General features: G+C 38.6%; 1 protein-coding gene across 1 annotated transcript; it reads right to left on the bottom strand.

The window, feature by feature from the left end:
- Positions 1-24,383: 24,383 nt before the first annotated feature.
- LOC136224104 (uncharacterized) lies at positions 24,384-36,030 on the bottom strand. The gene is made up of 14 exons (XM_066012357.1): positions 35,397-36,030; positions 34,609-34,698; positions 34,414-34,476; positions 33,202-33,288; positions 32,962-33,114; positions 32,729-32,880; positions 32,139-32,373; positions 31,879-31,989; positions 30,538-31,596; positions 29,536-29,799; positions 29,215-29,400; positions 27,877-29,031; positions 27,327-27,677; positions 24,384-25,487 (listed from the first exon to the last, which is right to left on the bottom strand). Exons 1-14 carry the CDS (start codon positions 35,835-35,837, stop codon positions 24,825-24,827), a joined length of 5,010 nt encoding a protein of 1,669 aa, XP_065868429.1. The 5' UTR covers positions 35,838-36,030; the 3' UTR covers positions 24,384-24,824.
- Between the last annotated feature and the right edge of the window lie 33,255 nt (positions 36,031-69,285).

Genomic DNA, 69,285 nt, shown 5'->3' on the forward strand with positions numbered 1-69,285 from the left:
AACCCAAATCTGGCACAATAGTCCGAGACGACCCTTCTCCGGTCTCTTCAGCACTATCCTCATCATACGGTGCTCCACCATCTGACCCTTCCCCCATCGGTTCATCCTCTTGTTCTTCACCCAGGACGGACACATACAGCCCCTTTCCCACATTGCTCTTTTCATCGGAGTCCAACAACTCCTCTACATTCTCCTCGAAGGATTCTATCACTACAGTTTCTGTCAAACCAACTCCGATCGTACTCACTCTATGATTAGGCAATGGATTGCGCCTAACGGAAGGGTTCGCTGACGAAGGATCAGCTATCTTCTTCTCCTCAATTAAATCTTGGATTTCATGTTTCAGCCTCTCACAATTCTCAATTGTATGCCCATAACTGCTGTGGAACTCACAATACCCTCTAGCCTATATCTGCGGAGTAGGTGGAGCTTTGTTATAAGGGGTAAGGGCTTTCAATAGTCCTTTCTTCTGCAAACGCTCGAAAACTTTCGCGTAGGTCTGATCGAACTTGGCGAACCGCCTCTTTTCAATAGCATTAAGATCAACCACTTTCACTGCTGCGGATTCCGTACTCGCGCTAGGCCCTCCGGCACTATATCCAGACTTCGTCCACTTGGTATAAGCTTTCTTCGGCTCTCCATCCCCTCCAACAGTCAAGGCACAACTATACATCTGATTGAAATCCGTAAATGGCATATACCGCAACTCATTTTTTATATACGGCAACGTGTTGCCAACCACCATTCGGATCTGATCCTGCTCGAACGGCTTTTGTTTCATCACTGCGGCCTTAGCCCTCCATCTTTTCACAAAATCGGAAAAGGATTCCCCAGCCTGTTGCTTAGTGCTCTCTAACTCTTTCAAAGTGACCTCCAGCATGGTGTTAAAGCTATACTGAGCGATGAATGACTTCGCTAATTCCTTCCAATCCTTCTTTGTCACCATTGGTAACGCATGAAACCATGTGAGGGCAGCCCCCTCTAGGTAGGTGTTAAACAGCCCTAAGACCTGATCCTCCATCAGGATCGTGTGCTTCATCACCGCAACATACTGATTCATGTGAGCGGTGGGATCTCCCGTTCCATCGAACTTTTTCATGTCAGGGAGCTGAAATTTCAAAGGCAAAGCTGTTGCCGACAAACAATTCTTCAAGTTATAGAAATCCTGACTTCCGGAGCTTCCTCCGCGCAAGTCCTGCACTTCCTGTGTGATGTGTTGCTTCCACTCCTCTTCCTTAGCTTTCTCTTTCTCTAACTGTTTTCGGATATAATCCTGATAATCCTCCTCATTCCCAAAGCGAGGGCCATTGTTCACCTCATTCTCAGCACGCTTGCTACCACTCTTGTTGTCCTTCAGTGCTAACTCAGCTAGCTGGGCCAAGATTGCGGCCAGCTGATCATTGATATTGTTCACAGAATTTTCCAATTCAGCCACTTTCTCGTCGGTCGCAAACATATTGACGGAAGACTGAGTATACCCGAATGAAGATGATTCAGAAGCCACAACTACTGATTCGGAACTATCTACTCGTAGCTGATCAAACTGTCTGACAAGCCGATTACTCTCGTGAAACCACAACCGCTTAATGATGACGTCTGCGCGAACAGTATCCATTAGTATGTATGCATGATTTTATATGCATGATTCGTGGTGTGTGCGTTTATTTATTTACGATTATAAGATAAGAAGAACAAACGTTAGTTCTATTTACACGTATCACAACATCTCTCTTCCACCCTTATTCCTCTACACACTCGTCGGTCCAGGTCTCTTTTCTAGGATTTTGGTTTTTGGCTCACATTGCGGTCCAGGGGACGCGTGATGCCGTCGATTATTGTGGAAAAGTAAATCACCCATCAGACAATACAGTTCGTTTTTGACGTATCCATGTTCAGTGACTAAGAAATCGACCAAGTTGGATTGTCCTTTCAGAATAACTCGTCTTTTGTCCTTTCGCGAGACGCATTAATTCAGGTTTTGACTCCCTTTGAGCGCATCTCGGTTTTTAAACGTGGTACGAGTTATTCTTCTATTCCAATCGTTTGTTATTGCAAATGACTCGTTCCCTTTTTATTCACGTGGATTCGTGTCTCGATTTTTGGATTACAACGGGATCTTTTTGGATCTATCGAGAGACATAACCATGCGTTTATTTAGTGATGGAATCACTTTTGGATTTTATTTTAGGGAACGGACTCATCGTGCAACGTGTTTGTTCTTAGCGTCGAGGATTCGTTTGCTCATTTTGCTACACGAAAAGACGGCGAGTCTTATTTGAGCGCACGGTAATCTTTCGGCTAACAACAATCTCTTATTCTTTCCGATCTACGGGATATATCACCTTAGTGTGGTTATAGAAAATCAATGTTTCGTTGAATCGCATGTTTATTCGAGGTGAGGATATCACCGTTCTCTTTCCTTTAGGCGTGAATTAAGCAAACGCGTATATCGGGCCATATTTCTTGCAGTTTTGGTAACGGTCGAAATGATCGAGTCGTTAGTCAAAACCCGCAGTCTCGTCCATATGGCGCAATTATATGGTTTGGCTTAATTCGGCTTCGAGATTTTAAACGGGGTATACACTCGTTCGAGGCACGTATTCAACGGCATTGGTTTATTTTCTTTAACTACGCTCGGGATTGACATATATTGTAAATTCGGAATGATTTTGGTCGTTTAGTTCATTTTTCGCTTTTCTTTTCTTAGTCACTTCTGCGGATACGTCCATTTCTCTTAAGAACGACACGGGGCATAACGTAAAAGCTCGTCTTTTATTCGGAAGGGACGGGCTACTTGTGCGAAACTTTTCACGTTACGACAGGGTCGTTCAAAACAGAAATGTTCTTCGTTTTCGTTTCGTTATGATCTCGTTTTATCCCAATTTATTTAAAGAATGTGAATAACGGCTACTGTTAATATAGTCTTTTGTATCGAAATGTAACTATCCTTAACACCAAACCGACGCATACTAATACGTGCTTACGTCATAACGCATTTCCTGAACATGTGCCTTCGTCGGGACACAGAAAGGGACAAGACGGGCCGCACATGTTCATTCATACGAGATGGCTAAGTCGTCTTTAGTTCAAATCGTTTCGATGTTTTAGGGTAATTAGTATGTCGATTCAAGAGTATATATTAACGCATCGTTTCATTTTCTTTACATACTTTAGGATTTAGACACGTATCATGGCGATTTGAAAACACGAACTGATTCACTTATCACACCAAAAATAGTAACGGGTAATCCTATGGCAACTTCTAAGGCTACTATATGCTGACATGGCTGATCGCGGGACCTCACAGGACCGCACAAATTCGCCCCTCTGGCGCTTTACTGTAAGGGGGAACTTACACTAGCCTCTTTCGAGCGACGAATGGACTCTCGCTAGAGGTTTCGCGGAAATTACCCAAAAGGTTTGCAATAATGCACATGAATGCATACGAAAAGAAATAATACGATCTGTCCCCGTTAAGGGCTTAATACACGCCTTCCGGAATCAAATTTCTCGCTTCCCTATCAGAGTCTCCACTTGTTAGACGAGGTGCCACGGCCTAATCTCCCGGGCGGACCGGGGGGTGGACACCTCATGGCGACGTAAGCGGTGATTGGCGCCGAAAGCAACCAATCGTGGAATCAAGCTGCTCGGTAGGACCGGAGCTCGGAGATATGGAAGAGTCGCCACCCACGAATGGGAAAATGAACACCGATCCCTTGCGGGAGACCGGTGTGGGTTCGGGAAACTTAGGTACGAGCCGAGAAGGCTAGCTCCTTTCCGGAGAAAGGCTACTAGGCACCCCGACATCGCCCGATTATGAACCACCGGCCTCCTACTCAGCGTGTCAGGCGATAACGGACTAATCGTATACTTCTTTAAGTTTAAAATTCATTTGAAACCTTTTCTTTCTCGTTTTAGAAACCGTTTTGAGCATATATTATTGAAAAGCCACTTTAGTAAAGAATCACCCATTTACATCAGTTCAATATACATAGGAAAGAGAGAGGGAGAAGGAAGAATTGATTTATTTGTAACGTGATTTATACTTCGTGTCACATACTAATTCTATACTAATTCACTTCCCCAAAACGAGTTTATTTACATGGTTCGCACCTTAATCGTCGTTGGAACGATTTAGGTACGTTTCAAAACCCCGTTTAATGATGTTCACTCGAATTGCCGTTGGAACGACTCGGGCGTTGAAAATGTTGGGATAAAAGCCTTTGATAAGAAAACGTGGTTAAACATACAAGTCAATTTTATTTTGTACAAATCATTTAAGAAAACGATTCAAAACTTCATTATTTACAATGAAAGCGATTTTAATTACAAGGTTCGCTTAATCCGTCGTTGGAACGGACTAAGGTTTTAAAGCGTGATGTTTTGGGAAACGATTTTGAAATGTCAAGAAAACACTATTTATTTACATTAGGAACTTCTAAAAACTCATTAGTTTAAATGATTAAATTGAAAACTCTTTTTGTGATTTATTTTCCCCTTTTTCCTTAGTGGATTCTCTACTTGTTATAATTACAATGATAAACATATTTAAACCAAAATTCACCCCCAAATAAAGCCCATTTGAAATATGGACCCCTAAATGGTCCAAAAGAATAAAGAAAATAATATAAGCATATATATATATACATTTTAGCTAAAAAAACCATGAAATATTTATAGATAAAATAAGAATAAGTGAAAAGATACTATGTAATAAATATATAAGAAATAATAACGAAAATACTAAATATAATACATTTTTACTCTAAATATGTAAAAATAATGGGTAAAGCTCTTAGATAAGAAAATAACATTTATCCCCAAAATAGTTTTATTTAATAATAACTAATATAGCCCAAATATCCCAAAACTATATATATACATAACTAATGTAATTTAAATGTCAAAATAATATCTATTTATCCACTAATTAATCACTCCCAAAACCCCAAGCAAATATTCTTTAAAAATGAAATTCATTACCATTTAAGTAAAGGAAAAAGAAAAGAAAAGATATATATACATATACTTATATTTAAAATAAAATAAAAAATGATATATAAACATCCTAAATAATTATATATACCAAATGTCTAAAAATAGTTTGAAGATATATATTACATAAATATACATATATATACAAAGGACCAAAAGCCTAAAAGTTAAGAAACAGGGACCAAAACAGCATTTTTTACATTCCAAGATTTACCGACGGAAAATCCGTCGGTAAACAGCAATTAGTGACAGAAACGGAAAATTACAGCAGCACTCCAATTGTTTCCAGATTTATTCAAAAGCTTTAAATTAAGTCTAATTCAATCGTTTTGGATTTTCGAACTACCAAAAATGGGTCATAGTTAATAACGGAAGTTCCTAAAACGACGTTTTTATTTTAAAACATTATTCGGAAATTCTTTTAAATTAAAACTTATAATTACAACGTTTTTTTTAACACCCGAACTACCTTTTTATCGGATCACGGTTCGTATTGGGATATCAAAACGAGGTTTTTTACTTCAAAACAAAACCGAACGTTTATCTAACAAGAGACGGGAATTGAATAAATACGAAAAATTAAATAAAACGTAATAAATAAATAAATGACAAAATAAATAAAATTATAACATAAAAATAAATAAAGGAAAAGAAATAAATAAAATAAAATAAAACGAGTCTAGTCCTCGGATAATACCTCGAGTTCGGTATCTGACAGTCGAAGCCGATTGATTCCACGAGTCGTGATTTTCCGATTTTTGTGTTTTTTAGTAAAAATTTAACTTTGGAAAAATTTGGATTTTTTTGGGAAAAAAAATATTTTCTCCAAAAAATTGACTTTCTCTCTCTAAAAATGTTTAGAGTGAGAAAGCTCCAAAAATTCTCCCCCCTTTGCATTGGGATCCGTGCCCCTTATATAGGGAAACGGGTCCTGGAAACTTTGGGCGACGCCCGAGCAAAATTGGGCACTCGCTCAACGGCCGCCGGGGCGCGCCTCGCGCCGTCGGGCGTGCACGTCCCGCGGCCGTCAAACTCGCGTTCCGCGTCGTCGGGCGTTCACGCGTCGTGACCGCCGAACGCGTGTTCCGTGCTGCCGGTTGCACACGTCACGTGGCCGACGAGCGCGCGTCCCGTGCCGCCAAACTCGTGCCCTGCTCGGACACCGAGCGCGTACTATTCATGGTTGGGTGCGTGCGTCCGACAGACGTCGAGCGCGTGCTTCACGTCGTCGAGCGTGCATCCGACTGTCGTCGAATGCGCGCCGGTCGCCGCTAAGCACTCGCACCGTGCCGTTAAGCATTCGCGAGCTATCCGATCGACAACAGCGACCGACTGTAACTTATTTATTTTATTATTTTTGAAACTTTCGGAATCAATCGCTTCAACCGTCTTGTTTTCAGGTTTTCGTCACAGGTCCTCCGACTCGGTGTCTACACCCACGTATACCGAGAGAAGTCATCTACAATGACCAAGGAAAATCTTCTTCCACCCAGACTCAGCGGCTGGACTGGACCAAAGAGATCCAAGTGTAGCAACTCTAACGGACGTTTAGTTGAGACAATGTTTTTACTGTGAAAAGATTGTTTGGTTTGTTTTCCAGCTTGGAAAGCGTGGCATAATTGATCTTTTTGAAATTTAAGTTCGGGCAGTCCCTCAACCAATTGCTTTCTTGCTAGTTTGGCCAGGAGGTCCATGCTTACATGACCAAGTCTCCTGTGCCACAGCCAGGAATTTTCTTCCTTTGTTACTAAGCACACAGTTTTTGAAAACTTTTTCTCTAAGTCTAGCATAAAGACATTATCTATCCGAGGGGCAGTTAAAATTAACTCATTTGTTTTACCCTCGTATATTTTACATCAAGTAGCATCAAATATAACTTTTCTCCCATTGTCACATAGCTGAGCTACGCTGAGTAAGTTATATTTGAGTCCGCTGACTAGGGAGACAGATTCAATAGTAGGATTACCTCCGATGGTTCCTGAGCCTACTATCTTACCCTTCTTGTTGTCTCCAAAACTTACGCTCCCTCCTCGTTTACGTTCAAACGTGATGAACTGAGTTTCATCACCCGTCATATGCCTTGAGCATGCGCTGTCAATATACCACATCTTTGACTTCTCGGCACATCTCAGGCTTACCTGCATTGTAACTAGTTACTTTTAGGTACCCAATTCTTTTTGGGTCCTGACTTGTTAGGTGCAACAGGTATAGCATCATACTTTATTTTATGGCGGCATACATGGACAGTATGGCCATTCTTTCCACAGAAGTCACAACTGACCTTCTGTTTAGGATTTTTTACTGACTTGTCAGCACCCCAGTGCTGAGCGTGCCAGCACACCTTAGTGGTGTGTCCTAACTTCCCACAAAAGTCACACTGGACTTTTCGCTGGGGATTCCATCTCTGCCGAGTACCTTGGTACTGAGTTCTCAGAGGAATGTTATTTTTCTTAGGAACCTTTAGTTGGTTCTGGATGGTTGTGACATCCTTCCTCAGTTTCTTTGAAACTGACTGGACTTCAGAGACATACTCATGCATGATCTTCATGTTATCATGCAGAGTCGAATTGTCCTGAAGAAGGTATCTCAGGTCACTCAGTTTGACCTCTTCCACTTCGTCACAGCGCCTGCTGAGTGCTCTAACCTTTTTATTACACTTCTTAACAAGTGTATAGAGGTCACTCAGGGCATTAACCATATCGATTCTGAGCTAGGGAAGAGAAATTACCTCATTTGATTGCTCTTCATCATCTGATGCGATGGATGGGTCAGCATGCTCAGAGACGCATGGCTCAGCAAGTTTGTCAGCCATAAAGCATATCTTCGCTGACTCGGTGGCCTCAGTTTCTGTTGATGAAGATTCATCACTGTCACTCCAAGTAGCCACTATTGCCTTCTTCCCACTCTTCTTGTCTTTCCTCAGCGTGGGGCAGTTTGACTTAATATGGCCAGTTTGATGGCACTCAAAGCATGTAATGGTCTTTGAGATGTCCTTTCTATATTTGCTGTCGCTTGAGTCAGCCTTATACTTATCAAACTTTTTGTAAGGCTTTTTAGAATATTTGTCATTCTTCCTGAACAGCCTTTTCATCTTCCTTGTGAACATAGCCATCTCCTCATCATCAGTTGAACTCCCGTCAGTGGAGTCAGCTTTCATGACAAGTGACTTCTGCTTCTTGTCATCAGATTTTTCCTTCACCTCAAAGTTTTTCATGGATATCTCATGGGTCAGCAATGAACCGATGAGTTCGTCATATTTGTAGGTGGTTAAATCCTGAGCTTCCTCAACTGCTGTCTTCTTTGCTTGCCAGTCCTTCGGAAGACTCCTGGGTATCTTTTTGACTTGTTCTTCCTCAGTGAAGATTTTCCCAAGTCTCTTGAGCTCATTTATGATGTTGGTGAACCTTGCGTTCATGTCTGAAATTCCCTCATCATTGTTCATCTCTAACAGCTCGTACAGTCTCATCTGCTGATTCACCTTGGATTCTTTTACTTTATTTGTTCCCTCGTAGGTGACTTCCAGCTTTTTCTAGATCTCTTGTGCCGACTCGCAACCTGAGATTTTGTTATATTCTGCAGCATCGAGCACACAGTGAAGCATATTGATAGCCGAAGCATGGTTTTGAAGCTTCTTAAGATCATCCTCTGTCCATTTGGCCTCCGCTTTTATAACTGTTTGGCCAGCAACAACCTCGACAGGTACAAACGGGCCTTGGACTATAGATAGCCAGGCACTCATGTTTGTAGCCTAAATGAAGTTCTTCGTCCTATTCTTCCAGAAGGTATAGTTTGACCCGAAGAATAGGGGAGGCCTAGTAATGGACAGCCCCTCAGGCAGTATTTGAGTTGTTTGGTTTCCAGGGAGAAACCGAGTGCTGTTTTCGCCCATGGTAGGGATCAGCTCAAGGTTGTTAGACCTTTTAAAGTGAGCTTTTAAGCTCTGATACCACTTGTTGGTCCCTTGTTTAGTTGCAAGTATAGTTCCAAGGGGGGTTAGGAACTATTTAAACTTTTTTTCTGCAATTTAGGCAGACTTCTTTTTCTAAAGAAAGTTTGAACAACGGCGCTGAGTAAACAGTAAGGTACTGGCTTAGTCAACAGGTGACTAGGTCAGTTTCTTAGCTTGAGTCAGGAGATAGCACTTAGAGTCTATTCCTGAGCTCAGACGTTCAACGCGCACAAATCAACTTGACCTCTTTACTTGGTCAGTTTTGATTATTTAAAGCAAGCAATATAAGTAAGGAGTTAAGGTAAGAAATACTTCACTCAGCAGATTTATCCAGGTTCGGCTTCTTCTAAGCCTACGTCCTGTCCCCGGAACACGTTCCGAGATTTCAAATACTCTACTGAGCTCTTTAAAGGTAGAGCCTCAAACCTTTTACAATATCAGCAATTGAGTATGACAAGAGTACCTTCCTCTATACTTCTACTCAATCCTAATCTCTCCGCTGAGTACTTAAAACCGAGTACTCAGCCTCTCCTTTCTATCTCTAGAAATGATAAGTGTTTTGTCCTAATACAAAGATGTGCTAAGACACTTTAGACGATTTACAATCACTCTAGACTTTTACACAGATATGAGAAATGTAGTGTAAGAATTTTGCTTTGCTTCTTGCTTGCAAAACTTGTAGAGATTTGGTCAGCGTAATGGCTTGATCAAGTTCTATATCTTGTGAAGCTTGTGATGGCACTATTTATAGAGACGTATGGGTCATCGGTCATTTTAAAATTCGAAATAACCGTTGGAGGGAAACGGCTATGTGTCGTTGTCATCCTGACTTGTACAGAGCTCTCGGCCAATCACAATCGTGTATCTTCTGTCCTCGGTCAGCTCAGCAGATGGTCTCTCCTTTTATGGTAAAGTCAACTGGACAGCATACTGTGTCGTCTGAACTTTGCCAAAAGAGGAAACACTTTGTCTGGAAGTTTTCCTTTGCCAGCTGCTGTCTTGTACGCTCTGTCGAGACTACTCAGCAGCTTCATTGTGAAGTTGTTCCTGAAGGTCTTCTAGATCCTTCCGTTTGCTGAGTTGCGTTTGTTCAAAACGGCAACGTCTTGACATACGCGGGCCGAGTGTACTGAGTTGTTTGACTTGGGCCTTGGCTTCCGTATTGGGCTTGGGCCTTCCAATCCTTATGACTTATAACATTTATACTCAACATTGAACAAACACATTAGTAGAATAAATCAAAGCATTTAAACTTAGTGTGTTTAGAATATGTATTTTAATTTATACTTAAACAATTTTGTCAAATCAAAATTATGTGGAAAGGTGTTTCAACAAGAGTAATGGGAGAGAGGGGGTTGAAAGAAGAAGATGAGGGTATTTTAGTAATTTTATAAGGAATAAGGCTATATTAGTCATTCCATAAAGAGTGAGTCCCACTTTTTTAATTCTATAATGAAAAATACTGATGTTGCATAGTTGATCAGCGTTGACCGGTCACAAAAACCGGTTGTACATTTTAGTGGGAGGTCACCTGAAGCTTGTACAATTTAGTGTGACAAATTTTTGGTTGTACACCAAAGTGTGAAAATGGGTAAATGTTGTACACCACGTATGTAATTTACCCAATTTTAAACCAACCTATAGTTAGAGCTCTTACTTAATCTATCTTAATTTATTTTTAGAATATATCCCGCTTTATACCAACCATGTGGGGATCCCTATTGGGGACATTCGGGGACAGGGGTGGGACACTTATAACCATACACGTTGTTGAAACACCTTTCCACAAGATTTTGATTTGACAAAATCATCCATGATTAAGAGGCAATTAAATTTAGATGCTTTGATTTAATTGTACTAATATGTTTGTTAAATCTTGAGTGCAAAAATATATAAGTAAAAGACAGGACAAAAGTCAGCACAAACGAAGCTGAGTAGAAAAGAACTCAGCATGACAGAAGAGAAGCTGAGTGGAGTTATAGTTCGGAAACAAAACGAAACTGACTAGAGCTGAAGACCTATTCAAAAGCGGATTAACAAAATGGAGCTGACCTTGAAGGAGCTCAGCATGAACCATGAACATTCAAAAAGAACAAACGAAGCTGAGTATTTGTCAGGACAGCATGAAGGTTCCATTTTACAAAACGACAAGTCTGCAAATCTTCTGCACCAATAATTGGAACCTCGAAGACACCTAGAAGACTGATTCCGAGAGTCATGGGACGTTGGATTATTGGAAACAGACAACTGGCACAAACAAACAAAACAGATGCTAGAAGACAACCTGACGCCTGAAGAAATACAGAAGCAGGGAATGGCGTACAGTCTGAATATTTCCAGAAAATGTTTCCCAAAAGAGTCGTTTTGGTGGCAACGGTCAAGACATTTTAAACGATCAAATCCACAGGATTTATCCTATATAAGGACAATCGAAGAAACAAAACATTTACGGTGAACTGATTCATCAAAAGAAAAATACAAGTGAGAAAGTCTCACAAGCACTCAAATACAAAAAGAATCTTACACCCATGTTTTTATTCTTGTGTAAATGCTAGATTGAGTTGTAATCATCTAAAGTGTTCTTTAGTTCAAAAAGGAACAAGTCTGTGATCAATAGTGATATTGAGAGAGTAAAGCTGAGTGCTAGGTTGTTAGCATTTCAGTAGTAGAGAAATCTAGGTGCTGGGTTGTAGCATTTAGTAGGAGTTGAGTAGACGAATAGAGGAAGGTACTCTTGCATATTCAACTGCCTTGTAATTGGTTTGTGCTCTACCTTTAAAGAGCTCAGTATTGGATTCAAAAAGCCCGGAGGACTCTGGGGACTGGACGTAGGCAAAGAGGCCGAACCAGGATAAGTGATACTGAGTAATCTCTAAACTCTCTCTTTATATTGCATATGTTGTTTGCTAGATTTACTCAACATATAAATTGTCTAAGCTGACCTTGAGTAAATAAGTGGTGCTGAGTTAGAAGCTGACCTCTAAGAGTATCAATTCTCAACTCACGTGAAAACAACTTTAGTCAACTCCTGACTAAAGCTGTCTTCAAATATATCTCACTAAGCTGATCAAAATCAGAGTTAATAAACTCCCAATATAACCTCTGGTCAGCTCAGTTAAAACGCGAAAAAGTATATTAGTTCCTAACCCCCCCTTGGAACTAATTATCAGGGACCAACAAGTGGTATCAGAGCCAAAAAGCTCACTACTCAGAGATTTAACAATCTTGAGCCGATCCCTAAAATGGGTGAGAATAGCACTCGTTTCCTTCCTGGAAACCAAACCACACAGATACTCCCTGAGGGATTATCAATCACCAGACCACCCCTATTCTTTGGATCAAACTACACATTCTGGAAGAATAGGATGAAGAACTTTATTCAAGCTACAAACATGAGTGCATGGCTTGCAATTGTTCAAGGTCCACATGTGCCATACAAAACTATTAACAATGAGAAAATTGTTAAGAGTGAGGCTGAGTGGACAGAGAATGACCTCAGAAAACTACAAAATAATGCTTCGGCTATAAATATGCTTCACTGTGCGTTAGATGCTGCAGAATACAATAAGATTTCAGGTTGTGAGTCAGCACAGGAGATTTGGAAGAAGCTTGAAGTAACCTATGAAGGCACAAGCAAAGTTAAGGAGTCTAAGGTTAATCAACACATGAGACTCTACGAGTTGTTTGAGATGAAGGAAAATGAAGACATCTCAGAAATGAACGCAAGGTTCACAAACATTATAAATGAGCTAAAAAGGCTTGGAAAGAACTTCACTGAAGAAGAACAAGTAAAGAAGATTCTGAGAAGTCTGCCCAAAAGTTGGCAAGCAAAGAAGACAGCCGTAGAGGAAGCTCAAGACTTGACTACCTACAAATATGATGAGCTAATAGGATCCTTGCTGACCCATGAAATCTCTATAAAAAACTTTGAAGCCAAAGAGAAGGAAAAATCAGAGGATAAAAAACAAAAATCTCTTGTCATGAAAGCAGACTCAACTGAAGCAGAGTCAACCGATGATGAGGAATTGGCCATGTTCACCAGAAAGATGAAAAAGCTGTTCAGAAGGAATGATAGAAATGGCAAAAGATCATTTAGAAGAAATGATAAGTACAAAGTTGAGTCAAGCGACAAGTACAAAAAGGACAGCTCGAAATCTGTCACATGTTTTGAGTGTCATCAAACCGGGCACATCAAGTCAAGCTGTCCCAATCTCAAGAAAGAGAAGAAGGGAAGCAAAAAGGCTGTTGTAGCTATATGGAGTGACAGTGATGAGTCAACATCATCTGAAGCTGAGCAGAATGAAACAGCCAACATATGTTTTATGGCAGATGATGGAGCTGATCAACCTCAGTCTGAGCATGCTGACCTTTCTGATGAAACTGACCAAGAAATCACAACAATGAGGTAACATCCTTACTTTTGCTTAGAAATGAAATGGTGAATGCCCTGAGTGACTTATATACACTAACTAAGAAGTGTAACAAAAAGATTAAGGCACTCAGCAGGCGCTGTGATGAGATTGAAGAGGTCAAGCTGAGTGATCTCCGATATCTTCTCCAGGACAACTCTGACTTGCATACCAATATGCAAATCTTACATAAGTTTGTCACAGAGGTCCAGTCTGAGTCAAAGAAACTTAGAAAGGATATCACACAATTACAAAGTCAAGGGAAAGGTTTAAATAGAAATAGAACTCATATTAGTCAGCATAAGCAAGTCACTCAATGTGAATGTTGTGGGTTGGCATAACAAGCGGACTGTCCAATGTGACTTCTGCGGAAGAAAAGGGCATACCACAAAAATATGTTGGCATGCCCAACACAACAATGTTGACTATACTCAGTTCAACCCACAAAGGGTACCTTTTTGTGACTTCTGTGGTAAACCAGGCCACACCATAAAAGTATGTCGTCATAAATTGAAACATGAATTTGCACCTGTCTACACTAACAAGAAAGGACCCAAAAGAAATTGGGTACCTAAAAATGAATAGTTTGAACTGCAGGTCAGCTTGACATGCGTGGAGAAGTCAAAACTATGGTATATAGACAGCGCATGCTCAAGGCATATGACAGGTGATGAAACCCAGTTCATCACACTAGAGCTTAAACGAGGTGGAAGCGTAAGCTTTGGAGACAACAAGAAGGGTAAGATAGTCGGTTCATGTACTATTGGAGGTAACCCAACCATTGAGTACGTCTCCTTAGTTAAAGGTCTAAAATACAACCTGTTGAGTGTAGCTCAGCTTTGCAAAAGCGGCAGAAGGGTTGTATTTGATGATACTAAGTGTCAAATACTCGAGGGAAATACAAATGAATTGATTTTAACTGCCCCTCGTGTAGAAAATGTATATATGCTAAACTTGGAAAAACAGTTTTCTAAAAATATATGCTTAGTGTCTAAAGAGGACAACTCCTGGCTATGGCATAGAAGACTTGGGCATGTCAGCATGGACCTTCTTGCCAAATTAGCTAGAAAGCAATTAGTTGAGGGATTACCCAAACTAAGGTTTGAAAAAGATCAACTATGTAAAGCCTGTCAGCAAGGCAAACAAACTAAAAAGTCATTTCATAGTAAAAATATCGTCTCAACCAAAAGGCCATTGGAATTACTACATTTGGATCTTTTCGGACCTATCCAGCGACTCAGTATGGGAGGTAAGAAATTTTCCTTGGTTATTGTAGATGATTTCTCTCGGTACACTTGGATCATCTTGCTGAGTAGCAAGGATGAAACCTTTGAGATGTTCACCACATTGATCAAAAAGCTTGAAAATGACAAAGACCTAAAAGTAGCTCACATTAGAAGTGACAATGGTGGAGAATTCAAAAACCAACTGTTTGATGAATTATGTGAAACCTGTGGTATTGACCACAACTTCTCTGCTCCTAGAACACCTCAACAAAATGGGGTCGTTGAAAGGAAAAATAGAACCATTGTCGAAATAGCCAGGTCAATGCTGAGTGAAAATAGGCTTCCAAAGTACTTCTAGGGTGAAGCTGTTCACACGGCATGTTATATACTGAATAGGGCTCTAGTCAGACCTGACCTATACTCAAGAAAACCCCATATGAACTTTGGAAAGGCTGAAAGCCCAACATTGGATATTTTCGTGCCTTTGGGTGTAAATGTTTTATACTTAATACAAAAGACAATCTTACTAAATTTGATGCTAAAGCTGATGAGGCGATCTTTTTAGGGTACTCAACAAACAGTAAAGCATATAGAGTATTTAATAAAAGAACCCAGATTGTAGAAGAGTCTGTACATGTTGAGTTCGATGAAACTAACCCTACAGGTAAGTCAGCTCAGCCTGAAGAAGATGAACCAGGCTCAGCTTCCGCTGATCAACCAGAAGCCACAGTGTCAGACATACAGGAGCTGACCCAAGGTAAGCAAGAAATTGAAATATCATTTGCTGGCCAATCTATTCCTGTAGAGATTGTAGAAACACCTCTTCCAAACAACTCAACATTGCCAAAGGAAATAAAGATCCCAAGAGGTCATACAGAACAAGCCATTCTTGATGCTGCCAACAATAAACTAATGACCAGAGATCAACTCAGAAAATACCTCAGCAATGTTGCATTCGTATCAATACATGAGCCAAAGAATTTTGCTGATGCTGAGTAAGATGAGTATTGGATCAATGCTATGCAAGAAGAGCTTGATCAATTCACTAGAAATGAGGTATGGGATCTAGTACCTAAACCTAGGAATCAAAAGCCCATAGGAACTAAGTGGGTCTTTAGAAACAAGCTAGATGAACATGGAAATGTGATCAAAAACAAAGCTCGACTTGTAGCTCAAGGCTATAGTCAGCAAGAGGGTGTAGACTATGGAGAAACATTTGCTCCTGTTGCTAGATTAGAGGCTATACGTATATTGTGTGCATATGCCAGTTACATGAATTTTAAATTATACCAAATGGATGTAAAAAGTGCATTTCTTAATGGCTTTATAAATGAAGAGGTATATGTTAATCAACCTCCTGGATTTGAAGACTCAAAATTTCCAAATCACGTTTATAAACTCAAAAAGGCTCTGTACGGGCTGAAGCAAGCTCCAAGAGCTTGGTATGAGAGGTTGACCAACTTCCTGCTAACTAGGAACTATGTCAGGGGAAAAGCTGACACAACATTGTTCATTAAGAAAAAGGGTAAACATACCCTACTTGCACAAATATATGTTGATGATATAATCTTTGGTGCTACTGACGAATCTTTGTGCAAGGAATTTAGCCAACAGATGCAAACTGAGTTCGAAATGTCCATGATGGGAGAACTCAACTTCTTCCTTGGACTCCAAATCAAGCAAGGTAAAAATGGAATATTTATAAGTCAATCTAAGTACACCAAGGAAATGTTAAAGAAGTTCAGCATGGAAGAATGCAAGCCAATATCAACCCCCATGGGTACTGATACTGTCCTATGCAAGGATGAAAAGAGTAAGTCAGTTGATAGTAAACTCTATCGAGGTATGATAGGTTCATTACTCTATCTCACTGCTAGTAGACCAGATATTCAATACTCGGTATGCTATTGTGCTAGATATCAAGCTGACCCCAGGGAATCTTATCTAACTGCTGTAAAAAGAATCTTTAGATACTTGCAAAGCTCAGTTGATGCAGGTCTATGGCATCCAACCTCAAATGACTTTACACTCATTGGATATACTGATGCTGACTACGGACGAGATAAGCTAGAACGAAAAAGTACTTCAGGAGGATGTCATTTCCTCGAAAGCTGTCTAGTATCTTGGTTTAGCAAGAAGCAATCATCCGTTGCTCTGTCTACAACTGAAGCTGAGTACGTGGCTGCTGGAAGCTGTGTTGCACAAGTCCTATGGATAAAGCAACAGCTTGATGATTATGGTGTCAAAACAAAGACAATAGAGATCAAATGCGACAACAAAAGTGCCATTGATCTATCAAAAAACCCAGTCCAACACAGCAGGATGAAGCATGTTAGCATAAGACATCACTTCATCAGAGATCATGTACTAAAGGATGAGATCAAGCTGACCTATGTACCAACAAATGATCAGCTTGCGGATATCTTCACAAAGCCCTTGGCACGAGAACAATTTCATACACTAAGGGAAGCCATTGGTATGTCAAATCCACTCTAACTAAATTTACATGAATTGAATGTTTTGCCTTGTTGAGTAAAAATTGATTGAATGTACAAATAAATGTTCTGTGCTGAGTAAATAAACATAACAGATAATCATGCTATGCTGAGTAAAAAATACATGCTGAGTAATTAGCTTATGATAAGTCACTAAGAGAGAAAATTTTGTCTGAACAAAACTAAATGCTCACGATTCATCTTCTAGGAAAACTGAACTAAAAGCCCACTTGCAACCATAAATGCCAACACGTGTAATAAAATGAACCTAGGAAAGGCAAATAATTATGGAATTACCCATGCGCCGAAAAGTGTCATAAATGGCAGAATCTGTGTCCATTGACTTCCCCAAGATAAACTCGGGTAGTCCAAACGACGATTTAGGTCTAAATAAGTAAAGGAAGAAAACCCTCTTCACCTTCACTACACACAAAAATCCTTGGCATTCAAAATCTTTTCCGAGTCCAAAATTTCCAAAGTCACCTAAAAACTCTGAGAATGTCTAAATCTCAGACATCTCCGGTGGAAATCTCGACGAACATGAAAACCCTAAATCTCTCAGCCCAACTACTAAAAAACGCTCTCAGGATACGCCAGCTAGCTCCTCCAAACCAAAAAAGGCTAAGGTTAGATCCATGGTGAAGGTCTACTCCAAAGTAGATAAACTTGAAGTTCTCAAGTGCCGGTGGTTCTCATCCACTTTTGTCACTACCGAGAAGCCATTTTGCGAGTGGTTTGAGCAAAACGAATGGACAGGTCTCTTCTCTCTACCTGGAACTTCCTATCCACAACTTGTTAAGGAATTCTACTCTGGTCTCAAGGTTGATAAAGATGATGTCGACTATTTGGAAACACACGTTAAAGGCCGTAAGATCATAATCACTCCGTCGTATCTAGCTACATTACTGAATTTGCCCAACAAAGGAACAGAGTTCAGGACAACGAAAGAAAAGCTCGACCACGTTAAGGAGTTTTGCAAACCTGCAAACTACAAAGGATAAGTTCCCAGTACTTGCTTAGGACAGCATCAGAAAATGGCACATTTTATCCTCACTAACTTCATTTTTCCTAAACTCAATGCAGCCTCATCCGCATCTAATTTTGAGCAGTGCTTTATTTGGCACATGCTAACCTATAATCCACTCAACTTGCCTGTATTTTTGGTCAGTGCCCTTCAACGGGGAGGGAAGAAACTCAGGTTAGGCTCTCTAATCACGAAAATTCTTGTAGACCACAATATAGAAACGATCAGTGAGGTTAAGAGCTTAGGATCTGAAATTACTGCTGCACTATTGTTTGGGCTAGTCCATAGCCAACCATTAAAAGGCCTTGAAGAAGTTGAGGATGATGAGGAAGGAATGAATGATGTGCAAGAAGAAATTGAGGAGGATGAGCCAGCAGATGTTCATGTTGTACCAGAGGCTGAATCAGAAGATATCACTCCCACTCCCTCAAAAGAGAAAAGGAAAAGGAAGACACTTGCCACCTGTGCCAAGGACATTGATACTGTGCCAAGAAAAAGGAGGGCTATGACCAGAGGAAAGCATGATGATGCCGACCTGCCTCAGAATACACCTGAATTAGCAGAATCAAGGAAAGGGCAGACCATACCCGAGGAAGAAAGTAAAGAATCTCCAGAACAGCCTCTAATAAGGAAAAAGAAGAGCTCTGTCTTAACAACTGTTGAAACTGATCAGGTCATGACACCTGAATCTCACTGTGCTCAGGATATTGGGGTCGATCTTGAGAAAACTTCAGCTATGCAACCGATGAAGAAAAGAAAGCAAGTCAGGATGATATTCAGCTCAATACTAATGAACCTGATCATGTTGAGCTGAACATTATTGAGGAAGAACATGATGCTGAACCTGAGAATGTGGATATTGATATTCCAATTGATACGTCACCACACACAACCAAGTCTCACAGAAGAGTTAAGAAGAAGGCCAACAAACCTCTCCTTATCGATCTCTTGGCCGATTCTCCCTCTGAGCCAACTGCGGATCCCTCCTCTATCCAATTTGAGTATTTTTCCCATCACACTGAGTCTCCTTCCACTCACATGAATGAAAATCAAGCCACTGTTACTCAGATTGAGGAACATGCCAAGACTCCATCCAATCCAAACTCTGCAGAGCAAAATTTCGAAGCCCCAGTGACTCAACAAGAGAAAGAACCACCTGTTAACACTCCACATCAAGACCAAACTCTACCACCTTCCAGCTCCATCCCCATTCCTATGTCTGAACCAGTTTCAGATAAGCACCAAGCTCATTTCACAGCAACTCAGGCTGGAAGTCGCCTCATGGAAACGGCTCAATCTCTTCTGCAGGAGTTCACCACTTCTGCTACTGCTAAGATAGCCAATGCTGAGTCCACTACTACCACCTCCATTGCTCAGCTTATCACGGAACTTAAGGGACTCAAAGATCTTGTCAGCATTATGGCGACTGTCCAATGCCAGCAACCTACTCAAGAGCACATCACCAAGCTGACTGAGCTTTTCTTACTCATGATCAATCATATCAACTCCATCGAAGACAAGATCAACAATATCTCTGTCCCTACCTCTGGCTATGCCACTTCGGCAGAATTGAATCAACAATTTGCAAATCTCCAAGCCAATCTGCCCAACTTTGGAGCCTCGGCCAATCCTGCATATGCCACATCAACTGAATTGAAGGAATACTTTGACAAGCTGACTGCTGATCTCCTCTGTACTCGAGAGCTTATCTCCTCCACCTCTCAATGCCAAATTGACCAACTCAGTGAAGCTGTGAGTCTTCTGAGCGTTCATAAAGACTAGATGGAGATTGACCAAACCAGTGACCACTCTTCACCAAGCACTCGCAAGGCTATTAGTTATGACCTTGGGCAACGCATCTTCTATGATTCTGCTCTCTTGAAGATGTTTCATCAATCCTTTGCCCAAATAACCAGCTCTCTCACATGGCTCAGCAAGTCTCATGAATGTATAATCAACCTGATTACTGGCTCTATCCCTGTGCCTCGAACTGTTCGTGATGATTGCACACCTGTCATAGATGGCTTGAGTGAGAGCACGAAGCGCCTACAGCGTTATTCCAGTGTTCTATCCTCAGCTGCCCGCAATAACACATTCGTCTATAAGGGTGATGCCGGCAAAACGGGGGAGAGACCTCAGGATGGAACTCCAAGAGAATCTGCATCTGGAAGCAAGGAAAAAGGTAAAGGTAAAGCCACACAGTGAAGATAAGAAGAAGAAGTTAAAGCTAGGGAACTAGCACAAGTGAAATTTAAGTTGTTTTTGGAAGGCACTAATATGAAATTTAAGTTGTTGTCTCTTTGGTAGGCATTTTTTATGTTCTTTTTGGTAGGCACTGCTATGTCATACTGTACTTTGTATGCCTCAATGAATCTTTCTCTTTCGAATGCCTCGCCTATCCAAAATTGAGCAAACTGATACTTAGCAGTTGATGAATGAACCAAACTAAGTATTCAAACATTCATAACTAAAACTCAAGACACACTAAGGCTAAATCCAGTTAGCCACACATCCTGAGTTTATTTCAAAACGAAAACATGGAAAATTCAGAAATAGATGCAACCCTTACGGGGGAGTAGTTTCCATATGAAAAATAAATCAATCATGGGGCAACTTATAACTGAGTTCCATAATTATGTATTTTGCCAACATCAAAATGGGGGAGTTTGTTGAAACACATTTCCACAAGATTTTGATTTGACAAAATCATCCATGATTAAGAGGCAATTAAATTTAGATGCTTTGATTTAATTGTACTAATATGTTTGTTAAATCTTGAGTGCAAAAATATATAAGTAAAAGACAGGACAAAAGTCAGCACAAACGAAGCTGAGTAGAAAAGAACTCAGCATGACAGAAGAGAAGCTGAGTGGAGTTATAGTTCGAAAACAAAACGAAGCTGACTAGAGCTGAAGACCTATTCAAAAGCGGATTAACAAAACGGAGCTGACCTTGAAGGAGCTCAGCATGAACCATGAACATTCGAAAAGAACAAACGAAGTTGAGTATTTGTCAGGACAGCATGAAGGTTCCGTTTTACTAAACGACAAGTCTGCAAATCTTCTGCACCAATAATTGGAACCTCAAAGACACCTAGAAGACTGATTCCGAGAGTCATGGGACGTTGGATTATTGGAAACAGACAACTGGCACAAACAAACAAAACAGATGCTAGAAGACAACCTGACGCCTGAAGAAATACAGAAGTAGGGAATGGCGTACAGTCTGAATATTTCCAGAAAATGTTTTCTAAAAGAGCCGTTTTGGTGGCAACGGTCAAGACATTTTAAACGATCAAATCCACAGGATTTAGCCTATATAAGGACAATCGAAGAAACAAAGCATTTACGGTGAACTCATTCATCAAAAGAAAAATACAAGAGAGAAAGTCTCACAAGCACTCAAATACAAAAAGAATCTTACACTCACGTTTTTATTCTTGTGTAAATGCTAGATTGAGTTGTAATCATCTAAAGTGTTCTTTAGTTCAAAAAGGAACAAGTCTGTGATCAATAGTGATATTGAGAGAGTAAAGCTGAGTGCTAGGTTGTTAGCATTTCAGTAGTAGAGAAATCTAGGTGCTGGGTTGTAGCATTTAGTAGGAGTTGAGTAGACGAATAGAGGAAGGTACTCTTGCATATTCAACTGCCTTGTAATTGGTTTGTGCTCTACCTTTAAAGAGCTCAGTATTGGATTCAAAAAGCCCGGAGGACTCTGGGGCTGGACGTAGGCAAAGAGGCCGAACCAGGATAAGTGATACTGAGTAATCTCTAAACTCTCTCTTTATATTGCATATGTTGTTTGCTAGATTTACTCAACATATAAATTGTCTAAACTGACCTTGAGTAAATAAGTGGTGCTGAGTTAGAAGCTGACCTCTAAGAGTATCAATTCCCAACTCACGTGAAAACAACTTTAGTCAACTCCTGACTAAAGCTGTCTTCAAATATATCTCACCAAGCTGATCAAAATCAGAGTTAATAAACTCCCAATATAACCTCTGGTCAGCTCAGTTAAAACGCGAAAAAGTTATATTAGTTCCTAACCCCCCCCCCCCTTAGAACTAATTATCAGGGACCAACACACGTCTCATCCCCGACTGTCGGAAATAAAATAAAAACCATCTCCGCCCCATGGGGATCCCAAATGGAGATTCTTCGTCCCCAATGGGCCGAGTCTCCAACGGGGATGGGAATCCCCAACTAATCGACCGCCCTAATAGAAATGAGGAATACTTAGACACAATACATGGAAAAACAAAACCAAAGTAGATGACTAAAGTATACATACAAAAACAAATTAAAAAAAAACACAAATCCAAGTAGAAAACATATAAGAGAATGAAGATAAAATTGCAGAGATATAAGGGTTAAGGTGCAAAAATATCCCCAACGTTTTGGATGAGGAGCAATTTTATCACTGACGTCTAAAATGGTGCAATTTTACCCCTAACGTTGGAAGCCAATAGCAATTTTACCCTGACGCTGATAAATTGGGTCAATTTGATAAATAATTCATCAAACTGTCTTCTCGATCATGAATCTTGTCATTTACACTTCACACGTGCGTCATTTTATCAGTAACAAATCACAAACATATGTTGGGATGTGAAAGTAAATAAATAAATAAAAGGCTTAATACATACCCAGCCCCCTAAAGTTGTCCATTTTATTCATTTAACCCCCTCAACTTAAGGGACATCCTTTTAACCCCCTAAACTTCAAAAAAACGCTACTTTTAACCCCATATCGTCCGACGTGGCATTGACCTAGTCAACGTTTGTGTCTCAAACACAGGAGGCGCGTGGGAGGATTTTGATCTTGCCTCCAACGGTAAAAAAAATGCATACAACCCCCTAAAGTTGTCCATTTTGTTCATTTAACCCCCTCACCTCACGGGACAACCCTTTAACCCCCTAAACTCCAAAAAAATCCTAGTTCCAACTCAAGTACGGGCATTGGAGATAAAGAAGATTTAATTGGTGTCTTTCTAATTTTTAATTGGTGCTTTTTTTGGTCTCAATCCACGTTGAAATTGTAAAAAAATGCTTTAACTTTGTATGAATTATGACCACATTGTATATAAATACAGTGGAAGGCAATACAAAGGAAGAGTTCAAATCTGATTTGACATGAAGTATAGAATACAGTGGAAGAGAAGTGATGACTAAATGATATTTATAGCAATTTTTCAATATCAAGGACTTTCAAAAGAAGAAAGTAGGAAAGAAAAGAGCAAATCAAGTTTATTTCATCATATTAAAAAAAAAAGGCAGTCATTACACAATATAATGCATACAAGAAAGGTAGCTATTACACAAGATAATGCATACACAAGATAAGAACAACAGCAAACAAGAAAGGTAGCCATTACACAATATAATGCATACAAGAAAGGTAGCTCTTGCTCGCCGAGCACATATGCTCTTGCTCGCCGAGCAGAAGTCCTAATTCGCTTGGTCGATGCCCTGAGTGCCTGATGAAGTTATACACACAGACAACATTATATCTCGACAGTCTAAAATATGGGGTTAAAAGTAGCGTTTTTTTAGAGTTTAGGGGGTTAAAGGGTTGTCCCGTGAGGTGAGGGGGTTAAATGAACAAAATGGACAACTTTAGGGGGCTGGGTAATTCGGGATACACACGTGTCACGCGAGTGATACACACGGACAACATTATATCTCGGCAGTCTAAAATATGGGGTTAAAAGTAGCGTTTTTTTGGAGTTTAGGGGGTTAAAAGGATGTCCCTTAAATTGAGGGGGTTAAATGAATAAAATGGACAACTTTAAGGGGCTGGGTATGTATTAAGCCTAAATAAAAATATATAGTCTTTTGTACAAATTGGACAAAAAAATTCAAAAACATTAAGGGTAAATTGCACCATTTTAGCCATTTTAGACGTTGGGGTAAAATTACTCCTGACCCAAAACGTTAAGAATATTTTTACACCTTAACCCGAGATATAATGTAGTAAATACTGCTTTAGGAAAAAAATTTCACCACAGATTCCTAGACAGATTAAATACCAATACCATCAAGTCTTCGACAAGCCAAAAAGAGGGGTAAATTTGCAGCCCTTAATTTTTGGTTTCCATCCCCGCCCCGTCCCCGACTATCGGGAACATTTACAAACCATCCCCACCCCATGGGAATTCCCCGTCCCTAACAAGGCGGGTCTCCAACGGGGATGGAAAATCCCCAACTAATTGATAACCGTAACTGTCAACAACAGATAAACAACCATCTCTGATAACAAAAAGAGAAAAATATAATTATAAAATCACAAGCTAAATTAGCAATTTTTTCCCATATCCATAAATTGTTTCAATCCTTGTTTCAACATATTAGCAGCAACTCATATTTCATAGATGAACAATATAGTGAAAAAATTTACAACAAGATTAGTAAGAATTGGTAATTTCAACAACAGAATTTCCTCTTTTGCATAATCTAATGTTGCTTCTTCTAGCAAAATACATTTCAGAAATATGCACATGAAACTTAAGATGCAATGCAACTTTCCCTACAATTAGTAATTTCTATTGCGTGTCGCCCCGTTTTCCCATCAGCCACTCATCTCGCCAACCAAACAGAGTTAACGATCATCGTACTATAAGGCTGGCAGCAGCATCTGTGAAGGAAAGCAATTCGCCTAGTAGGTACTCATTAATCAGACTATTTATTCCTCCATCTTTGCTTCATCATTGGTAGACACAATGTTTTCATCATTTGGTAAGGCTTCTACTGCCTCTTTTTCCTCGTCTCGGTTGCTTCTGAAGAGGCAAATCTCCATCTTGAGCATGTTCAACGCCATCCATCTCTTTAGCATTTTCTGATTTGCTTTCATTTGGAGTACTATCCATCTTGGCTTCGTCATTGGCACTGGCAGACACACCTTCAGCCTCTTTTTCCCCCTCCGGTTGGTTCTGAAGAGGCAAATCTCCATCTTGAGCATGTTCAATACCCTCCATCTCTTTAGCAACTTCTGATTCGATTTCACGTGGAGTACTATCCATCTTCGCTTCGTCATTGGCACTGGCAGACACAACTTCAGCCTCTTTATCCCCCTCCGGTTGGTTCTGAAGAGGCAAATCCCCATCTTGAACATGTTCGATACCATCCATCTCTTTAGCAACTTCCGATTCGCTTTCATTTGGAGTACTATCCATCTTGGCTTCGTCATTGGCAGACACACCTTCGGCCTCTTTTTCCTTGTCAGGTTGGTTCTGAAGAGGCAAATCTCCATCTTGAGCATGTTCAATACCATCCATCTCTTTAGCATCTTCCGATTCGCTTTCATGTGGAGTATTATCCACAGTACCATTCTCAGGTGCAGTCGTATTAGATGAATACGTCGTGTACTGATCATACTGATAGTTTGACCTCGCCTGGTATCAAAAATATATTTGCAGATTGAGAAGTCAGCAAAATATTACATGAAAGGATATTTAATGGTTATTTCAGCTTTACACAACACTTGCCTATGTTAGGTGGAAACGCAAACTGAAACAAAAACGGACACCAAAAAACGCTATTTGTAGAAAATAAAAGAAACGGAAACGTGTAAATAATAAAAATACAACGGTATACCTACAAATTTTTAAAATTATAAGGATGTGTGTCTATTTATATATAATATATATATATATATACACATTAAAAAAATCACATACAAAGTCGCATGACAGAAAAAATATATATATTTATTTTGAAAGCTTGTAAACGATGATCTATCAAGTAATAGAGATTACTAAACATAGCATTAGCATTGATCTACTTTTGAAAGCACATTACATCCAAAGAAACAAGTTTTCAAATTTCTTAAATTACAGAAACGTGACCCAAAACGTTTCCTAAAAGCTCCTGAGAGTTACAGTTTCCGAAACATGAAACGCTTTAAAATCAAAATGTCTGAGCAACATAGTATAGTAGAACCATTTAAACATACACAATTAATAGGGAAACCTAAATAAACGATAAACTATTAAACAGATCAAGAAGTTGAAATTTTGAAAGCAATCAGAGTTCCAAGAAGTCTTAAGATATAGTTAAAATAGTACTCCTAAGCACTGTTATTAGAACATTATGATTGGGATCGTAAGATTCAATTGGATTCAGCTCTATTTCGTGATGGGTCTATAGAGCGAATCTAAATTATAACAGAATCTTACTATTCGCGATTTGAATCATACGATTCGATTCGATCCAGCTCTATTTCGAGCCGGATCTTCAACATAGTTCATCAAAAACTTCAACAACACTAACTACTAAACTCACTCTCCTCTAATCCAATTGTTATTTATCAAATTATCAACTCAAACAAGTTCCATTCCATCGTTATCGAGTCGACAACAAGGCAAAAAAATAGAGTAAGAAGCTCAAACTCTCCATCTCCACTAAGTTATTAGATTTGTGAATTAGTTTTATAAGGAATACTGCATTTGCATCAGATTGAATTTTAAGTATTTGGTTGATATGATTTCTTATTTGACATTAAATTTGCATTTCTAGACTAATATTTGATAATATTTTGAGTTCAAAGTGGTAAATAATTTATTACTTATAATATTATGAATTTGAACCGAATCTACTATTCGATTCACTAGTCGCGATTCATGAACTGTGGATTTTGATTCATGAGTCAAATCTCGGATTGACAACTATGACAAAGACCCTTTGCATAATAAATCAGCAGATTAATTCCATAATTTCATCGTACTTTCTTCTTTTCTTTCCAAACTGCTCTTCTTTCTTTTCCATGGTGGAGCACTTACATTTTTATCCAAGTTCTAACCTCATCAACAGATTAATTCCATAATTTCATTGATGAAGATGAATGATTTGTGAATTAGTTTTATTTAGGATTGCATTATATTTGAATTTGAAATTTAAGTACTTAGTTTATGACTTTTCTCTTGCAAATTAAACTTGAATTTCTAGACTAGTATTTTAAGTTCAACATGGTAAATATTTTATTTTTTTATAATATTAAGATTTGAACCGAATCTTATGATTCCATTCGATTCGTCACAAAATGAGGATTTCGATTTATGAGTTGAATCTGGATTTGACAACTATGCTCCTAAGAAGATATGAATCATATTAATATCCTAAACCAACTAAGGATGTAATTGTCTAGATTGTTTCTCATAATTGCAAAATTTGAAGAGTCGAACATTAAAAACCATGATAAAAAAAAAAAGATATAAGAATGAAAGGAACATTACCTGGTAAAAATGATTTATTTTATCAATTACAATCTGGGCCATCTCCTCAGTACTACTAACAAGATAAGGCTGCCCAATATCTTCAACAGAACGTTCCGTGTAGCGTGAAACCTCATTCAAGTTAAGAGCAAGGCGGTCCGGTCTCTGGAGCAAAATTCGAAATGTCGGTTGCAGTTCATAGCATTGTTCAAAGAGAGAACGACGGCAGAACACAAAGAGTCCGAGTCGTGCACGAGACATGGCAACAATCAATCTTCTGACATCACGTAGGTGACCCACGAAGCGAGTACGTACAAGAGAGAGCAAAATAAAATCATTCTGCTGCCCTTGAAACTTATCAACTGTTGCCACCTGCAGGAACATGATCATAAATGATGGATTAGAAAGACATGAATGTCAAGACCATAAATTGGATTGAAAAGAACTAAAATACGGGACAAGAGAACCTCGTAGAAGTTTCCAAGAGAACAAATGCCAATAGAATATTGATCAAATTTCTTAAATTAGCCTATGAATATGAATTGTAAAAATGCTCAACCAACGACTTTACCTTACTAGGTGCACCAATAAAATCATACGGGACACATCGTCTATTAATAACATCACGAATAAGAAGTTTCTGGCCATTGTAAGTTGTCAAGATGGATATCTTGTTTGCAGGGTATCCCAATAAACGCATGTAGATGTAGACACTAACAATGTACTCAGCCTCCCCCTCGTTCTGGTAAAACCATGGAGAAGGGGCACTCTCGCCTCTACCATGGTAATCAGGCACATCCACTAACTGATAATCAAAGGAGAATCCAGCATTAGCTTTATGGAAGACAGCCTCCTCCTTCACATTCGGAAGATCACCCAAATCTCGATACCTCCAATTATAAAGTTCGGCTATGCTTGGCCTGGCTCTACCCTGAGCATTGAGCTCGATATAAGGTATACCCAAGCGAACAAACCTAGTAAATAAACTCTGATCCATGTGGCTATATTTCTGAAATGCCATATTCTTTACAACAGGGGGTAACTGATGATGATCACCAATTAGTATGCAGCGTTTTAACCGCGCATAGCCATCCTCCTGCCTCTGAAGCAACATCGGGATAAAAGTTTCAATCTCCAAGATTTGGGCACTTTCTTCCATCAACAAATTATCATATTTGAAGCCTAACTGTAGGAAGTCCTTCCTTTTCAGCGCTGCATGAGTGCAAGTCATTGCCACTATTTTTGCTTGCTTGGTCATAAGATAATTTGCTCGATCAGCTGTTGATTTGAGCAATTCAAATGCCCTACACTCTTCTAGTTCTTGGAACACAGTCTTAAGATGACGAAAGCACCCTTTAGCTGCTCGCATGTCTTTCTCAAATGACTCGCCTGTGAAGACTGGTTTAGATGTGTCAGAAAAGAACTCCTTGAAGGGGAAACGGTCCTGGACAAATGTTGGTTTATCCTCATTATCCGCACAAGCAGCAAGAAATTGTTCCCAGCGCGAGTATACATGAAGCAACCAAAAGTATCCAGCAGTTTCACAGGTGTAACCTACATCCTCAGGAAGCTGGAGAGATCTTGCAAGCTTCTCCACTTCACTGAGCAATTCTAACCGCCTAACAAGCATTGCATTGACACGACCTTGCCTGCTGAAGTCGAGATCAGTTGCTAGTTCTTGTTCTCCTTGGCCAAGTCGAAGAAGATAGCGAGCAGGCACATCTCTCTGAAACATAGTGAGATGCATAAGAGAAATCAATAGGCAGGTTCATAAATAAACTTCCGAAGATAATTTAAATATCATATCACTAGATGAGCACAAAGATTAGAATCATACTTGTCAAAAATTTGATTTAATAAGAATCATATTTGACTTTATATCTAAACAAACACCTGCCAGACACCTTACCTGCATTATCTTCTCAAAAAGGTCATTCAAAGCCTGATTAGAATGGGTGATTATTAATGTCCTTTGTGAAGGACAGTTGTGATAGAGAACATTCAAGATTTGCACAGCTGTATCCGTCTTTCCGGTACCGGGTGGTCCAACAACCATAGTCAGTCCAGGTTGAATACCGGATATGATGGCTCCAACCTGACCCAGATAAAAAGGAAAAGATTAAGTTGTAGCAACATTACATCTGACAGTTCTTACAGATTTTGGATTTATTTATAGAGAGCCACTAAATCAAGCAAAGATTATAGTTATACAAAAGGAGTTGCTAGGCACCTGTGTGGGTGTAAATCTGACAGAATTCTGTTTTGGCTGATCTTGGGGATAAGGCCCTGGGTCAGGAGGAATGTATGCCTCAACAACAAGTTTTTCTTTCTCGCTACCTGAATCTTCCATATTGACATCATTCAGTGAATCAGTAATCGATTTCCTGTTCCCTGGAAGAGCATGAGTTTTTCCTTTTAAAGTCCTAGGCAGCTTAATCCGAAAGGGAGGTCCTGGATGCAGGCTCTCTGTACCATCTGGATTTACAAAACAAACCTGACAAAAAGGAGAAAAAAGATGCCAAGTCTTATTCATACTATTGTTGAGAATTTACTAGCTTTGAAGAAAATGAGCATACCGGCAGTCCCGCTGTAGCATCGGTACAACCTCAGAAAGTTTTTTTAAAATTAACATTCGTTTTGAGGTATTGGCACATCTTTCAAAATTTTCCACAGAAAAATTCCAAACATGACTCACAACCAAGCACAAAAACATCAAATTAGAGTTAGCATATTATCCACTCTATCAGACCCCTCCAAACATCAAAAGCCCTCAACCGAAGCACATTTCAATTTAACAAAATCAATTGACCTAGCATCACTATTTTGAGCTTCCACTCAAAGTAGAGAAAACAATCATACGAACTTCATGAACGGCTCATAAAGACCTCGTTACTGATGCACAGAAATAAATTACAAAAGTACAACTAGAGGCGATAATGTTGCAAGTGTAGAGTAGATCAAAGAGAGAGAGAAGTAAAAGTTGATGCCACTAAAGTGCTATGCCAAATACACAGTAATCGAGAACATAATTTAGTTTCTCCCCTGACGACCCCCCCCCCCCCCCCCCACACACACACACACATGTGGGAGCCTTGTGAACTGGTGCCCTTTTATTCAAAAAGATGGTCATTTTTTTTAGTAGTAATGAAATTTGCTTATTTTTAAGTATATTAAGAGAAAACTATATTAACAACTGAAAACACTGGTAGAAATATGGAAAAACACGACCAACCTGGTATTCTGGAAAGCACTCCTTTAAATGGTCTGCTTCAAGGAAAGTATCCTTAAAATCTACTGTTTCTAGAAGATCAGGCATGTTGATCCATTGTGCAGCAGAAGGATTCCCGTATCCCAAAAACACGTTATGCAACCAATCAGGAACAATACAGTATTCATTCATGAGGTCTCTTATGGATTCTAAAATTGCTTTGAAATTATTTTCCTTAGGTTTCCTCCTCATCAAAATATTAAATGAGCCATAAACATCTTCTGCACCTTTCTCTGCTATATCAGTTACATCCATGTGGTACTGTGCCGTATCTAAAGCAACAGTCACAGTTCTAAGTTCACCTTTTGGTGGTTTCCATTCCTCCCGCTTAATTCTTCCTGTGAAATCATTCATAAGTGATCCTTCCTCATCTCGAATCTCAATAATCTCACATCCTCTTACATACTGGAGACCCAACCTCTGAGGCACAGTAGCCTTCCCTGCTTCCTCAGCACTAAGAGGCTCAAATGAAGGGCGTATTGAGAGTAAAAACAAAACATCATGCTCCTTAAGGGAGTTCCATTCTGATCTTATCTGGGCTTTATAACTAGAAATGCTAAAGGTAACTTCTGCTGTAACAGAAGCTGGTTTGACTTCACCAATATTTGGCTGTTTGACCTCACTGATCTTAAATTCTTTTATTGGCACAGCCATCCTTGACCAACCACGAAATGCAGTTTCTCCTTCACTATTAATGTAGCCAAGGAGGTGAGGAACAGCTTCCTGAATATCTTCACGGATCTCATACGTTGATTCGAGCCGGAAGAGATTGAAGTTTCTTAGAAGATAATCATGCAGTGTTAAAAATTGCAGATTAAGTTTCGGAAGAGCCAGACAACCTTCTCCTGAATAGTTTATGCTTGGTACAAGGCTTTCGTCCCACATGATCTGCTCATTTGGATAAAGTGGAAGAGCATTTATAGCTTCCTTTTGAGATTGCTGCTTCTCAAAGAATGAAACCATCACTTCAATAAGAAAATCAACTCTTTCAGACCAGGGATCTTGATCGGACACCAGTTTAAGCTGAGGGGAAAAAACAGAACTTCAATGATATAGTAAATAGAAGTGCTAGGCGAAATTTTTATGAGCACCATGTCTTTATAATTGGACATGCACAAGCACAAACTAAATAATTGTTATAATGACGGAAAAGAAAGTCAAAATTGATAAGGCCAAACAAAAGTGTACAACTGTATAAACAAAATGACAATGCTACTGCTGTAGAGCAAGATTTAGCACAACTGAAAATACGTTCATTCAAAATACTAAAAAATAAAAACAGAAGGCCTTTTAAGCTTAATATACCTTGCAACAAACCAAGTCGTTTAGCTCTATTGGAGAGAGCACAGACAATTTCTTGGAGAGATCAGCTCGTTTGTTAATTGCACCAATATTAGACAATGCAAGTTCTCGCAACTACAAGCAATAAGAGAAGAGAAAGAGAATGAGTATGATAGGGGAAGGAATGTAATTGAGGATTCAAAATAAGATGATCAATGCTTAAAAATTTTGCCAATTCCAGAGTTAAAAGCTGTATTTTTTTCCAGAAAGACTATTCATGCAACCTTGGGGATCTTCTTAAATGCAAGGAGCTGGAAAGCTTGGAAACGATCATAATGAGACTGAAGCACCTCATCATCTGTCAATTGTGTCCCAACATGATCATTAATTTCAAATCTCTCATAGAACTGCAGTAAGTCAACCAGCTGGGCAAACAGCCTGCCTTTCACATGTCTGTAAAGAGCACTTAAATGACATTTTGCAACAACAGCCACATCAGCAACAAGAGGCCTTAGGTACCTGCACCACATGGAGAAAGGATAATGGACGGAAATGGGTCAATAACAGAGATGTACCAAAGAGATCAGACTATCTTCTACCTTTAGCATGACATGCATATAAATTCCAGCAAGCAACATTTGCAGAAGATCTCATCTTTCTAAATAACACTTAATCAGATTCATGAAGACTACAAGCCACTACCCCAATGAGACTAGTAAAAGCAAAAACAAGGGAAAGTGAGTGGAATAGAGGAAAGAGATCCATTTGGCCAATCCCATCTAGCTTTAGATAGGCTTAGTAGGGTGAAGGTAAAAGCAATACAGGGTAGAATAAATTAATTCAGAAGGAAATGAAGGGATCTGAGATGGACTACCTCCTTGTTGGCAGTTGACTCAATAGATCAATCAAAAATTCCATGAACCTCTCACAGTACAAGACAGCAGCATCATCAACTTCCCCATAAGTAAGATCGATGCAATCATCTTTATTAACATCTTTTTGTGGAAAAACATGGAAGTCAAGAACCTGGAGAAAACTATAATACATAAGAAGAGGCACAAAGAAAGCAGATTGCAATTGTTGCATAGTTTTGAGATAAAATTTTACATCAAGAAACTCTTCAATAAGATTTCTCAAAAACTTCACTTCAATCAAATTTGATGGGTCAAAAGACTGTCCTTGTTTCATTGCTTCCTTGGCCTCCCTCTTGATCATCCTTTTCCACTTCTTTATTAAATCCGGAGTAAGACAAAGTTCCATCTGCAAATTAAAAAAGCAAACAATTAAAATAAGGGTTAGTAAGAATACTAAGATGGCATAAACAACATAACAGCCTACGAATTTTACCTGAAGTCGACCATATGACAAACTGTGCCATGACTGCAGACCTCCTAATTTCAGAACCGTCTCACTCACAATTTCATCCTCCAGACTCTGAGAGATTAAGTTTTGACTTAGATAAGAACATATAAAGCATGAGATAAGGAGTCAAAAGCTACAGCAGATATACTAAATCAGAACAAAAAAAAATGAATATGCAACATTTATACAGCATGGTTGAAGACTACAAACGCGTTCGAAAGCAATTTTCACATGAATGTTTACCATCCTCATGCATGATCCAATAAGTGATGCTGCTTAACAATAAACAAAAACTCATCCACAAATTTCCAATTATAAGTGCACACCAACATCCAAAAGCAATATGTCTGTTAGACAACTGATTATAACTAGTAAAAGGAGAAGATAAACCTTCCTCAACTAAAACAAGCCTCAATTTCAATATGAATTTTGGAGCCAATAAGAAAAGAACAAAAGATAAGAGAGCTCCATCTCCACCTCTGTTATACACCAACTACCTGTGAAAGCGTATCAACGCTTTACACATGGCCGCCACAAGACGAAAATGGACTGAATCTGTCATTACTCATTAGTTGGTTTTTTATGTGTTTGCTATGTGTTTAGATCCAGTGTATGTTATGTAGTTATTTTACATTGTGTTTGTAACTGCCTGTTTCTCTAGCAACTGAATTACACAGCAGTTACCAGGTTTATGTGCAGTATTTATGGCATAAACAAAAAGGAGAAAAAAGTATTTTTCCACCAAATAATTCTCAGAGATCAAAGGGCTTTCTCTTAATGAGCCCTTGCACTTAGCAATTACAGGTTCAAAAGGTAGAAAACAAGAAGTTACTCACAGACCCATAACTAGATCCTTGAATTCTATCAACCTCAAACTCACACTTAAGTAGAGGAACATTGTAGTTCAAAGACAATAAGGCAAAACATGACTTAAATGCAAACATATTTGACTTGAGCTCTCCTGCTTACACCCTTACTCTTCTAAAAATACACAGAGAGATGTTTTAAGACAAATGTTCTACAACATGCTCATCTAGATGAAAGGCACTTGACCTGCTAATTATATTGCAATTTGCATATTTCACATTACCTAAAAAATATCTCAAAAAGCATTAACAATTGCAGAAATACAAAAATCTTGTCCAAAAGCATATAATATTTAGTAAAAGCATAGTATGAATCATGAAAACAGCATACCTGAAATGCATTAATCATAAAAACAAGGTAATTAGTCTTTTCTGCTATAGTCAATTCTCTCCCCTGCAGTTGAAGTAAGAATAGAATCAGTAAACTGTAATGCAGGTGCAGCTGCAACCCGTTTGGAATATGCTAGTTATAAAAAATGTATTACACAAATAGAAGGACAGGGCGAGGCATGGAAGGGAAACAAACCTCCTTCAGCAGAAGAACCCTCTCAAGAAATCTTTTGAAGAGATCTTTCCGATCATAAAAGCATAGCCAAGCTGCCACATTCTCTCGAAACTGCAAATTAGAAGTATAATTCTTCAATCTCAAGTTGGAATACAACTATATTAGACACTATAACTTTTTCTGTTAATAAAAAAATTAAACAGATAAAAGTCTAAGGGCCAAAAGAACTTAACCAAGTTAGTTGAAAAATAATCAGTTAAAGATAATCTATGAAGATACATAGTTTATGTTACTATATTTTCTGATTCATTTCTTCCTCAATACTACAGAGAAAAATGATAGTTGCAGTCCACAAAGAACAGTTCAGCATTTGGCTAAAGATAACAACAGCTTCAATCAACAATTCATAACACCTATTCACTTAATTGAAGAAGTTTTGAGCACATGAAAGCAACTCAAGCAGCAAAGAGACCAACAAAAACCACAAATGGGGGCTCTGTTCTACTTGGTACACTTCGCAGCAAACAAGGAGCACTGGAGACAAACCCACCCACTTGTAGAAAGTGTAATCAGGACAAAAAAAAAAGGCCTACTGCCTACAGCACAGGAAAACCCTCGAACATGAAAGGGGTGAAATTGCATACTGAAATCCTAAATTTTCTGCAAAAAAAAATATGCCTAAGACAACCCTATGTAAGCTCAATCCCACAATAGCATATGAAGCAAATCATCTAGGGAGCGTGAACTTAATTCTAACATAATGAGTGAATCTATATCATAAGAAGACCAAGCAGGAAACCAAAAATTACCTTCTCGTTGATCATGAGAATCATGGACATAACATGCTCGAAAGTCGCAGTTTCTGGGTCAAAATTCGGCCATAGGTAGTTCTCCAAATACTGACTAACTTCTAGAATCATCACTCTCTGCAGTGGCACAGGTTTCCTTCCTTCCTTAACCTTCAACTCTGTCTCGTATATCTTCTTCACAAGCTCAGGATCGAAACTTTTCTTCTCCTCCTCTTTAGACTCCACGCCGCCTAAGCTCCCGCCAGTTTTCATCCAATTCGCTGCAGCAATCTTCGTCAACCGGTCCCGTTGGATCTCTGAAAGAGTTATCGAGTTAGGAAGGTTCGAACCAGGTTTGGACTCAACGGGTTTGTCGCTGAGATTTGCCTGTAACTCAACAGGATACTCAGCTACCCGGTGGCGCTTGAAATCATACGCGCCGGTACCGTACACTTTCGTCATTGCGGGTGCTCTGAGTGAAAACTATGGAGTATTTTCTGAAGTGCGATGCATAATACACGGATTGAAAGGCTTGTGTTTTGGGGAAGATTACGAATTAGCTATGGGTTATTGAGATTTGGGATGAAAACTGGAAATTAGGGTTTTGGATAAGTGGGTGTTATGGGACAGGAGGGAAACGCTAAACCCAGGTAGAAAAGTTCGGTTTTTTCTTTTTTTAAATTTTTATAAGAAATGAGGTAAGAGCAATTTTACTCTTTTTTTTTTTTTTTAGAATGAATGAATTAATATAAATCAGAAATGATAACATCGGTAATCATTGGCGGTGGACATTCCCACTCGGCAAAATCAGAACTAGAACTAAGGGCCTTCGCTAAGGAGTGGGCTGCTAGGTTCGCTGATCTTCTAACAAAGGAGATCGAAACTAAGTTTAAATCTCGTAATAGTAAACAACAATCTTTTACAACATCAGAGAGATATGAGAGATTATAATTTTGATGTTGAATGGCCTTCACAATTTCGTAACAGTCTGACTGAACTTCGACATTAGACAAATTCTTAGACTTAATCCAGCTCAATGCCTCTTTCACGGCTACGGCTTCGGCAATCGTCGGGTTGATGAAATCCACAAAGCCCATCTTTCTTGCAAATAGACAATTGCCAGTGTAGTCCCGAATTAGCATTCCAGCGGAGCTGAACTTCCCTTCTTTACTCATGCATGCGTCTACGTTGCAGATAAGACTGCCTTGCTGCGGTTTCTCCCATTTTTCTTTCGCTGCAGTCAGCTGTGGACGTTGTTGTACTTCATTTCTGATCATCGCCTTCCAGCTTTGCACTTCGATTAACGTTGTTGCTAAAACTGATTCCGCAATGCTAAACTTCTTCTCCCAAACCGTACGATTGCGGTTCTTCCACAGATTCCAAAGGATAACAGATATGGCTTCTAATGTAGTGGAATTAACCTCCAGCTGTATTGAAAACCAGTTGAAGAAATCATTTTCTCTTTCCATTCTGTTGTCTGAGAAATATTTCTCCCACACCTGCTTAGCGAACAAACAAGACAGAAAAACATGGCTCTCATCTTCTCCCATCTCCCCATAGGTCGGGCATCTATTAACCAACGAGTTGTGTCTTCGACTGAGATTGGAAAGCGTCGGTAAGCAATGAGTTCTAACCCGCCAAAGGAAATTCTTCACTTTAGGGGCTATATTCAATTTCCACATTCTTTTCCAATTAACCTCATCCGTTATCACAGTCTCTTCTCCTGAAGCACTTACAGCCATTAAATACCCACTTTTCACTGAGTATCATCCATTTAGATTGTAATGCCATAACCACGAGTCTTATATACCAGGTCTGCCTCGTGGAATCGACAGAATTAATCTGTTGTCCCTAGTGTTGAACGCTTCTTGAACCTGCTATCGGATCCATCCACTTGTATCGTCTAACAAATCCCCCACGAGTTCAGTTGTTGTTCCACTAGGTCGATCGCTACTGACATATGGATTTTTCGCATCCGGCAGCCAAGGTTCGCTCCAAATACTTGTTGACAGCCCATCTCTAATTTTTCTTCTAAGTCCCAATTGCAGAACTTCTCGTCCTGCAATTATACTTCTCCAAGTGTAAGACGGATTGTGACCCAACGTGGCGTGGAGAAAGTCAGAGTTAGGGTAGTAGCGAGCCTTCATGATTCTTCCCACTAGCGAATCCGGGTTCTGCATTATTCTCCAGGCTTGTTTTGCTAAGAGTGCTGTATTAAATTGATGTATATCCCGGAATCCCATTTCACCTTTGGCCTTTGGAATGCTCATCCTCTCCCATTTTTTCCAATGAATCCCTATCCCATTTGGTCTTGCCGATCTCCACCAAAACTGATTGAGCATTTTATTGATTTCCTCATAGAACTCCTTAGGTAACAAGAATATGCTCATCATATAAGTTGGTATGGCTTGCAAAACTGATTTTATCAGCACCTCTTTCCCGACTCTCGATAAGAACTTCTCTTTCCAGTTGTTGATTTTGTTCCAAATTCTGTCTTTTAGGGGTCTGAAAACGATCATCTTACTTCTGCCAATATCAATCGGCGCTCCCAGATACGTATCGAGTGTCTCGACCTCCACCACATGGAGAATATCGATTACTTCTGCTCTTGATACCGCGGTGGCATTAGCGCTGAAGAACAGAGAGGATTTTTCGAAATTGATACATTGTCCTGAGGCTTTTGCATAGTCTGTGAGGCATTGTTGAATACATTGAGCTTCCTCTTTGTTTGCTCTAAAAAATAATAGGCTGTCATCGGCAAAGAATAAATGTGATATTCGTGGAGCCTGTCTGACTACTTGAATCCCGTGAATTTTGCCTTCCCTTTCTCTTACTGTTAGACTTGCTGTTAACCCTTCTGCACATACAAGAAAGAGAAACGGTGATAGGGGGTCCCCCTGCCGAAGTCCCCTTTGCGGAGTTATGGGGCCCATCTCTCTGCCATCCTGATAAATTTTGTAGGAGACTGTCGTTACACACATCATAATCCATCTTACCCAGTTGGTTGGAAATTCTAATTTTTGTAGCATGTGTTCTATAAAGCCCCATTCAACCCGATCGTATGCTTTACTCATGTCGAGTTTAAGCGCCGCCGATCCTTTCTGCACATGCCTTGATCCCTTTAACTTGTGAATGATTTCATAAGCCACAAGGATGTTATCCGTTATGAGTCTGTCTGACAGAAATGCACTCTAATTGACTGAAATTACCTCTTTGAGCACCTGTTTAATCCGGTTGGCTAACATTTTTGTTAGGATTTTCATAAGTACATTGTAGAGCGCTATCGGCCTTAGGTCTGACACCAGCTTTACATTCTGCTTCTTCGGGATGAGAATAATTAGAGTATCATTCAAGTGTTGAGGAAGTCTGCATTGGCTGAGATAATTTAAACATGATGCGCTAATTTCGGGCCCCACTGTCCCCCAGAACTTTTGATAAAATGCAGGATTGAACCCGTCAGGACCCAGGCTCTTGTCCGGATGCATTTCAAAACAAGCTCTCTTCACATCACTTGCTGTAAAAGGTTCTGCCAGAACTGCTTTTGTGTTGGTCTGATAACCTGGCCCGAACACAGTCAAGAATCGGTGTATCCTCAACTCCCGAGCTAGAAAAAATATTGCTAAAATAGCCTGTCAGGAGCTCCTCCAACCCTGAGCCCCAAGTACACCTATCCCCTACCTCATTCTGTAACTCACTGAATCTGTTATGGCGTTTCCTCTCTGACGCATACGCATGAAAGTACTTTGTGTTGGAATCGCCATCCTGGATCCAAAACAGCTTCGCTCTCTGTTTCCAAAAATCCTTCTGCTGTCTCAGAACTTTAGAGTAGGCCTGAGAAGCTGAGGTATATTGTTCAGCCCCGAACTTGTCCCTTCTACCCTTGTACCGCTGCAACATTACCCGAAGTTTATTTAACGATTTCTTGAAATTGTTATCCAAGTTCGAACTCCAACTTTGTAAAGCCGTCCTGCAGCTTGTTAACTTAGCGCTAATTGTGCTATCAGCTTCCGCGTTCCATGCCGTAGCTACCACCGATTCGCACTGCTCCTCCTGGAACCACACATTTTCAAAGCGGAAGCGCTTTCTCGAAGACCTGCGGGCCCAGACCTGCATTTCTAGCAGCAGTGCAGTGTGATCAGAAGCAATTGTAATCAGATTTTTAAGCCTTGTTCCCGCAAACAACTCGCTTAATTTTTGATTTACAAAGGCTCTATCCAGCTTCTCCTCAACCCAACTATCTGTCCCGCCCCTCGCCTCCCATGTGAACTGATATCCCTCCATATTCACCTCATATAACTCGCTATCTTCAATTGCTCTCTTAAATCCTTCCATTAGACCATTTGGATGCGGTCTTCCCCCTCTCTTTTCACTAGCTCTCATCAAATCATTGAAATCACCTACACAACACCAGGCTAAACCATCCTGCTCTTTGAAGGATCGCAGCAAGTCCCAGGATGCTCGCCTTCTATTTCTCTCCGGAAAGCCATAAAAACCAGTAACTCGGAACGGTAAAATATTTGGAATGGTGACAATTGCATTAATGAAGTTTAGAGATGAAGAGATAACCTCCACATCAATGTGATCCTTCCAGAGAAGGGCCAGTCCTCCTCTATGGCCACTGTTGTCTACTATAAACATCTTCCCAAATCCCAACTTCTTACTGACAGTCCGGACTTTTTCCTCGTTAATCATCGTCTCCATTAAAAACATTATCATGGGCTTATGGACCTGGATTTGATCCAGTAGAACCTGAATCGTTCGTGAGTTGCCCAACCCATGACAGTTCCAGCTGAATAGGCTCATTGGAATTGGTGGGCCTGTCCTCCAGGTCCCACTGCTTTTTCATTTTTTGAGTTTTCTGAGCCATCCACCTCCATCTCTCCTTCCTCTCTTCTCGGTCGTTTGGGATCATGCGTAATACCCTGGATGATTGTACTGATATTTGGTTGAATAGCAAGCCCTGGAATATGTAATCTAAAGGATTTTACAATTGAGCCAACTTTCCCATTCGTTGAACTTGTCTCCCCACTGTGTTGCTGACCTCTCGGGGTTTGGGTGGATTTGCCCTTACTGTTACCGCTGCCCTCTTCCTCTACTGACTCACGAAGCCACTCCCTCCCTGCCAAGCTACCATTTTTATGAATATCGGCTCTAAGAAAGCTTCCATATTGCCTTTCTACTGGGGCTGTCGGGTTATCAAAGAAAGTTGCACAAAATTTATTCGAGTGGCCTATCACTCCACAGTAGAAGCAAAAGCTGGGCAATCTCTCGTATCGAAAGCTAACCCAAAACCATTCTCCCCCACTCCTCTTCATCTTCTGTCCCATCTTTAAGGGTATTCGGATGTCTATCTCAACCTTGATGCGCAAGTAACTGCGTCTGAGTCCGCTAAAGTTCCTTTCGTTTGCTTCTAAAAAGGTTCCTAGGTATTCTCCTAAGATTCTGCAAATCTTCTCTGTTTGGAAGCCCACAGGCAGGTCTGAAATCTGTACCCACATAATTAATCTGTCTAACTCCACCTGCATTGCCTGTTCCATTACATCCAATCTTTTGATAATAAGAACATTCTGGTTGAATGTCCAAGGTCTGTCGTTCAGCACTCGACACACATCCAGTTCATGATAGAACTGAAATAGGTATCGACCTTCTCTGTCCGTTTCCGTGACCGTGACTCCCTTCACCGGTTTCCAGATTGACGCTAGCATGCACTTCATACTGTCGAGATGGATTGACTTAGCTATCAGGAATTGTCCGACAATGAACAACGATGGCTGTGAATTTGCGATTTGGACATCATCTGTCGCGATAACAATCCCGTCCTCCCCCTCTTCCTCCAGTCGCAATTTTGCATAAGCATCGAGAAGGCTTTTGTTTCTGTCCATTCTTACTGATCGTTACTGTTTTTATAGAATTAGGTTAAAGGAGATCGTAGTGTTGCACCGGTAAGTCAGCGATGTTGAATGATCGGGATAAACCCTAAGGAGACTCCTTCTCACCCGAGAAGACTGCCCACACTCCAACTGGAGAGACTCAGTGTTCTTCTTACTTAATTACTCCAGGTAAGAGCAATTTTACTTAAGATAATACTTCCCGTTCATTTGGGGGAAAATATTGTGTTTTAGAAAATTTTATGCTGGAAAAATATTGTGCAGGAAAATAAAGTATTTTTCTGTGTTTGGTAACAACACTGGAAAATATTTTACGGTGTTGGGCTACAACACTGGAAAATATTTTCCAACCACTAAAAACGTGAAAAAACACGCAAAAAAATGTGAAATTTTGTTAAAAACACAAAAAGTGAAAAAATGGAAAAATCATGAAAAGTAAAAAAAATATTAAAAACATGGAAAAAAAAAGTGGAAAACCACGAAAATGTGAAAAAAAAGTTTAATGTTAAAAATACGAAAAACGTTTTTTCTCATTTTTTGCATTTTTTGTATGTTTGCTCGTGTTATTAACGTTATTGTGTTTTTTTTTTTGCATTTTTTCTTCATTTTTTCGTGTTTTCACGTTTAGTTTTTCGGTTTTTTCTTTTTTCACGTTTTCTTTTTTTCACATTTTTTATTTTTCGCATTTTGTTACTTTTTTGTGTTATTCACATTTTCATGTTTTTCGTACTTTTCACGTTTTTGTGTTTATTACGTTTTCGTGTTTTGTTTGTATTTTTCTTCTTTTCCTGTTTATCGCGTTTTTCACTTATTGTCACGTTTTTGTATTTTAGCATTTTTCGCGTTTTCGTGTTTTTCGTATTTTTTCATATTTTCGTGTTTTTTTATTATTTTTTCACGTTTTTGTATAATTCGTGTTTTCTCATTTTTTCGCGTTGTTCATGTTTTGTGTCTTTTCAAGTGTTTGTTTTTTTTTGCGTTTTTGTGTTTTTCACGTTTGTTCACCTTTTCATGTTTTTTGTGGGTTTTTTTCCATATTCTCGTGTTTTGTAACGTTTTCACGTTATTCATGTTTTTTCGTGTTTCATATTTTTGTATTTTTACATTTTTTAATATTTTCCCTTTTTTTCTCTAGACGCGTATGTTTTGGGGGAAATGTTTTACGCTTTTGAAAAGGGTAAAACATTTTCCCTTATTTCTTCCTTCCTTTTCCATTGACTTGGCACTTATTTTCCTTTGACTTATTTTCCTGCCCAAACAAACAGTGGAAAATTGGGAAAATATTTTCCCGCAGAATATTTTCCCCCAAACAAAACGGGCCTAAAACTGAGGTTACAAATGAGTCAAGCTCTTCCCAAGCCGTTCGATTCAGTTCGATTTATAAATGAACTAAATTTGAGATCAAGTTTGAGATTCAATTGGTAAACAAACTAAGTTTGAGTACGGTAAAACTCGATTTAAAAACTCACTAGCAGAATCCGTTATAAGTTCGTAGAACAAACTCAATTATAATGTCATGTTATGGTAGTAGGAAGATGTTTACCAATCACAATGTTTGTAGAATATATTAAAGCTATTCTCCAATTATGGTTTTACGATAGACAATAATTGGTTGGTATACATTTTAGATATGGTATTTTTTGAAGCTTGGATGCTATATAACTTTGACTTTCAGGATCACGACAAACACATTTGTCGCAGTGGGTAGAAAAGAAGATGAGTCATATTGAAAAAACGGTCACTTGTATGGTTTCTGGAATAAACGTGCACACATTTCAGATAAAAGATCGAAAAGAAGGGGGAGTTGTTGACTTAAATACAAGAACTTGCACGTGTAGGAAATGACAACTTTCTCAGTTTCCTTGTAAACATGTATGCAAAGTTGCGTGTGAGCATATTTTAAGTAATACATATCGATGTGTGGATAGTTACTACACTAACAACGTGGTTAAATTATCCTACGTTGAGTCTATATACCCAGTCGGACTCTAGTCGGAATAGACAAATTGTGATCCTCCAATGAAAGTTCTCCCCCTGTAAAAGGCTCTGTCAGTCGATTAATAGATCAGAACAGAAGACCATCACAAGGTGAAGATCCAGTTCCAATAATATGTAGCTGATTAGGGAATACTGGCCACATTAGGTTGAATTGCCATCAACCGCTACCAAATACAAGTCATTCTCTAAGTACAGTTGTAAGTTCTCTAAGTTCTTGGACATAATTTGAGCTTATTGTAATAATCTTGAACTTATTGTAATAATTTTGTAAGAATATTGAACTTATTGTAATAATTGTGAGTATATTATAATAATTTTATAGGATTATTGTAATAATTTTGAACTTTTTAAATGATGTTTCACATATGGAAAAACTACTTCGCGGTTTCATGAAATGCAAATTCCCATTATATGAAAACTGCAAAACAGAGATTGAACTGCAAAGGGGAATGCTTCGCGGTTCAATATTTCCCTTCGTATATACAAGAACCGTGAAGTGGAATAGCCTTCGCGGTTATATGAACTGCAAAGTAGTATATCCATTTGTAAGATGTCATGTTTGAACTTAATGAGTTTCTAAAACCTGTATACATACAAAAAAAAATCCAATACAAAACAATCCAATACTAAAAAATATATGTACGATCCAATACCAAAAAAAATATATTTACAATCCAAAAACCAATACATACAATTTACAATGGATATAGTTTTTGATGAAAAATTTCAACAACAACATGATATCTTAAAAACTCTCCATCCTTTGGACGTAATGCTGCCAATGGCCTTCTAGTAGATAAAAGTTGAGTAAAAAGGCAAAAGAATAACCCACAGTCGTTCGAGCCTGAGTATCCAAGTGATGGATTTCTTTCCGTGGTGTGTTGCCCAAGAAAAGGCTTTAGCAATGGCCTTAGAAAGGATGTAGAGGAGCTTGACTAAGACTTTGTTAAGTTTCTCATCATTGTTGTTAGGACTATGCATATTCGTCGTATAAAGTACTCCTAATATCCAGTGATTTCCTTATGACCATTGATCATCATTGAAAAGTAATTGATATTGGGGTCCGGACACTGCAGCCATCCGGTGAATTGACTATCACACGTAGTCCAATCCAACGCTAATCCGAATTCCATCGACTGATGCCTCAATATCCAACGGAATGTATTGATATTCTAATTCAAGAAAAAAACCATAAAATATACATACTCTTCATAAAAAATTAGACATCTTATTTGAAATCAATCTTACCTTTCCGTCCCAAAAGGCACTAGGCGTCTCAAGTTGTACAAACCATGGCATGTTTGATTGTAGAAAGTTTGTCCCTCCCAACAATTTGGTTGATTATGGATCGACTACACTTTTCCAAGTCTCATATAGCACCACATCATCATAAACAAGTTGATCCATCTATGCTTTGGGTTTCATTTTTAGAACGTTAACCGCACCTTGAGGACCTTCTTCACACCCTTCGAACTTTTCTTACCATGAGCCGTGAAAGGTGCTTTTACGAACTATGAAGGTCTTTTTGCTCGCACCTCTTTAAGTGGCTTTCCACCTCATCCTAAATGCCAATAGACAATACAAAACCCCCGTTTTAAGCAATGAAAAAAACACAAAATACATAAGATCACAACTATGGCTTGCTACCTTCTCAATTACGGGTTTGCTACCAGTCGCAACACCAGAAAGCACAACTATGACGGTTTATATATCATCACTCAAATTCATAACTTCATCATCCTATTAAAACATAATAAACGAAAACAACTTAAGTCATATATTTTTCAAGTAAATATTAGTAAACATTTTAAGTCATATACCATCACGGGAGTCATTTGTTGTGTTTCGGTATCACCACCGAGTTGAAACACCTCGTGTTGAGGGTTTTCTTCAATCTGCTCTCCCCCGATCTTCTTCAATCTTCTCTTCTACATTTTCTTCAATCTTCTCTTCCCTCTAGTCCTATCGTACATTCTCTTCCTTCCGCTCTCATATACTTTTTTCCATCTTCTCCGCCATATCTCTCCTCTACTCCTCCCTCCTATGATCCTCCCTCAACTCTGTAATTTGTCTCATATGCGCTTCATTCATCTTCATCATTTTTCCCATCAACTATGCAATCACTTCTGCCTTCAACTTCACAAAATGACTCTGCATCTTTGCCCTTTTCTCTTCTTTAATATTTGCTTGTTCATCTGCCCTAACATGTTCATTCTTCTTAAACCTCTTCTCGCTTCTACTCTTCTCCCCCTCATCCTCTACCTCCACATCATGTCCTTCGACTTCTGGTACCTCATCTCCCCATCCATCTCCTACTCCTCATACTCCTTATACGTCTCGAATAGTACCTCATGTCCATTTGTATAATCCTTGAGTGACTTATACCATCTGCATGCTTCTTGTATATACCCATTTTTGTCCGGGCCAATTTTTAAGTTTATAATAAATTTCACTCAAAATTTGAACAATTCATGAATTATCCATAATATATGGTATTATCTCGAAAATAATTTATTGGGGAAAATTATGCTATTAAGGCTAATTTACCATATTTCGGTATAAATCGGTAAAAATTCTGAATTATATTCAAAATATGACCTAATAGAATTAAAGTACAATTTTAACCTATTATAAATTTTATTCGAGATATATTCCTCGTATTTTGAATAAAATTGAATTTGCTTGAATTCGAGTTATAATTTATTGATTAAGGTTCAGATGTCAATCAATCGAATTAACATTTCAATGCTTATTTATTTATCGTAAAATATATTTAGAAATGACTATAGTCTGAATTGCGAATTATGACGTAACATCGTATATTAAAGTTAAAGTTAATATTGACTTTGGTTACGATTTATATTATAATTAAACGTTTAGAATATAGTTGATTTTTATATAATGAATTATGACAAAGGGATTCAAACATTGAAAAGTCAATAAATTAATGACAAATAAACGCTTAAAAGTTAATTTTTGTTAATAAATAAATATTATAATATTATTATAAATATCTTTTAATTATGTCTATTGTTCAGTAATTTTGGTGGATCTGAAGGCCAACTCATCAATGCCAAAGTACAAGTCCAACAAATCTCAAAGCTCGGGGTATTGTCCGTTCAAGTCAATGAATTATCTGTTCAAGTCCGAGAATTCCAAAGCTTGGGGTTTTGTCCGTATAAGTCCAACGAAATCTGTTCGTATAAGAAATAATTCAAGAGTCAATCCGGATCCACATCAAGTTCGGGTCGAAACCATTTTAGTCCGGGCAAAAGATCCACACCGAACACCAAAGCTCAAGTCAAGTCCAATTCAATATTCAAGATAAACCCATCACAAAAGCCCATTCACATCAGCAAACCCACATGTCGTGCAATCAAAATCAAAATTGAAATTCAATTCTAGAATTTCCAAATGGAGGTCTTTTTCCTGCAAAGGTATCAAGGGCAACAAAGTCATTACAAAGAGTCTGCAAATATCTAAGGATAGAGAAGTCATTTTGGACAAAACTTAACTACTAAGTTTTTGTTTCATTTTAGTATAAATAGAGGGTCCATCCTCATTGTAAAGGGCCCCATTTTTAGATAGAGTTAAGCTTTAGAGGGGGCCAATCTCTTTGAAAGAGAAAGTTTGTATGTAACATCCCTAAAACTCTAACATATGAGTCTTCCCACATTCATATATATTTTCATGATTGAATACATACATTTGAGATTCATCGCATTGTCATTAGAAGTTTCATATGCATAATACGATTACCGTGTGATTAGTAGATGATTAGTGTGTTGTTAAGATGTAACGATTGGTTAATTGAGTTAGGACTTAAATGAATGAATGAATGAATTCATATGTCCTAAATTGATTAACTTACATTTTTAGAGGGCTGGATTGGAGGTTTGTGAGCAAGCACGAGGTGTCACTCAAGTAAGACAAAGTATGCCTCTTTATTTTAAAATGGATTTATACAACTCATTCCTCCTCAATCCTAGCCACAATTTCGACCATTATCTTCAGCAAACCTTCCTTTGACATACCCTAAACCTCTCCAAACAAAACTCTTCCAATTTCTTCCATTTTCAAGCCAAACAAGTCAAGTTAGGAAGCATACTAGGTGATAGACACAAGTTGAAGGTTAGTATATTGTTTTAGCTTGTTTTCTATGAGTTGGAGATTCTGAAATACCTAGGTATGATCATAGGATTTTTTGTGGATGAGTTGTGATTGCTTTTGTTGAGTTTTGGTGTTGTTTAAAATGGTTATAGGCTGTCCAAATGAAAGATATGTATCAAGTGCCCTAAACAGAAATATAGGATACTGCTTTCAATCATCTTGGAGCATGTTTTTCATATTGATATTGTTCGAATTTGAAGATACATAAATAATAAACTATATTCCTATATATCTTATGAAACCCTCTATAAAATATGGGACTTTAATTCCATATATAGAGGAAGAAAACCTAGATGGATCATGACTGCCTCGAAATTAAATGTCATGTGAGGTAGCTATGTTGATGTAGCGTTTTGAGGACCTTAGATTCCAAATTTGAGAACGTTTATTTATACAAAAGTTTCCTAACTACTTGAAGTATATGTCTGTAAAAGGATTTGGTAATCCATTGTGTTTAGTATGAGCTAGGTTGAGTGAATTATGGTAGATGCAAATCTGGGTAGTCTGTTTCTTGGCTGGAAACAGGACAGAATCATTTTGCATGCCATATATTGTGTAGATGTGATATTAATGTGAATTTTGGATATGTTATACCCATATATGTCTAGTTTGAGTAGGTTCAAGAAACAGGGCATTTGGATTCATATAGAGAAAGTTATAGCAGAATGTGTGCAAGTAGGTCATGTGATGATCTAAGACAAAAGGATTAGATTGCATGAACTTTGTGGAGTTAGTGTCTTGTAAATCATATAGCATGCATTAGTTTACATTTTCATTAAGTTTATGTTAAGACTAATTGTATAAATGTTATGTGACATTAGGAGGATAAGGTGCAATTGAATGCACACCCGATCGTGTAGATTAGATTGAACTGAGTGCGACGGTAAGCATATTGCTTATATATGTGTATGAATGTATTGTGGCTTGTGCCTTGTTGAGTGTGAGATGTGGTTGAATCTGATGTGAATGATGTGAATAATGTTTGAGTGTTTGTGATATACTATGATTGATAAGAAAGTGATATGATTGAGTATGTTGCAGTGTTATGAGTAAATACAGCATGTTGAGCCTTGTGCACATACTGGAACTAAATAATGGTTGGATTATAAATCAATATGAGCTTGCTTAGATGGATATGTGAAATGGTCCAAGTAGAGATTGCTATCCGAATATTGTGAGCTAGAAGCACATGTGTTGAGATATATGAGTACGTGAGTTGAGTTTAACTCCTCCGTAGCTGATAGGGGTCAAAAACCCCTATCTTTGGGTACGGTTTTAGGACGGGTTTAGCGTTATTTAGTCAATAAGCGAGCAATTCTCGCATTTAAATGCTTTTGTGTGAGTTAGTTAGAAATTGGAAACGTTTTATTTACTTTTCGTCGTTTAGGCTCGTTTTATGATCAATTTAGGCAAATACGGCCGAAATAGCATGCATAGTATAATTCCGTTATCTTTTGAAGCTAATTGGTCCGTCAAAAGTCGCACCAAACGAAGCGTTTGCTCAAAATAAGCAATTGACGGATCAATTTGGCTTTTGGACTAATGATATCTGGTGTTTCTGTACGTGCGCAGGTGTAAGTTCGGGCGAAAAAGGACATCAAGGACATTCGGCAAGCATCGAAGGCATGCCGAGCGAAAAAGCTCGACGAGCAGGCCCCCGTGGGCCATTTCTGCTCGCCGAGCAGGCCGCCAGAGGCCTGCTCGCCGAGCAGGCCGCCAGTCGCCTGCTCGGCGAGCAAGGGGCTGCTCGTCGCGAGTAGCCCTGCTCGCCGAGCAGACTTGCGGGAATTGGTCAAAAAGACCAATTCCGCCCCCACGAAGCCACGATTGACCCCACGTCTTCCTACACTAATAAGGACATGAAAATAGGTCAAAAAGAGGCCCGAGCCGCGTCTATAAATAGGATTTTTCCAATGTAATTTAGATATCTTTTTCCTTTGTAATTTTCTTAGCTTTTCACCTCGATAAATCCTCTCCACCTCCTCCATATCCTTCAAACCTCCATTGAAGACACCTCCGAGGCTCCATTCACCGAGAATTGCTCAAGCTTCATCCTTAAGTCCTAGAAAGACGCCTGTATTGGTAGACAGGTTCCCTGAAAGGGATTTTTCTTCTTTTACATTCTGTCTATCCTCTGATACATGCTATGAATTCTAGGTTTATTGTAACTTCGTGACAATGTTTCCATCTTTGATATATATTATAGTTCTTGTTTATTCAATTGTTTTAATGTTTTAATCTTTGTCTTACGCTTTGTCTGATTGGTTTAACTCATTCGATAATCCCAAAATTAGGTTGGCACATATTGCGAGCTGAATCTGACCTAGTCAGTGCCTATAGGATTGACGACCCTATAGAAGATTAAGCCCAAATTATTGAGCCTTAGAGCTAGTTTCGGCCTTACAAGGGAATCACGAACTAGGGACTTTAGGAGGATAGGTCGGGTTAATCGCCTCGGACACAAGTGACTTAGGTTTTAATCCAATTGTTTAAACAATCTATTTTCATTATCATCGTATCCCTTCATGTTCCTTCGGTTAATTGCATTGGTAAAAGATCACTTAGGAGTAGTTTAACTTAATTAGGGGTAGAGTAACTCAATTAGGCGTAGAGTAACTTAGTTAGAATCAGATAATTTAGCTAGGAGTAGTATAATTCAACCTAGGAGTAGATTAATTTAACAAAACAAACTCAAAACCCCCTAAGCCTAGATAACATACGAGATCGAGTAGCTCGGTACTTGCAGAAATAAATCATGTGGACGATAACCTGGACTTAAACCAGAATTTATTACTTGATAACGACGGGGTACACTTATCCTTAAGATCGGCCTCGCTCCACAACCGCGCGAGGCCGCGTCAAGTTTTTGGCGCCGTTGCCGGGGATTTATTTCTTCTGCAATATCGAACCAAAGGTCGACTTGTTAGTTTAGGCATTCTTTGTGAATATATTCTTTGTTAATATCATTTATACTTGTTTATATATATATTTGTTTATAGTAACTATACTTGTTTATAATCATGATACTTGTTCATACGTATCTATACCGTTTATACTTGTTTATATACACTTGTTTATATTTACTTATTTATGATAGCCACTCTTGTTTATACTTACGTTTGTTTATATTCGTTTGTACGAACATGTAGTCATACTCGTCAACTTCATCTATACGTGTCTGTATGTGTTTATTTATACCGTTCTTATACTTGTGCAAAACTGTGCAACCTTGTATGATTTGTATGATTTCCCTTCCGCTTTCATTTATCTTTTCTCAGCGTATGCCTACGAGATCAGCGAAAATATCGTGTGTCCCTCTTAACCCTGAACTTGAACGTACTCTTCGCAGGAGCAAACAAATCGGAAAGCTGAAGCAAGACGAGATCATCGAGCCTATCAAGCCTATCAAAATGACTGACAATGAACGGAACAATGAGCGAAACACTGAGAACACCGGACCAGAAAATGACACTCGTCTGATGAGTGAGATCTTGGCACCGCACCGACACCAGCATCTGTCCGGCATTGCTGCTCCAAATATCCAGGCCAACATGTACGAAATCAAGTCCGGTATAATTCACTTGATTTAGCAGACCGGATTATTTGGAGGAGAAGCACACGAGAGCCCGAATGATCATCTGGATCGATTCCTAATGTGCGCAGACACTGCAAGAACAAATGGGGTTCCCCAAGATGCTGCTAGGCTGAAGTTGTTCCCGTTTTCTCTGACTGGGCAAGCTTTGGAATGGCTGAGAACACTGGAGCCCGGATCAATCACGATTTGGGCAGGATTGGAGAAGGAATTCTTGTCCTACTACTTTCCTCCCTCGAAGACATCAATGCTCAGGGGTGAGATCACATCCTTCCACCAACCCGAGCACGAAGCGCTCCACACATCTTGGACCCGATTCAGAAAAATGCTGCGCATGTGCCCTCACCCAAGCATCAATTGGTAAGCGTCTTCTATCACGGACTGACTCCCACCAATAGAGCTATTGTAGACTCCGCAGCGGGTGGAGATTTGTTCAGGAAGACAACAGCAGAGGCATATGACATGATTAATGAGCTGGCCAGGAAGAGTGTGCAGTGGCAAGAACAGAAGCTCGCTGGCCCTTCAAGACAGCGGGTATTTGTTGTGGAAGAACAAGAGCAAAATTCGAGCGTTGCAGATATAAGTAGGAAGATGGACGTCATGTTGGCCCAATTCAGCCAACCTCCCACCTGTGTGTGCACTGTGGCGGCGACCACCATGGAAAGGAATGTCAAGCAGGTAGCCCTTTCGCTGGAGATGGGATGGAGATGGTCAACTATGTTGGGGGGCAGCCGAGATACAATCAGAACTATAACAACTCCAACCCCAACAACTACAACTCCTACAACAACAACAATGGCAACTACAGGAGGCCTCAGCACCCGAACCTCTCTTACGGGAATTCAAATCAAAACGTGCTTCGACCTCCCAGCGGTTTTGTTCAAGAACACAGAGATTAGGGGCTTGGCATGCCCCCATACCAACAGCAGAACCAAGGGCCAATGCAACCTCCTAAAGAATCCAACGAGGTGATCACTCTTTTGAAGGAGATCTCGGCTAGGCTTGCCAACAACGAAGCCTTCTGCAAAGATTTGAGCAATCAGGTAGCTCAGATCAATAGGGACAGGCAAGAAAGGCCACAGGGCTCTCTCCCGAGCACAACGGAGAAGAATCCAAAGATCCTGAGAAAGGATTGAGTAAGGAGGAGAAATCGGGTTCTCCTCAGTTTTAATTCAAAGTTTGAACAATTTAATTATGCATTCCCTTTTCTTTTCTTTTTGTTTTCTTTTATTATCTTGGTTAATTGAATTCTAATCTCATTTGTTTATTTACGTTGTCAAGCTTTGCTCCCCCACACTTTATAAAAAAAAACAGATTTCGCCCAACCCGGGCGAGTTAGGCACTGCCCAGCTCGCCGGGCTGGTCGGCCGAGTCAGCCGACTCGGCCGACACGGGCTGTTCGGGATTTTAAAAATCCCGAACCAAAAAAAAAAGAAAGAAAGAAGAAAGAATAAGAAAAAGAATAAAAGAAAAAGAAAAGAGAAAAGAATAAGAAAAAGAAGGGGGGGTGACTCATCATCCCCTTCCCCACCTTCTTCTTCCCTTCTCTCTTCTTTCTTTTATTCCATTCTTTCTTTCTTCCTTTCTCCTTCTCCTTTTGTTTCTTCAAAAACCTAACCCCCCAAATCCACCAATCTAACCCGAATTCAAGATATAAGGTATGAATCTTTATCTATTTTTGATTTCTAACATGTTTCTAGGCTTAGATTTTAGCTTAGGGTGATAATTTTTGAGATTTAAGAAAAACCTAAGTTTTAGGTTTCTCTCTCTTTTCTCAAATAAATCTCTTGTTTGCTTTTAAATTCTTGATTTCCTTGCAATTTATGTTGACATAATGATTAATTTATAGTTTGGGTGTGATTTCTATTCTCAATTTGTGAATATTTGGAGAAATTGCTCAATTTGGGTAAAATCCCCATTTTAGCTCAAAGTTCAACTATTCAAATTATAGTTAGAAACTTGTCAATAGAGTTGTGAATTGCATTCTTACCATGTTTTAGTCATTGGGTATCTCCAATTTTGCATAAATTTGTGAATTACGGGTAAAACACTTAGGGACCAAATACTTATGGTTTTAGTCCCTAAGTTCCTAAAGCTATGGTTTATGCCTATGAATGGTTTGTTTGGGGGTTTATGTTCAAAATTGTAAATATGTCCTAACTTGTCCGTTTTTGGTCTATTCCTCAGGAACTATGGGTAGGAAAGGCAAAGCCAAGGTCATCGTCGAGAATGAAGCCGAGTCTGAGGTCGAGTTCAGCGATAGCCTCCAAGCTAAGTATGATCCACCCTTTGGTCTTGTTGATGAACGTGAAGGGATATTGTACGATAGATTTTCCAAGCAAGATCTTGCTACCCATATAGTTGTTGATCAAACTTATTTAGCGACTATAGGCTTGAAAAAGGATTTCAATGAAATCCTCAAATTCCACGGCTGGTATAGACTAGCCACAAAACAGACCCCAGTTTATCACAACTTTACTATGGAATTTTTGACCACTTGGAAAAAAGAGCTACCCTTGGGCGGTGGGAAGCATTTTTTTAGATTAAACGGTAAACCTTACCATCTCGATGATACCACACTAGTAGCCCTAATGGGAGTCTATAACAACCCTGAGGCAATCTCAGATTTTGAGAAACCTATAACAAAAGATATGGCTTGGGAACAATTAACAGGCATATCGGACTTTGACTCCCAAACTGCTAGCCCAGTCGCTCTCCTAGACCCACTTCTCAACCTTGTTCACAAATTTGTGACCCACAACTTATTGGGCAAAAACGAGAGCAATAAAGTCTCAAAGACAGAATTGCTCATTCTATGGTGTGTGGCTAACCACAAACACGTGAATAATGTCAAGACCATATTTGAGGGCTTCTCAAGCCAAACGAGTAGGAAACGCGGTTCCCTAGGTCTTGGACACTTAGTTACCAACCTATTTGAGAGCCAATTCAAAAATTTGGACAATCCCGAAGTTGTTGTTTACCCTCCTTTGCTTAACTCCAAGTTTTTGGGGAAATCTACTTTTCATGAAGTCTTGAACAGGAACCCAACCGGAGGAGCAAGCTCTAGCAGAGGGGGATGGAAAAGAGCATGAATTCCACCACAGCATAGGGACGAGGGACCTGAGGAAGAAGAACCTGCGATAACAAGAGACCAAAGAGAACACCAAGCACCGGGGACGGAGGCCCAGTTCCAAGCCATCAACACCATGATGGCAGAAATGCGAGATCTTAACCTACGGACCTTTAACACTGTTCAACAGATGGACCAACGGTTCACCAACTTTAAGCATAATATGGACCGAAGGCTTTCGGGTCTTGAATACGTAGCGGCAGATTACTGCGAACGCTACAACATACCTTGGCCATACCCCCCGACCGATCAGTAAGTTGTCTTCTCCATCCTAACTCTTTACACTCGTACTTCATGATTTGTGATGCAATGTTGGAACTTATTGCATATTTTTAGTGTAAGGAGGAGGGGTAGACAAACTTACAAAAATTGTATAAATTTTAATTTTTGTTGCGTCGTGTCTAGTTTAGTTTAGCGTTTTTGGGTGTTGTTTATGTTTTTGCATGCTTAGGACCTAAAACCGTGAACCTCCTTCGAATCTAAACTTCGTTATTTGTCTTTGAGGGCTGAAAACCGAATCTAAAATTGCATGACAACTAGTTTAGGTGTAGGACACAACCCTTGTATCTGTAAAAGTATGAGCTATGGTTTGCATTTAGACCCTACTTTTGAAGAAATGCTAAAATCATTACTTAGGTAGATAACTTAAGAATTGAAGGCATGTAACATTAAACTTGAGTTTGGGAAAACTAGTAAACACAAAATTGAAACCCAAAGAATTGCGAGTTGAATTTGAGCCTAAGAGCGAACATCAAAAAGCTCTTTTTCTTGACATTTTTGTGTGAATGCTTTGACTTGTGGAAGATTACAGATTTTGCACCTAATACTGTGTTGAACCTACATGCGATGGTTTGAGATGATAAACGATGAATCAGCCTTATTAGAATTAACCATTTTCTTTACCTTATTTTTTCTTTTTCATCCACTCTAGGAAGCCCCTTTGAGCCTATATTTTTGTAGTTTATAGATTTTTCTTTCGTTCTAACCTATTTTTGCAAACCACAACTTGGTTTGCTACTTAACCCAATTTCTTTTGCAAAGCTCAAATAGAGCCTTTGTTTTCTTCTAGCGCTTTATCTTTGTTTATGGCATTACAGTAGCAAGCCAAAAGGCTAAGAAGTGAATGAGCATCACTATCCCAAAAAGAAAAAGAGAAAAACAGAAAAAGAAAAAAAAGAAAAGAAAAGAAAAGAGACGAACAAAAGGGAAGAACTTCATTCCCCAGTTCTTAAAAATAAAAAACGTCTCAAGAAAACATCCCAAAAAGAAAATAATAAGGGATGAATAAAAAGCTCAGTCACTTCATATTTGCTAAAGCCATTTAAACTTTGTTTTTGTAGCGCCAGAGCTATTAACCCTTGTTGTACCTTTAACCCTCTAACCACATTACAACCCCGATTAGAGGTTGTTTTTGATATCATCGGAATCATATAGCATAGTAGAGGGACGCGGATGAACGTGCAAAATCAACGTAATCCTAAGCAAGAACATAAGCCGAGAGTAAACACCTTAGCTACCAAAAATTGTGTGAAATGAGTGAACTACCTATGGTGAGGTGTTTTACTTAGCGATCCCCTCAAGCTCGTTTAATTGAACATGTGTCCTTTTGCTTAAAACTATGACCTATGATAATTGAAATGCGGCTTTTGGACATCGTGTCTCTACTTTGTATTTCCGAATGCATGTAATTACAGATGCTCAAAATTGTTTCAAGCACCTAGTCAAACCGGGAGGTTTTCTGGCTTGCTTGTGATGGCGGGTTTAGTTTTTTAGTTTACTTGGGGACAAGTAAAGTTTTAAGTGCGAGGAGGTTTGATAGGGGTCAAAAACCCCTATCTTTGGGTACGGTTTTAGGACGGGTTTAGCGTTATTTAGTCAATAAGCGAGCAATTCTCGTATTTAAATGCTTTTGTGTGAGTTAGTTAGAAATTAGAAACGTTTTATTTACTTTTCGTCGTTTAGGCTCGTTTTATGATCAATTTAGGCAAATACGGCCGAAATAGCATGCATAGTATAATTCCGTTATCTTTTGAAGCTAATTGGTCCGTCAAAAGTCGCACCAAACAAAGCGTTTGCTCAAAATAAGCGATTGACGGATCAATTTGGCTTTTGGACTAATGATATCTGGAGTTTCTGTACGTGCGCAGGTGTAAGTTCGGGCGAAAAAGGACATCAAGGACATTCGGCAAGCATCGAAGGCATGCCGGGCGAAAACGCTCACCGAGCAGGCCCCCGTGGGCCATTTCTGCTCGCCGAGCAGGCCCTTGGAGGCCTGCTCGCCGAGCAGGCTGCCAGAGGCCTGCTCACCGAGCAGGCCACCAGTCGCCTACTCGGCGAGCAGGGGGCTGCTCGTCGCGAGTAGCTCTGCTCGCCGAGCAGCTCGCCCTGCTCGGCGAGCAGACCTGCGGGAATTGGTCAAAAATACCAATTCCGCCCCCACAAAGCCACGATTGACCCCACGTCTTCCTACACCAATAAGGACACGAAAATAGGTCAAAAAGAGGCCCGAGCCGCGTCTATAAATAGGATTTTTCCAATGTAATTTAGATATCTTTTTCCTTTGTAATTTTCTTAGCTTTTCACCTCGAGAAATCCTCTCCACCTCCTCCATATCCTTCAAACCTCCATTGAAGACACCTCCGAAGCTCCATTCACCGAGGATTGCTCAAGCTTCATCCTTAAGTCCTAGAAAGACGCCTGCCTTGGTAGACAGGTTCCCTGAAAGGGATTTTTCTTCTTTTACATTCTGTCTAGCCTCTGATACATGCTATGAATTCTAGGTTTATTGTAACTTCGTGATAATGTTTCCATCTTTGATATATATTATAGTTCTTGTTTATTCAATTGTTTTAATGTTTTAATCTTTGTCTTATGCTTTGTCTGATTGGTTTAACTCATTCAATAATCCCAAAATTAGGTTGGCACATATTGCGAGCTGAATCTGACCTAGTCAGTGCCTATAGGATTGACGACCCTATAGAAGATTAAGCCCAAATTACTGAGCCTTAGAGCTAGTTTCGGCCTTACAAGGCAATCACGAACTAGGGACTTTAGGAGGATAGGTCGGGTTAATCGCCTTGGACACAAGTGACTTAGGTTTTAATCCAATTATTTAAACAATCTATTTTCATTATCATCGTATCCCTTCATGTTCCTTCGGTTAATTGCATTGGTAAAAGATCACTTAGGAGTAGTTTAACTTAATTAGGGGTAGAGTAACTCAATTAGGCGTAGAATAACTTAGTTAGAATCAGATAATTTAGCTAGGAGTAGTATAATTCAACCTAGGAGTAGATTAATTTAACAAAACAAACTCAAAACCCCCTAAGCCTAGATAACATACGAGATCGAGTAGCTCGGTACTTGCAGAAATAAATCCTGTGGACGATAACCTGGACTTAAACCAGAATTTATTACTTGATAACGACGGGGTACACTTATCCCTAAGATCGGCCTCGCTCCACAATCGCGCGAGGCCGCATCAGTAGCACAGATGATTGTATTCCGAATTTAGTGAGCCGGAATACAGATTGGGCCCAATGACCATTTTATATATATTGTATAAGTAAAGAAAGGCCTTACTAAAATAAGTATTACTATAATGTGAATAAATTCTAACTTGGTACTGATGATATATTTTGATCTATGTTCTTTACATTACTTTTGTATACATATATGCGTAATATGTTTATTGAGTAGGCAGCTCACCCCTTGCCAACAGATTTTACAGGTTAGGTGGAGTTCTTCTTGCTTAAGGTCGCACTGGCAATGTCAGTCCATTCTCATCTAGGCATTTTGGAGTCTTGTGATGTACTTTTGTTTTGTAAATCCTCTATGTATGATAATGACTTAAACGTGTATTGTAAATTGTAAATGTTTTTTCTTATGTATAATATGTAAAGTTTTATGATTGAGAATTGAAAGCATGTCTATAACTGATATTGTGTGAGATATCAAGTGAGGGGGTTACATTTAGTGGTATCAGAGCGGGTCTACTTTCCTAGGGATTAAGTTGTGTATGACTTGTTTTGGATTCCTAGGTTAAGACCACATAATCATATTTTCTTATTCTAAAGCATGTTGACATGGTCATGTTTCATGTAGGGTTGTGGAGTCTGATGGTGAGAATGGACAATCCGGTAATGTGTCTAGTCATGGTTCAGTTGGTCATGTTAATGTGTCTGGGGGCTCAGAACATATAGGAGCTTTAGGACATGCAGGTTATCCTCAGGGTTACAACCAGTTTGAACAGATGATGGGAATCTATTTGGCTCAAGGTCAGCCTCAGCCACGTGTTCAAGCTCATCGAGATGCGCCAATCTTTGATAAAAAAAATTGAAAGGCTTAAAAAGATGGGTGCAACAGAGTTTGAGGGTAGCACAGATCCTAATATAGCTGATAAATGGTGGGCCAAGATTGAAGATGTACTTGAGAACACAGAATGTCGACTAGACTCAATGGTCAAATATGTTTCTAATCTTTTCACTGGAGAAGCTTTAGAATGGTGGAGATCTATAAAAAGGACAAGAATTAGAACTGAAATAACATGGGATATTTTCAAGAAGTTGTTCACTAATAAATACATGCAAATGATATATAAAGATAGGAAACAAATAGAGTTTTTGACCCTTATGCAGGAGGATATGTCTGTGGCTGAATACGAGCTTAAGTTTAACACTTTAGCCAAATATGCACCTACAAATATGGCTACAGAAGAAGCAAAATGTCGTAGGTTTGAACATGGTCTACACCCAGATGTTAGAATGGGGATTCATGCACATGAAACGAGCTTTAGGTTGTTAGTAGAATCTGCACTCAGAGTTGAGGAAATTGTGAAAGATAGAAAATAACTTTTTGTAACCAAAAGGGCTAGATTTGATACAGAGGGTCAGTCTAGCAAGCCATCAAAGAGAGGTGGATTCTCAGTTTCTTCTAGAGGCTATTCTCAACAATTTAGAGGTAGTAGTAGTATCCATCGTGGTGGGACTAGATCACGGGGCGGATTTGGAGATGTTTTGAGTAGTGCTCCATCTATTGGTAGTAACAGATTTTTAGGTGGTCGGTTTAATAGTGGGTATAGAGGAGGAGCGAGAACAACATCTTTTCCTACTTGTCAGACATATGGACGGGTACACAGAGGTAAGTGTTGGGGACCTTCCCTGGTTTGTGGCATATATGGCCGATCTCACACAGGAGAGTGTTGTGGTTCATTTAAGAAGGGTACATGTTTTGAGTGTGGAGAAACAGGCCATTATCGTAATGATTGTCCCTTATTAGTTGAGAGAGGAGAGAGAGTTCAACCCCAGTCTAATATAGGAGGTGGTGCAGCTGGAGTGGATAGAGGCAGAGGTCAATGAGGAGGTAGAGGGGGTAGACATGATGCTCCTATGGGTGGACAGACACAAAATTTACCAAGAAATATAGCCTTCAATATGACGAGGGGTGAAGCTCAAATAGCACCAGAGGTTATATCCGATACAATTTCTATCCTTGATACCTTAGCTTTTGTTTTGATTGACCCTGGATCCACTCATTCATACATAACACCTGAGTTTATATTGAAAATAAATGGGAAGGTAGAACCATTAGGATATGATGTGGGAGTTATCCTACCAGTTGAGAATAATGTTATTGTAAATCAGGTTCTGAGAGATTGTCCTATAAAAGTGAGGGGAAGTGAGTTCTATATCGATTTAGTAGTTATGGGGTTTAGAGAATTTGATATAATTTTAGGGATGGATTGGCTGTGTAAATATGAAGCTAAAGTTCAGAATCAACTGTGTTATTTGTTGGAGAGAGAAAGGTTGTGCCGTCTTGTTTAATATCTGCAATTCAAGCAATCAGATGGATTAGAAATGGGCGTGAGGCATATTTAGCTCATGTTGTGGACACTAGGGAGGATGGAGGCAAATTGGAGAATATTCCAGTGGTGAGAGATTTTGCAGATGTATTCGTAGATGAACTACCAGGATTACCACCTCATAGGGAGATTGATTTTCCTATTGAGACCATGCCAGGAGTATCTCCTATATCAATTGCTCCATATAGAATGGATCCAATGGAATTGCAAGAATTGAAGAAACAAATAGAAGAACTACTTGAGAAGGGGTTTATACGACCCAGTACTTCACCGTGGGGAGCACCTGTATTATTTGTGAAGAAGAAAGATGGTAGTATGCAACTGTGTATCGATTACATACAATTAAACAGAATGACAGTGAAAAACAAGTATCCATTGCCTCAGATTGATGATTTGCTAGATCAACTTAGAGGAGCTCGTCATTTTTCAAAGATTGATCTAAGATCGGGCTATTGGCAGTTGAGAGTTGCAGAAGCTGACATACCTAAAACTGCTTTTCGTATAAGGTATGGTCATTTTGAGTTTCTTGTGATGCCTTTTGGCTTGACTAATGCTCCTGCAGCTTTCATGGCATTAATGAACACGACTTTTCAGCCATATCTAGATAACTGTGGGTGAGCATGAACAACATTTGAGAATTGTTTTGAAAATTTTAAGAGATAATTAGATGTATGCAAAGTTGAGCAAATGTGAATTTTGGATGGATGAAGTTGTATTCCTTGGTCATGTGGTGTCAGTTGAAAGGGTTCAACCCGACCCTTCCAAAATTAAAGCTATTGATGAGTGGGAACCGCCAAAGAACGTTACAGACCTTAGGAGTTTTCTTGGGTTAGCTGGTTATTACAGGAGATTTGTAGAGGGGTTTTCTCTGATTGCAGGTCCATTAACTAAATTGCTGAGAAAGGGAGTTGTACTCCAATGGAATGATAAATGTCACCAAAGCTTTGAGGAACTAAAGAAGAGATTGACTTCTGCACCAGTGTTAGTGTTACCTTCTGAAGGTGGTGGCTTTGTTGTTTATACAGATGCCTCGGGACAAGGTTTGGGATGTGTTCTAATGCAAAATGGGAAAGTCATTGCATATGCTTCTAGGCAACTGAGACCTCATGAGATGAATTACCCCACACACGACTTAGAGTTAGCAGCAGTCATCCATGCATTGAAGGTATGGAGACATTACCTATATGGGGAGACATTTCAGATTCTCACTGATCACAAGAGTTTGAAGTACATCTTTACACAAAATGAGCTGAACCTAAGACAAATGAGATGGATTGAGTTATTAAAAGATTATGATTGTACAATAGATTACCATCCAGGAAAGGCTAATGTGGTTGCAGATGCTTTGAATAGAAAGAGTGTTGATATTGTGGCTAGTATGACGAGTTATAGTTTGAATTCACTAGTGGAGATGCTAGCCATGGATGTGCAGTTAGCAGTAAATGAAGTAACAGGTTTGATGGTTACACTACGGGTAAAACCAGATTTGAAAGAAAGGATCCAAGAAGCACAATGGCATGATCCTTATTTACAGAAAATGAGAGATCGTGTACAACAAGGTAAAAGACCTGATATTTTTGTGGAAGATGATGGAACTATGATGATAGGTAATCGATTATGTGTTCCAGATGTAGTAGAGTTAAGATCGAAAATTCTACAGGAAGCACATAATTCTCTTTATGCTATGCACCTAGGAATGACAAAGATGTACAGAAATTTGAGACCTTTTTACTGGTGGCCTACAATGAAGAAAGATGTATTTGATTTTGTTTCCAAATGTTTGACATGTCAACAGGTTAAAGCTGAACAACAAGCTTCCGTGGGAAAACTAAAACCTTCAACCATACCAGAGTGGAAATGGGAGAGGATCACTATGGATTTTGTGATGGGATTACCAAGAACAAGGCGTAGACACGATAGTATATGGGTGATAGTGGATAGACTTACAAAATCTGCTCACTTTCTACCGGTTCAACAGACAGACTCGATGGATAAATTGGCTAGACTTTATGTGGAACAAATTGTGAGGTTGCATGGAGTACCTATATCTATTGTTTCAGATCGTGATCCTAGATTTACATCTAGATTTTGGGGCAGTTTACAGCACTCCTTGGGAACAAAATTGCATTTCAGTACAACTTTTCATCCACAGACAGATGGACAATCAGAAAGAACTATTCAGACCTTAGAGGATATGATGAGAGCTTGTGTTCTTAATTTCCAAGGTGAGTGGGATATACATTTACCTCTTATGGAGTTTGCTTATAATAATGGTTATCATTCGAGTATAGGTATGGCACCTTATGAGGCATTATATGGAAGACCGTGTAGAAGCCCTATATGTTGGGATGTTGAAGGAATGAGGCAACTAGAAGGACCTGAGTTAGTCCAGGAAACTGTTGAGAAGATCAATGTCATAAAGAAGTATTTAAAAGCTACACAAGAACGTCAGAAAGCTTATGTGGATCAGCACCGAAGGGAGATGGAATATAAAGTTGGAGATAAAGTATTTTTAAAATTATCCCCATGGAAAGGAATAGTTCGTTTTGGCAAAAGAGGGAAGTTGAATCCAAGATACATCGGGCCTTATGAGATCATTGAGAGAGTTGGACCATTGGCTTATAAGTTAGCTTTACCACCAGAATTGTCTTTAATACATGATGTATTTCACGTGTTAGTATTGAGAAGATATAGATCAGACCCAAGTCATATGATTCTTGAACCTGAGATTGTAATAGTGAGCACAGACTTGACTATTCGTGAGCAACCTTTAGAGATTTTGGGACGAGAAATGAAACGACTCAGAACCATGAAATTCCAATGGTTAAGGTGAGATGGAGTCATAATCAAACACTTGATGAGGCAACTTGGGAGGTAGAAGAAAATATGAGGACACAATATCCTTACCTATTTGAAGCTTCTGGTAAGTGAATTTCGGGGACGAAATTCTTTAAGGGGGAAAGAACTATAACATCCCTAAAACTCTAACATATGAGTCTTCCCACATTCATATATGTTTTCATGATTGAATACATACATTTGAGATTCATCGCATTGTCATTAGAAGTTTCATATGCATAATGCGATTACCGTGCGATTAGTAGATGATTAGTGTGTCGTTAAGATGTAACGATTGGTTAATTGAGTTAGGACTTAAATGAATGAATGAATGAATTCATATGTCCTAAATTGATTAACTTACATTTTTGGAGGGCTGGATTGGAGGTTTGTGAGCAAGCACGAGGTGTCACTCAAGTAAGACAAAGTATGCCTCTTTGTTTTAAAAAGGATTTATACAACTCATTCCTCCTCAATCCCAGCCACAATTTCGACCATTATCTTCAGCAAACCTTCCTTTGACATACCCTAAACCTCTCCAAACAAAACTCTTACAATTTCTTCTATTTTCAAGCCAAACAAGTCAAGTTAGGAAGCATACTAGGTGATAGACATAAGTTGAAGGTTAGTATGTTGTTTTAGCTTGTTTTCTATGAGTTTGAGATTCTAAAATACCTAGGTATGATCATAGGATTTGTTGTGGATGAGTTGGGATTGATTTTGTTGAGTTTTGGTGTTGTTTAAAGTGGTTATAGACTGTCCAAATGAAAGATATGTATCAAGTGCCCTAAACAGAAATATAGGATACTACTTTCAATCATCTTGGAGCATGTTTTTCATATTGATATTGTTCGAATTTGAAGATACATAAAGAATAAACTATGTTCCTATATATCTTATGAAACCCTCTGTAAAATATGGAACTTTAATTCCATATATAGAGGAAGAAAACCTAGATGGATCATGACTGCCTCGAAATTGAATGTCATGTGAGGCAACCATGTTGATGTAGCATTTTGAGGACCTTAGAGTCCGAATTTGAGAAAGTTTATTTATACAAAAGTATTCTTAACTACTTGAAGTATATGTCTGTAAAATGATTTGACAATCCATTGTGTTTAGTGTGAGCTAGGTTGAGTGAATTATGGTAGATGCAAATCTGGGTAGTCTGTTTCTTGGCTGGAAATTGGACAGAATCATTTTTCATGCCATATATTGTGTAGACGTGATATTAATGTGAATTTTGGATATGTTATACCTATATATGTCTAGTTTCAGTAGGGTCAAGAAACAGGGAATTTGGATTCATATAGAGAAAGTTATGGCAGAATGTGTGCAAGTAGGTCATGTGATGATCTAAGACAAAAGGATTAGATTGTATGAACTTTGTGGAGTTAGTGTCTTGTAAATAATATAGCATGCATTAGTTTACATTTTCATTAAGTTTATGTTAATACTAATTGTATAAATGTTATGTGACATTAGGAGGACAAGGTGCAATTGAACTCACACCTGATCATGTAGATTAGATCGAACTGAGTGCGACGGTAAGCATATTGCTTATATATGTGTATGAACTAATGTATTATGGCTTGTGCCTTGTTGAGTATGAGATGTGGTTGAATCTGATGTGAATGATGTGAATAATGTTTAAGTGTTTGTGATACATTATGATTGATAAGAAAGTGATATGATTGAGTATGTTGCAGTGTTATGAGTAAATACGACATGTTGAGCCTTGTGCACATACTGGAACTGAATAATGGTTGGATTATAAATGAATATGAGCTTTCTTAGATGGATATGTGAAATGGTCCAAGTTGAGAGTGCTATCCGAATATTGTGAGCCGGAAGCACATGTGTTGAGATATATGAGTACGTGAGTTGAGTTTAACTCCTCCGTAGCACAGATGATTGTATTCCGAATTTAGTGAGCCAGAATAAAGATTAGGCCCAAGGACCATTTTATATATATATTGTCTAAGTACAGCAAGGCCTTACTAAAATAAGTATTACTATAATGTGAATAAATTCTAACTTGCTACTGATGATATATTTTGATCTGTGTTCTTTACATTACTTTTGTATACATATATGCGTAATATGTTTATTGAGTAGGCAGCTCACCTCTATGTAGGATAATGACTTAAACGTGTATTGTAAATTGTAAATGTTTTCTCTTATGTATAATATGTAAATTTTATATGAGATTGAAGTTTATATGATTGAAAATTGAAAGCATGTCTATAACTGATATTGTGTGAAATATCAAGTGAGGGAGTCAGAAGTGAAGAAAAAGTAAGAGAAATCAAGGGCCTCCTTACCATAAAAGGTCCGAGCCGCCGTAGGAGCTCAACGTCGGAGAACGATGGACAGATCGAAGGAAGCAGGACGGAGGGACAGATCGGAGCAGACCGATAGCCATGGAAGAGAAAGCTTCGTAAAAAGAAGAGAGACGAGACCGCTGGAGCAAGAACCATCGGTGATGATTTGAGGGAGAAGACATGAGGAAGGAGGAAGAGGCTGCTGATTCAAATGGGAAACTCCAACCCTAAAAGCACAAATTTACTCCCAAACAAAGGCTTAAGGTTCATCCAAGTAAATCAATTGGATCACATGGGATTCAGTAAGCCCATTTCGCCAATCTCCTCCCAAACAAGCCATGTAAGTATTCTAAGCCCACTTGTTTTGTTCATCTTTGCACATACACACACTTTGTTAGTTTATAATTAGTTTAACATTAATTTTTGTCTAATTTGTGTAGTATGTACAGGTAACATAATTTAATTAATTAGTTAGGTTTTTTCACTAGTTAAAATTTCAATGTTATTAGCTCAATTTTTATTATCTTAAGCTTCAATTTAATTACTAATTAGTTTTCGTATATTAATTAGCCCTTTTGATGTTGATTAGCCAAATTGTTAGTATTCGTTATTTGTAATTATCTCTTTTATTAACTAAGTTTAATCCTAATTAGTTTAATCGAGTTTCACATTGATTATTTCAATTATTTTGATACATTATTAAATTTAATTAACGTAATTCAATCATTCATAAAATACTCCTTATTATTCACATTTTATTGGGCATGTATTATTTTAATTCGATAAAATACAATTACGTGTATGTCATACGCGTATTTTCAGATCAAAATAATTCGATTCGAAATGTTATTTCGGATTAATAAAATTAATCAAATTAATTCGGATCGATGTGAAAACGTCATTCGAATTCGTAAACCAATTTAATTCGGATCGATGTGAAAACATCGCTCGAATTCGTAAACCAGATTAATTCGAATCGATGTGAAAACGTCATTCGAATTCATAACCAAATTAATTCGAATCGATGTGAAAACGTCATTCGAATACATAACTAAATTAATTCGGATCGATGTGAAAACGTCATTCGAATTCATAACTAAATTAATTCGGATCGATGTGAAAACGTCATTCAAAAATTGTAAACCAAATGAATTCGGATTGATGTGAAAACATCATCCGAATTCATAACTAAATTAGTTTGGATTGATGTGAAAACATCATTCGAATTCATAACCAAATTAATTCTAATTGATGTGAAAACATCATTAGAATTCAGTACTGTACCTAATAACCCCAAAATCCACGAGTGTCTGGTTTATATCGACAATTCAAAGCAAAACAAATAGCTAACACATGATATCACAATAGTACCGATACGTCGGACGGGGTAGGGTGAGATCACATCTCTTCCCTACACGTAACCGAAAAAATGAACTTTGAATCTCTTCGAAGACCATCCTTATCAAAACCAAACCACACAGAGTCAATTCAAACAGATAGGGTGACCAATCACACCCGCATACATATTTTCAAGTGATGATTGGTGGCGACTCGAAACCTTAAAACACGCGAGAAAGGCGGATCGAGCCGGCCACGCACCCCGACCTACGTAAAAACCGGAAACCAGGGTGCAACACTTCTTCAATTGCCTCAACCACAAGTGCAGCTTCTGGCACATCAGATGACTGAAAAACACAAAACCAAAAACACAACACCAATAAACATTAGATACCATATTACTTACATTAAAAACATCTGATGCTTCTTTAAAAGTTGGATTTTTGGAAGTTATTCATCTACTTAAATGATGAGTACACTATTGTCTTTCCTCATATAGGATTTATGAGGCGCACTCCATACCTCAAGTATCCAAACCTATAAAACATCTCAATTCAATTCAAATACAACAGAAATCTAACATCAAGTAGATCAAATAAATATACGAAGCATACTTGAAATGCTTGTGCTAAACCAACTAGCTGATATGGAACAACATTATCTTACCCTTGTTGAATGCCTAAAATTTCTCATTTCTTCTCAAAGCAGATACAGCCTGTTGCATCGTCTTATACATCTCCTCCCAAGCAAACACACAACATAGAAGCTTATCAAACAACTTCAGAAAATCAGTGAGGTCGATGACATTAAGATCAACAGATTGATGAGGATCGGTGGTGAATAGGAGCATGTGTATAACATATAACATAACCATGAAGACCGTATCACCATTTTCTTCAAGGCTTAAATCTTTGCTTTCGAAGGTATCGTATATTTGTTTGTGTGTTAAGACCCGACTACCTTCAAAGTACAAATTTCTTAATCTGTTTACCTTCTTTAAGTTACTCAATCGCTTCACAATTGGTGCCGGATCACCAAATCTCAACTCGGTGATGAGTCCGAATTCAAAATCGCTGAATTTCAGTTCAAATCCTTTGGCGTTGAACTACACCTCTCTATGTTTTGGATTTGGTGGAACAATCTCTCTAGTAATGACCTCATGGCATAGAGGAGTCGATAACGTACACACCTCCATATCCGCCAAATGCCCAAATCAAGATTTCCTAAACATCTCCATTTGCTCTTTAGTTAATTTAGTCTTCACTTTCTTCATCACATCTCAATCACCCCTCATTGTGATTGATGCATTTATATTCAAACTATAAGGATACTTGAAATTGATGTCTTTCACACTATCATCAACTAATACTCTCTCCCTCTTCTTTGAATCCTTCTTAGATGAATGAACCTTTAACAAAATATAGCTCATTTTAGGCAAATAATGAAATAAAACCACTTCACAGATTAATTGGTTACTTCGCAGTTGATCAAAACTGTGAAGCTTTGAGTTAACCGCAAAGTCGCGACTCACTCATAGCTTCATGATTAACTCAACCGTGAAGGGAAATAAGATTTCACAGATATGAGTTTTCTTCGTGGTTTTGCCCGAACCGCGACGATTTTGCTTCGGAGTTGGCGAAACCCACGAAGGCAACTCATATTTGCTAAGTAGTTTTCTGGGCAAAATGAATTATTCACTATCATTTTAAACTATTTCTAAGTTCTATTCACAAATTATAGTTATAAACTAACGAAAACCACAATGATACTCTAAATCCTAAACCAAAATCGCAAAAATAGGAAAACGAGAACACAGAATCCTAAAACCAATCGAAAAAATTTGCAGAAATACATTAGATACATACCTTCTTGCCGCTTTTGCCATTGAAATCGAAGAGAAAAAACACAGAAAAGAAACAAAATACTTCGAGTTTGAACAGAAGAATGAATCGAAAAGATAAAGAAGAAAGAAGGAGAATATTCTAAGTTGATATATATATATATATATATATATATATATATATATATATATATATATATATATATGAACGGTATTATAGATAATTTTTAAATGAAATAGTCCAGATATATAATGTGTTGTATAAGAGCATCTCCAACAGTCTCTTAAGTTGGCTCTTAAGTTAAAATTTGAGGAGGGAGAATGAAAAACCAGCTCCAACAGCCTCTTAGTGGCTCCTCAAATCACTAAGAGCCTCTCTAGAGAGTCTCTCTACCTCTTAGTGCCTCTTAATTCATTTTTTATTAATAATTTATTATTGAGGAATCTCTCTCCTCACACTATTGGTAAATAAATATAAAAACAATTAATAATTTTAATGATAAAATAATAAATAACGAGTGAATATAATGAGTATTATTGTATATGATATGTCTTAGACACTCTAAATCACTAAGAGTTAATTATTTATATTATTTTTAAAGAGTGTATTAAAAGTCTCTTAGGTCCTGTTCTTTTTGACTGAAATTAAATTAAATTAATTTAACTGAAATTAAATTAACTGAACTGAACTGAACTGGATGCTACTGAACTTAACTTAACTTAACTGTACCAAATAATTATAATTGTATATATAATGATAAATGATATATTATATATAAAACATTATAATTATAATAAAAAATTATAAATTATAGATAAGTAATTATAATTATAATAAATAATGATGAATTATATAAAAATTATAATAAATAATAATACATTATATATAAATAATTATAATTATAATAAATAATGATAAATTATATATCACT

Source organism: Euphorbia lathyris, chromosome 3 (assembly GCF_963576675.1).
Source record: "Euphorbia lathyris chromosome 3, ddEupLath1.1, whole genome shotgun sequence".
NCBI classification, from domain to species: Eukaryota; Viridiplantae; Streptophyta; class Magnoliopsida; order Malpighiales; family Euphorbiaceae; genus Euphorbia; species Euphorbia lathyris.

Coding starts and splice junctions, on each gene's coding strand:
- LOC136224104 (XM_066012357.1), bottom strand. CDS start 35,837: ATGACGAAAGTGTACGGTACCGGCGCGTATGATTTCAAGCGCCACCGG. Junction 33,115..33,201: donor TGTCATATGGTCGACTTCAG/GTAAAATTCGTA, acceptor TTTAATTTGCAG/ATGGAACTTTGTCTTACTCC. Junction 29,401..29,535: donor TCAGATTTACACCCACACAG/GTGCCTAGCAAC, acceptor TATCTGGGTCAG/GTTGGAGCCATCATATCCGG.